We start from the raw sequence: 71,920 nt of genomic DNA, 5'->3' as shown, positions 1-71,920 counted from the left end.
ATTGTTAACAAGCTTAGTGTGTTGATGTCAATTCAAACCAGATTTACTTTTTTAGAGCTTATGATTTAAATTTAGTTTCATATTTATTGTCATTATTATCTACCCAAGATCTTCCTCGGTGCCACTGTTTTTGGTACACTTTTGCAAAAAGAAAAAGTTGAATGAAACCCTAAGTAAAGAGGTACAAATGAAACACCAACATATGGTTTACATTTTGTACTACCTTGTCTTTTGCAAGTGCCTTCATCATTTAAAATGTTACTCTATACTGTATGCTGCAGTAGCCATACACACACATACTGTATATATACATGATTATTTTTACTATCTCCTCTGTGGTCTCATTCAATTACATATGTGCAATTATTTATATATATATATATATATATATATATATATATATATATATATATAGAAAAAGGTGGATAATACCCATTAATTACCCCATAATAAATGGATATTCTCTAGCTTTGCACAGTAGTCCTACTCAAATCTCACACACGCACACACACACATTCGGTTAGTTGTGTTAATCATTTAGTACAGACATTCCAAACACTCGGTGGGTCTTAGGAGATTTTATTTGGGTCGCCAAATACATTTTCACAATTTCTTCAGTGTAGATTTTGTGCAGTTCACATTCGAGGCACAAGAGGGAGCCTGAATGTTCGTTGTGATAACTGTAGCCTACTTCTAACATTGAATCTAACATGAAAAGCTTTCCGTACATTCTGTTTGTTTAACTGATGAAAGAAAATGGAAAGAATGAGCCTGTTAATGTCTAAATGCATTTATTTGGTGTCATTCATAAGGTATTTATCTTGTGTACATGTTTTCAATAACGCATGCATAAAACAAACTTGTGATTTGTCAAACCGGCCGAGAACGTTCATTTATGCTCAAGTTTGTTGTGAATTAGGCCGCGATGGTTTTTCATTGTTTTAAAGTAGGTCACTAGAAAATAATGTTTGGGAAACACTGCTGTAGTAGGTATACATGCCCACAACATTTACTAGTTGTAGTTGCACAGTTATGATAACGTTGTTACTTTTACTCCGTCTTATATTATGTGTAGCTCACATCTAAAAGACCGTTTCAAGGCGTCCCTTTATTCTCCAATCATTTTCATTTGCGCCATTAAAAGAATAGCTCATCAGTTGCAGCCCGAGCTGAGATAATTCACACTGTTGCGTAACCCTTGCTGTGTGCCTGCTTTGGTCCTCAGTGAGGAGGGACATCCCTGCGTCTGCAGAGACCCGGCCCATATGCGGACTCATGGGGACGATCCGCCTGGTGGCAGGTGAGTCAAGAGCACATGAAGACCGTCGGGACATTCCAGCAGCAGGCGGTGTGTTTTAAAAAAAATCTCCAACCACTTCTTTTGTGTTAGGCATGTACCTGGTTGTCATCACGAAGAAGAAGAAGGTGGGGGACCTGCTGGGCCATGCTGTGTGGAAGGCCGTGGACTATGACATCATCTCCTACAAGAAGACGATACTGCACCTGACGGACAACCAGGTGAGGAATCTCATGGCTCCGGGTTGCACCTGTGGCTGGGAGAGCTGGCAGACATCCAACCGAGCTTGGTGTGGCGGTCAGAGAATTTAGTTTAAATGTCCATCACGATGGTGGACATGATTGATTTTCATGTAGAACGTGTTCCCAAAGTGGCCCTTTGGTGTCCGGTCCGCTAGCAGCGGCTTCCACTTGTATCGACTTCATTACCGCCCTCTCTGACCTCTGGATCTTTGTTTCAGATGCAAGACAACAAGGCTTTCCTGTCCATGATCAACAACGTGCTTCACACAGACGGCTTCTACTTTGCAACGGACTACGACCTGACCCACACCCTGCAGCGCCTGGCCAACACCAGCCCCGAGTTTCAGGAGATGAGCCTTCTGGAGAGGGTGAGATGTACCTCGAGCCTTCCCCCCCAGGACAAAAAAAACACTAACATCTGGCTTTTGTCTTCGGTGGGAAAGGTCACAATCAGTTCCGGGACAAATGACTCTGCAGAAGTCACGGGTATTTATCGACTCCAGCTCCGATCGGTGCGATTTGGACAATTATTATAATTTATTAACATATAAAACATACAATGAATCCTCTCTCCTTACAGCCACCAGACTCCAGTCAGACAACAGTCATTATTTCCTCCCTGATCCTCGAAACACACTCCGTTGTTAACAAAATAAAACTCCGTCTTTGTTAGTCTTTCCACCGTTCCGACAATCGCCAGCTCTGGTTTAGTCAAAATAAACCCCTAAATTCACCGAGTTAGATGTGAAAGGAAACAGCCGTTACATGCGCTCCTCAGTGCTACCAGACTCCATTGACAGAAGGTCATTTTACCTCGCCGACCATTTCAACAAATTGACGTTGAACGTAACACCAGAGAAAAAGCAGAAAGGTCTACTGGCAGTAGGAGAGGACTCCATCGCCTATTTTTAGCTGGTTTTCCTGTGTTTAAAAAAAAAGCTGCATATATGCGCTAATGTTGGTGGAAAAAGGGGTTTTGTATACCAAATACATCCCTGTCTCTCTGTGAGTTGGTGAGCTCACAGTGGCCAGAATGAAATACCCATTACCCATTGTTAGCCATAAAATGACGAATGAATTACATTCACATAAACAATCATTTAAAAACAAGACATCAATCTCAATGTCAATCTCAAAAATCTCAATCTCAATGAATAATTCCAAATGTACAATTGTTGAAGTATTTTTTCCCTACAGTAAGCCTCATCTCCGGGTGTAGGCCACGCCCCCCTGGTCTGTCTTTGTATTAACTCGCGCTAACTGTCGTGTTGCAGGCAGATCAGCGTTTTGTCTGGAACGGCCACCTGTTGAGGGAATTCATCGCACAGCCAGAGGTGAGGCCAAACCAACATTCTCTCTTTCACAGCATTTATTTAGACTTCTCCCTCTGGGATACGCCCCTCCCCCCTCCACCGCTGAGGATTCTGGTCCGTAACGGTCCTCACCATTGGAAGTAGTGCTTGTCTACTGTAGCCTGTGTTCAAACAGCGGACTACAGCAACAGTAGCAGCAGTCTGGCTTCTCGACGCCCATCGGTTGGAAGCACCAGAAGTCTGCGGCCAATATTCTTCTCCATTGAAACATTTAGTTTCCATTTTGATTCAACAACTCAATTCAGCCTCTGTTCAGGCCAACTCACCAACACCCTAGACCCAAGCAGGAGAGCAAAGCATTTCAGTAAAGCTAAGCATCTCATTATCTAACTCTGTTTTTTATCTTACAGTTACACAAGTTTGTGTTTCCTGTTGTCCATGGCTGTATCCTTTCCTGCTGTTTGCTGGTTGTTGGTGCTGTTTTAGTGAATGAGTGTGAGATCTATCATGTCAGGTCCGTCTCACTGAGTGAGGCATTAAATAAGGCATGGCTGCTTTACTGTATTGTTGTATTCACGACTTCTAAAAGTGTTCCATGTGTTTCTATTAGTATAAAGGTAGTAGTATGACGTTTATACTGTTCAGTGTGTTTATAGTGTTTTTGTTTGTCCTTGATCAGGATGAATATTAAATGACTATTACGCGTAGAAATACTGTCTAAAAAGGTACTGCAGCCATAAAAAGGTTTTTGATAAAGAGCCAACAAAAAAAAAAATGTTGCTCATTTTAAAGGGATAGTTCAGATGTTTGGAGTACGAGACATGAGTACCAGCACAGAAGCAAAGCGATGTACTGCTGTGGACGTGGACCTGAAGTCGTTATCTGTGCATCTCTTCTCAGCAACAAGACTCCAGTGACACAAGTGTAGTTTTTCACCTTGCAGAACACAGAAGTTGCTGGTATACCACTGCCGTAATCGGTTTATTTCTTTGTGTTATTGTGTGACTTTGGTGTTTAAACTAACCCTTTCTTTAGAACGCCAAAGTCCCACAATGCCACAAACAGATTAACGGATGGAGGCAGCAGAAGACCAGCAACGTCTGTGTTCTTAGGGGTAAAATGACTGTTTAAAAAAAAAAATGACTCAGTTTCTCCAGACCGCGGGCGCAACGAACGCCATCTACATCGATATGTTATATTTTTTTATAAAAGTGCTTAGCACTGACTTCTCACTATTCCGTGTCAGTTTTCTTAACGCATCTGTTGACCAGTCATCACCATGAAGTCGGGCTGCATCAACGGAAAGGTCTTTGACTGGATTATTATCTCCAGGAGGAGCTGCTTCAGAGCCGGAGTCCGCTACTATGTCCGAGGTAACGCTACCGACCACACACGTCTTCAGTCTGTTCTTCGGCGCTCTTTCGCCAACACTTTGACGAATGTTTTACAGACATATTAAAAACACACTCGCAGCTCATTTATGGCACATCCAGAGGATATTATTTCGGCGATGACCGAACCTGTCAAACAGCTGTTTGTGTTGTTGTCCGCAGGCATTGACTCAGAAGGCCATTCTGCTAACTATGTGGAAACGGAGCAGATCGTGCAGTACAACAGCGCCAAGGCTTCGTTTGTTCAGGTGAGCCAAAGCTTCGATGCTCCAGGAGAGACGTAGTGACGTCTGCCATAAGGAAGAATTGAACCGGCGGTCAAGTCAGAGTCCAGTGGTTTGAAGTTATATCTTGACAGCACACAAATGTAAATAGGATACAACATTAAAGGGTCACTGAAGGGCTCCGATACTTTTAGAAGTGTCTAAATCACAGCCTGTTTAGCATCTGCGGCGTTCTCCCTCAATACTCCAAATTTCATTAACTTTTGTCCCCATTAGTCACTTATAAGAGGTGTAAATAGGGTCCAGGTTGAAAAATACCTAAGTTCCCATTGAAGCATCAAAATATAGTTAAAACAATTTGAGCATGTCTTCAGCTCTTTCTTTTGTTTTGTGTATTTGTATTCCTTTCTAATTAGTTTTTACATACAGTTGTAGTCCACTTGGCTCCACATTCCCGTTGCGGCGCAGTGCTCGTCTCCCCGTTGAACGCATAATGCCCCTTTCCTTTTTTTCCTCCTCCCAGACCAGAGGCTCCATCCCCCTCTACTGGTCCCAAAGGCCCAATCTCAAGTACAAGCCCAAACCACAGATCAGCAAAACAGTGAACCACGTAAGCTGCCCTTTTTTAATTTACACGAGACAAAACATGTTTTACTTTTTCCTTTCGTTCCTCACAAAGTTTCTCTCTGTTGCTCTCTTGCAGTTGGACGGATTCCAGAGACACTTTGACTCTCAGATTATTCTCTACGGAAGACAAGTCATTTTGAACTTGGTAAGATGTCATTTTGTCATGAATGCGATGTGCCAGCTAGGTTTTCATTTCACACAGTTTTAATCCACGATACGACGATGACTAGAAATCATTCCTATTTAGATAAGAGGCCTTGTTATCCTTCTTTTTTTCACAGATCAACCAAAAGGGCTCAGAACAGCCACTGGAGCTGGCGTTCGACAAGATGGTGACCGGCTTGGGTAACGGCATGATCAAGTAAGATAACCGCCAGCTCCGTCCTTCACCCCTCACGCGTTGCTGCGTTCTTTTAGGGCCTTGTGTTGACACCGCCTGATATTAGATCGAGGTCACCACTACGTTTCAGGAAACGCTTTCTTTCTTCCTGCAGGTACATAGCTTTTGACTTTCACAAGGAGTGCAGCCGGATGAGGTGGCACCGCCTGCAGATCTTAGTGGATATGGTCGCCGAAATGCAGGACGAATTTGGGTAAGTGGCTTTTTTGCTTTGTGCACCAGGTAAATATCTACGTCTGTCTCTGCAGCAGAAGTAATGGTGTGTGTGTGTGTGTGTGTGTGTGTGTGTGTGTGTGTGTGTGTGTGTGTGTGTGTGTGTGTGTGTGTGTGTGTGTGTGTGTGTGTGTGTGTGTGTGTGTGGATCCAGATATTTCCTGGTGGATGCAGATGGGAAAGAGATGTTGACCCAGGAGGGGACGTTTCGTAGCAACTGCATGGACTGTCTGGACCGCACCAACGTCATCCAGAGCATGCTGGCCCAATGCTCGCTGCAGTCACAGCTACGGGTACGGCCCTAGCATCCCACAGGAAGTGGACGTAATAATCACAACAGCTGATCACAGAGAACCGAGGCTGTGCCCAGCTTGGATTTGTGTCGGTTAGCTCAATGTAATCCAGCATAATGTCTTCCACAGCACTAATATCATCAGCACAACGGTCATGTCATTTGATCCGTGTTCAAGGGATTCAGACAGAACTACCAGACACGGGGGCAAAACAATACTCTCGCAAAAGCCACGAGACTCCATTGACAAAAACAGCGATTTCACCTGGCAAGACCCGAGAGTTGCTGCTGCTTAGTTTGCGTTATTGTGTGGACCAGCAACTCCTGTGTCCTACGAGGTGAAAGTACTGTTTTTTTTTGGTGTCCGGCGTCATCGGTGAGAACATAGACTGCTATAACTCCTGTCAATTAAACTTCCCACTTCCTTCAGATGTTTCACATTAAAAGCCTACCAGGAAGGTGAGGGACTGTGCCCTGCTTGTTAGGAAGTGTTTCATTCAAAGTAGCATAATGGCAATAAAAAAAGAAAATGCAAAAAAGTAGAAAAGATTAAGTAAAAATTGTGACGTAAAAATTGTGACGTAAAACGGTATTTGTGTTTCAAAAAAGCAAGTCGTGGCGAGTATGACGTGACTGTTGTTGTTGTAGTGATGGCATAGATGGACATTGTATTGAATTTATCAAGACGACAGGTGCACATGGAGGAAGTGTTGAGTTTGCCTTCACAGCAACTTAAAATAAGAGCAGGTCAGAAAACATCATGTAATATACTACAAGCTTTATCGCGTAGCCTTTGACATTTTGGACTCTCAAATCAATATGCGTGTGTGTGTGTGTTCCTGCAGAGAATGGGAATCCTCCACGTGGGCCAGCAGATCGAGGAGCAGGCAGACTTTGGCAAGATGTTCAAGAACGGTGGGCTCACACTCGCACCACCAGTTTCCTGTTTCACCGGGCCAAGCCCGCGTTTAAGGGTCCGAGATGTTAATACGATCTTGTTCTCTTCTGTTTCTCTCCTCCCCACCCGTCTGTTCACGTCCAGCCTGGGCAGACAATGCCGACGCCTGTGCCAAGCAGTATGCCGGTACTGGTGCCTTGAAGACCGACTTCACCAGGTTAGTTTTCACACAGTAAAACGGATACCTTCCAGCTGAACACATGCTAACTACCTGCTAATGACAAAAGAAAAAGTCGAAGGATGGAGGTGTCTGTTAGTTTGTCTATTCAACTATCTGTCCTTCCCCCGTGTTAATTCTGTGGTTGCGCTCTCAGATATATGAGCATTAACCCTCTGAACCCAAAGCTGTTTCGGGGCGTTCTTTTGGTCCGGTCACATTTTTCTCTCTGTGGCCTTGATTGTCTCTACAATATATCAGTCCTGCACCTCTGTGGAAACAGCACAATGAGGGCAAGAACTCAAAAATGTATTTTGAGCAGTATAACAGTTACAATGCCATAAATCATGAGAAAGAATTTCTGTGATTTATTTTATAAAAATTGAAAAACACTGGAATCTATATGTACGACATGTTATCAAATGTCTACAAGTTTAACCAATTTTGGGGCAAACGGAGGCTCCACATGCTATATACATTGAACTTCTCTCCTCAGTGCTCAGCAGTTCTGTCCAAGTTTCACGGAGTTGTTGCCGTGTGACTGTTGGTCTCAGCTGAGTCAATCATGGCTTCCTAGTTACGCTGAGGAGCTCAGAATGTCATGCTCTTCACAGGATCTAGTCAGTTCAAACGGCTTGTTTGGGAAAAGATTTTAAATGAGGCATGTAGAATAAAAGGTTTTTAATGAGCTAGCACAATTTTAGGCTTCGATTTGGTTTGTTTGTTCAAAGACTGTCGGAAAGATTTTTTACAGCTTCTGGCTGTGATAAACCGTGTAGTTTGGGCGATTGTTTCAGGAAAACATGCTTTTACATCCCGCCGGCGGGTTTTGGGGTTCAGAGGGTCAAGTTCGAGCGCAGTAAGAAAGCTGTCCAAAATGGAGAGGGTTTATCCTCTGGGGAGCATGAAATGGCCTCAGTAAATGAGGTTAGATGTTAGTTGGTGTTTAATTGGGAGGCTAGAGGACGGGGGATAACAAAATGGTTTGTATCCAACCTACAAGGACATAAGTGATTTTCTACATGTTGTTGACCCACATGATGATCTCTCAGGACGGGGAAGAGGACTCAGTTGGGGCTACTGATGGACGGCTGGAACTCCATGATCCGATATTACAAAAACAACTTCTCCGATGGGTTCAGACAGGTGGGTCCAAACCTTTGTGGATTTGATGTGTGGATTAGTGCCTTGTGTTTTACTATTACTTGGGTGGCCAAACTTTTTTCATTGTGGGTTATATACAGAAAAATATCAGGAGTCACGGGACAAACTATAGTAAATGTGTAGTTTTCGAGCAGTTCCACTGCAAGAACATCAGTGTTTCTACACCAGAAACCCAATGCGCGAGTGAAGTTTCGCTACAACGGATTCCTTGCAACTTCACTTTCACTTCTGTGACAAAGTACCCGTTAACACAACGTTTCTGAAATTTTCAGCACTCACTCGCTATCTTCCGTCTTTTCGGTTCCGCCATGTTTACCAAATCGAGTGAGGTAAATGTTTCAGTAACCTGACCCACCAGATGGTTTGTTACACAGAACCATCTGAGAAGCCATCATTGGAAACTGTTTGGAAAAGGCCAGGCACTTTCAAAATGCATGTGGCAGGTGATTGGACAAATCATCTGTCAATCAAACTAACTAACCGAAGCCAGTCGGGAAAAGAGCGAAAACATCTTTTCCATCTCGAAAAGCCTTCAGTGTTGTTCTTTGTTTCAGTGAAGAAATACTCTCCATGTCTGATATTACTGATGCTATTCCAGCTACACTAACATCTGGCACAAACAAAATTAAGCCACGCCCAAAGCCACCAGTAGCTCCTCACAGGAAACTGATTGGTCCTTGCGCGGCTTACCGGAGACAAACGCACTATTTGATACTTGAAGCCTGACGAGATGGGTTTTAATGTGATATGTGATCCCGCGATTCTCGCGATATCCTCGAAAATCAAGGTAAAGTGCAAGGTAAAGTAATCAACGTAGGTCAAGTAGTTGTTGTTAATGGCAGCGAGATCTAGTGTTTAAACTAAGACGTACAACATACAGGCCACTATTGGTGCTATTTATTAGAAATTGGTTATGTAGTTTGGCCACCCAAGGCAGAAGGTGAAATGTAGACCTGTCAGTTATCTCCAGCTACAGTAGAGAATTGGTCATGACCGAAATCTGGAGATCTCTCTCATATGTTGACACAATGTAGAGACGACAGAGTGATAAATGAGATGCCTTTGAAGCTGGTCGTTTAGAGAAGCACTCGCACTGCAAACAGTAAGACACAGTTGGTCTGTTGTAACGCAGGACTCCATCGATCTGTTCCTGGGGAACTATGCTGTGGACGAAGCTGATTGTGCCACCCCGCTGCGTGACACCAAAGACTGGAAGTTCCTGACGGTAAGACTGGCTCTGGAAGATAGACGGATACGTTTCTCCTCTTTTCCCAATGTTTTTTTAATGTGACTCTCTTCCTTTTCTAGCTGCCTATCGTCATGGTGGTGGCATTCTCCATGTGTATCATCTGCCTGCTAATGGCTGGTAAGACCAACTGCAATTCACTCAAATGAACAGTCTTTGTCATACTGCAAACGTAACGACATGCATCAGGGTTCAGTTATCCTAAATTAAATTCGGATCATGCTTAAAATATTTAAGCAGTAATTGTTATTTTTGGAAAGTTCCCCCAACAGTTCATTTTAAATGTATTCCACTGACCCGGTATGACCTGCTGTGCCCCCCCGTCAGGTGACACGTGGACTGAGACGCTGGCCTACATTCTGTTCTGGGGAACAGCCAGCGTGGTGACGGGCGGCCTCATCCTCTTTAATGGACTGGACTTCGTAGACGCTCCTAAGCTGGTCCAGAAGGAGAAGCTGGACTGAATGTGTGCGTGTGGAAAGCAGCTTGGCCCTGGCGATCTCACCGCCTCATCCTCTGGCTCTTCGTCACTTTACCCCCAGCATCAGCACCCGCAGGCCTGGAGCCTTTACTAACAGACGGGGTGGAGTGGAGGATGGCGGTGGGAAGCGGGGGCCGGGCCTCGTGCGCGACAACGGCGGAAGAGACAGGGACTGGGAGTGCACGTTGCCGGCTGCTGTCCACACTGCAGATACTGTCATGTGGACAGGACTGTCTGTCCGCAGTTTTACTGGACACTGAACCTCTGGAGTTTGTTCTTACTGGATGTGATTGTTTCGATGATTTCAGAGGAATCCTGTGGGGCCTAAATGTAAATGTCCGCCCCATTGAATTACCTTAATGGGTGTTTTGGGATCAGTTCTTTTGCCTTTTGTCTTTTGTATTATTGCCAATATATGTTCATCCATGCACAGATGCTCTGTCCCAGGTTAGACGCTGCCTGCTTCGGTGGTTCAAGACCCAGCAACAGGTTGATAAGCCGATCCGGTTCCAAAGGCTCCAGGAAATCTGGCCTTCTGTGGCGACGACTTCAATTACACAGCCAGTGTATAATCAGAAGTCCTCAGTATCCCAAATGTCTATTGGCGATTTGTTGGATGGTGCACTTTTATCACTTCACATGGTTGTGAAATACGTCAGGTATGCTGTATATTTAACACGCGTTTGTGATTATCATCTGCGTCATTGGTTGTTATCAATACACAGTGAAAAATCATCATATGAGGTTGATCAGTTAAAAAGCCACTGCAGGATGTAAATGATGCTGTTTAAGGCAGACACGAACTCTACAGTTGGGAGTGAGCTTCTCACTCCCAACTCCTCAATTACTGACGTTTGGTCGGACTCACGACGCTTCAAACCCTCTAGCGTCAGTTTTGGACTCGGGGCCAACGTGTCGGTTCCCGGTCGTTACATGCGTACAGTATCTTTTCAGAATGAAATTCCAGCGTAGGTTTACTTGTTTTGAAGGTTTACTTGTGCAACAAACTGCTTTGGTTAGGTTCAGGCAGCAAAAGCGCTCAAAACAACTACGGAAGTTAAGTAACTACAGATGTTGCATAACTACGGAAATGACAAACAGAACTATATAATAGGTCAACATTGCTTCAGAGGGGATGCAAAGATAGGTCTCCTGGGTGAAAGTCCCAGGTTTGTTTGATCCAGCCATACTTTTGTAAAAGATGCGTCGGTATCGGAGGCTGAGGGGCGCTGACAAAGCAGCGGTATAAGACGAGTTGGGAGCGAGAGCGGGTTCTGCACGACATGTTATCTGCCATGTGTTGAGGTGTATCATTACAACCCACTGTAATCGTAGGTGTCATGGAACTTGGCGCTTTAATTACCATGAAGTTATTTGTGCACAGAAACGAGTATTAAGTGCTCTCTTATCTACTTAATTCTTGCTCTCAAATGACTCATTTGAGAGCAAGAATAAACGGAACCTATTGTTAAAAAGTATTGTTAACATTTTAACTCTTTTAAAAGGGTGAAGTTGGTGTATTGGAGCGTTAGCGGCAGGCTAGCAGCTGTGTTTAGGTATCGAGGTACCAACATGTGTTGAGTTCATTCCTGCATCATAACATTGTCGGTTAGCGCATTCATGTCATTTGTGGTTGTAGCCTCCCGCCCTTTCTTTAAAGCTAGGGTTGGTAATGCTGAGAAACTAGCAAGAGTACGCTAGAAAACAGCCCAAAGGTGATTGATTTATTGATTGCTCTCGGGATGCAATGAGAATTTCAACAAATATAACAAAAAGGTTTTCAAGAAGATTACCAACCCTAGCTTCAGTGATAGTTGGATGTTGAATATTGTTTCAACCTTGTGTCAGCTTCAGCTGCACAATCTGATTCTAAATAACTGCTTGGTTTGATTTGGGACGGAGATGCATGGATATACTTCAGATTTTGCCTGTTATGTTATCTGTGACATTCCTAAATATATGTTAAACGTTAACAATATTTAATATTCTGTTCTGTTGGGTCGTGTAACTGGAGAGCATTCATTTGCCCCTCTGTGACGCTAGCCGGGCTCTGGGCAGTCACCCTGTGCTAAGAGAATGTTGGACTTGATGAGATCACACAAATGCATTATTAACTTTGACTCTGTAAATGTAGATCTATGCTTCTTGATCAATGGGTCTCATGCAAGTGATTTATGAGAATCTGTGGCATTCACCAAGTTACTCGTTTTTGGAATTCTTTCTTAGATACGAACAAAAGCCAAGTGAGTGGTCCAGACCTGTAGCACGAGTCATGAACCTTTTTTGATTTAAAAAATTGTTATGCCTTAATCTGAATGAATTTGCAGTTTAAATATGAAACTGAATACTAGATCAAATAAAAATATTTAAGACAAACTTACAGCAAAACTAATATTCTGTTCCCCGTATCTTCATCATGGCTGCCAGTGAAAAAAGAATAAAAATAAAAGTTATTGGCATATTTTGTGACAGAACTTCTACATGACAGTAATTCTCTCACTATGACCGCTGCCTCTGCAGGTCTCTGTCTCGTATCATCCTCTCTTGCACCTTAAAGTGGTACCATCACTTTAAGGCTATTACGTTCTTGTTTAATATCTCTGAGTTTCACATCCTCTCATCCGCTTTGCTTTAGAACATAAACTGTATAGAAGATGTGGACGTAGCCACATGATGTCCTTCATTGATTTGTGGAATGTCATTTTGAAGCCTTGAGTTTGGCATTTTTGCCGTCGCCATCTTTTTTCTTTTTTTTTTGGCCAGCTGAAAACACAGCTGTCATATTGTCGCCTTGTTCGAGTAAATATGTTCACACACACACATCCAGCCGATTGCTTCTTTACACCGAAAGACCCAGCTCCAGTAGATCTCATCAGTGACCTGTTCACTCAGTGCCTTTACAATGTTAGGAAAGCCCAAACAAATGCTGCTTTCATGAAGGTTTTAGGAAGCCAAAGAGGATTACCGTGCGTGGAATGTGAGGTATGAGTATGATTTGTATTAAAAGAGCTCAAACATAAATACACCTGTATGGTGCTCTGGTTTAATATTAAAGTGAAAGCTCAGGGACAGAACACGGTAAAACTAAGCGACTAAAACGTTTCACGCTGAATTGAGCTGATAGTTCGGCGATGCGCTGTCAAAAGCTGTAGTGAGATGCTCAAAGGTGGTGTTTTATGGCAGGACATACGTTTTCTACACCTCCTTGTGTGCTGAAATGTTTCTGCTCCTTCCCCTTTAAACCGCGAGCCATGTTTACTGTTGGAGCGTATTTCAGGGTCCCTTTATCAGCTTCTGTTAGCTTTAACATGTTAACAATTGTGTTCTTTTTCAGATGTCTATAATGACAGCAGTACTTTGAACAGCCTTGATCTTATGATACAGCAGTGTTTTCCCCATTTATTGTTTTATTGTACGTTTAGTGCTTCTGGGCCTCTATATTTGGTGCTTTATCAGTTATATTGGTTTATGAGTCTTTTGTGATTTCATTGTCTTATGCACTTTGTAACATTGTAAAGAAAAAAGTGTTTATCATTGTCATGTGATGCTCATTTGAAGCCACCCAGCTGAGTTATGAGGACTGCTCATTGTATAGAGAAGCATACCCTGGAAGTTAGCATTGCACCGGATCCCTCGGCAAAAATATTTTTTTCATGGTGTTTTGGATTATTGCAAAAAAAACAAACAAGCTCTATGTCAACATTAATGATACTCACAACACTTAGCCAGTAAGAGCCAGCCATGAAAAGCTACTGTTAGACATGGAGTCTGGTGGAGCTTGAACAGTTACCAGATTCACATTTTAAGATGAGATAAGATGAACCTTTATTGATCCAGAGTGTCAGAATTCTGATGTTGCGGCAGTTGGGTTGGCTAAATGAGCTGCCCCTCTCGTCAAAGAGAGGGTGAGAGGTGTTATTTTGGGTGGTTTTGCCCTCCAGACTGTCAAGTTCCACCCCAAATACAGAGCTGACCTTCCTCACCAGCTTGTTCAGTCTGCTATGAACTGGCTACTACAGACTGGTAGAAGATCTGCAGGAGTCTGTTGCACGTACATTGAAGGACCTGAGTCTCCGCAGAAAGAACAGTCTCCTCTGTCACTTCCTGAGTAGGGCGTCGGTGTGATGGGACCAGTCTAGCTATTGTTGAATTAGACCCCAAGATACCAGTACGAGTCCACTATCTTCACTTCCTTCTCCTGGACGATAACCGGGACAGGGGGACTACTGTTCCTCTGGTAGTCCACCACCACTTGCTCTTTGGCCTCGCTGATATAGAGCTTCAGGTGACAGGAGAGTACAACAACGAACTCGAACATCAACAACTGCTGTTGAGTGGTTATTCTCTTCACAACTCTGTGTTGGTTGCCTCGGTGATGCTTTATTCTGCTGTTAAAGTGGCAGGTTATTGCATTTCTGTAGCCCAACGGTGCTTGTTGCACCCTCCGCGTTGTCCATAGCTCTTTTTATTTATCGTTGGTCACTATTGCGTAATTGTCTGTTGGCTGTTTATAGTATATTTACAATCAATAATCAGTTGTGTGCACAAGCTACAACGGAACATAGAGTACCGAAAAAGGAATTTGTTATTTTGGACATAAGGGCTCTGTAGTGCAGTTCACGCCCGGGGCTGGCATGACTTTATTTTGACATGATTATGCCGAAAGGTCTCTAATTTTATAGTTCTGTCATAAAACATTATAATATCTGTCCCTTTTTAAAAATGTAACACAGTAAAATTACTCGGTGTACAATTTAACTAACCTACTTTTGCTTTTATCTGAGTAGACGCAAGTATCGTCCATAAACTTTTGAATGCATGTGTTTTAGTGTACTATTAGTCCACTGTGGTGTTCATTTGGGTACTCGTGTAAATTATTTTACTACCGTTTCTACCATTGACAATATCATGCATATCCAATCAGATGTGGACAAAAACAACAAGCTTAAAATGCCAGTTCAGATTAGCCTCAGTGAGCAGAAAGTAAGAGGCCTAGGAGACAACAAGGTATTTCACTCCATTCAATGAAATACTGCATACAAATGGCTGATACTTTGGAGTTTAAGTGTATTAAAGTACAAAACAAATATTGAATTGTCTCAGTTGGCATCACCTGACCTAAGTATGTAACTGCAGTAGGATTCTCTGGTCTATAGTCAACTGTGAATGTCCTCCCTGATCTTTCTTTTGCATTCTAATGGCTCCTGGTCGATGAACCTTCACTTGCTGTTTGGGGTTTTAATCTGGAGTTCACTGGCAATTCTACACCAATTACACCTGACATTAAAATGCAGTCTGTAACTGGACACGTATTGTGGATGAGGAAAAACCCATGTTGATGCCAGGTGTAAATACATGCAGAACACATCGGGATCGGAATTGCATCGGATCAGATGTGTAGAGTTTCTGTTGTCCTGATGTCAGTGGGAACCTCGTTCCACCTTTTGTGGAGCCAGGGCAGCAAACAGTCGTGGATTTGTAGAGTGGTAGCCAGGCCCTCTTTATAGTAAGGGAGTAGCAAGACGATTGGCAGTAGCAGAGCGTAGTGGACAGGCTGGCTTGTAAGATTTGATCAGGACCTGGATGTAGGATGGACCTGAGCCATTCACAGCATGATAGGCGAGTAGCAGTGTCTTGAATCCAATTCGAGCAGCCACCGAGAGACAGTGCTGAGGAGCGGGGTAGTGTGGGTGAACTTTGGAAAATGTAAGTCCTACCCAAGACAATCTGCAGCAGTGAAGGAAAGCTGGTCATCCAGTGTCACACCCAGGTTCCTTGCACCACCGACTCCCCAATGGTGATGTGGTCACGGGTTGGAGATGCCTTCCCTGGAAGGAAGAGCAGCTCAGTCTCGTCAAGGTTGAGCTTCAGGTGGCGTGCTGATGTCCACTGAGAGATGTCAGCCAAGTCGAGCAGAGATGCATTTCCGTCACCTTGGTTTTCGCTAAAAAAACAGGATCAGTTGAGTGCCTGCTAAAGCTACATGTAGTAGCAGTAGCTTTAAGTCTTTCCCAGCAAAAAGCGGTTTAAGAAATGAAGTACGTCCATCCATGGCATGTCTATTTAGATGTCCGCTAGCCAATCCTAACTCATTCAAGCGTAAATGCTCAAGAATGATGTATCCAGATATAAATCACATATTAATACCAGGTATAAATAGGGCCATACCATTTTCAAGTTCACTTCTTCCTCTCCTATCTTTAGGGTGACCCAGCAGAGATGTTTTTTTTATTGAGTGATGATTGAAGGCTCTGGTTAGATGTTCCAGCTGCCAGCTGACAATCTACTTGTGTAAGGGCGTCCCACTGGGACACTGGTTTTCTCCATTGGCTTAGCAGTGTCTTGCTGGTCTGAAGTCAAGGCAGGATTCTCCTCATCCACCACTTGTACCCGTTGACCTGAAGTGATTCCCAGACCTGCTGCACCTCCTTCTCTACCCTCCTCCTCACTGATAAGATGTTGTGCTCTGTTTATGAGGGTCCTCAGACCGCTGTCATTGATTATGTACTGCTCAGAGTTCAAATTAGATACGTGTGTGAGAGAGAGAGAGAGAGAGACACACACTGTGGTCTCTATGGTCCAGTCAGTCTTCACATGAACAGCAGCTTACCATTCTCTTCCCGTTCACCGGCCAACCTGATGTATGGGTTGATGTTCCCGATGTGTTGGAGGCAGTGGTGGGCCGTCAGGGCCTGCAAAGCCTTCTCTGCTGGCCTAAACAGAATCACAAAGTTAGAGCTATTAATTTAATATTTTTTCTTAAATACACTACATGTATCATAATTTATAAAAATATTTTTCCCATTATCTTATTTTCTCATTGCACAGCTACTGTCTTCCTCAGTTGCTCTGCTTCCAGTGCAGCTTGTTTTAAGTAGAGCTTTTGTCCAATCAGATTTCACCTCTGTGTCTCTAGGTAAGAAGAGAGGCCCCAGGCCTGCAGACTCACCAGTGCCTCCATGTTGAGTTTAAGTGAATGGGGACGATATTGTTGATTGGCATAGTCTTCAACCAATCAGATCTTTAGTTTAACATTCTTTGACGGGCCAGAGCGGCCTGCAGGCCTACAACTACGTCAGCATTAGCAGCAGCGCTGAAGTGAGATTCTGTGCTGTGATTGGTCAGTGGGTGAGCACGTGACTATTTTGAAACGAAATCTACAGCAGAGGCTTAGTCGAGTAGTGAGAGTTCATATTGAAAGATATGAATGAAATTATGATATTTTTTGCATTTTACTTGGTGTAGATTTTTAAAATTTTTTACCTAGCTTTGTTTTTTAACACACAATGGCTGAAACTGGAAGATAAACGGATTTGTGAGTTGGGATTTAACTGTAGGATTAAACTCTTTGTCAACAAAGAAAAGAAGCTGTGATCAGCATTTGGTAAGTCAACTGGTTCGTTTTTTTTACATCTAATATCTGAATGGCCCTCGAGTGTGTAGCAGAATGCGTGTTACTGCTGTTGTTTTTCCGTTAAGCTAGTTAGCCTAGCCTCCCAGAACACTTGCGGGGCACACCTGTTTTTGTTGCGGTTCAGAGGTCACACAGACCGCTGTCTCCTAGTGAGCGCAGAAAACATTATATTTCCTACAATTTAAGCTTCTGCATTTTCCAAATGCACTAGTATTATTCAAACGTTTTGTTCGGTTTGTAAGCCTCATACCGAACGGTTTAATACAAATACGTAACGTTATATAGTTACAGCCCAAGAAACTAATAATAACCGTAGCTGTGGCGCCATCATGTGGTTATAAGGTGGTATTTCAGCAGTGAAGGCCCAGGTATGAAATGCACAGCCCGCCACTGGTTGGAGGAAGCTGTTGATACTGGGCGATAACATTGCAGTTTGGTGAAAGGGTCCTCCGGGCCAGATGTCAGATGAGTGGAAGCCGCTATCCCGGTTTAAAATCTTCCACGTGCAAATTAACTGCAACGGGGGAGATTTTGAGAGAAAAGATCAAGGAAGCCAATTTCTGTTGTTTCGATTGCTAGGTGATGAGAATTTGTCTTTGACCTGACTCACACAGGTACATAAAGGACAAAAGCACGCATTAAGGGAGTCTTTTTACATCCAACACCGGAGACCATCTTTGAAATGAGGCAGGGGTTCCCACCTCCACACATATACAACCAATTACTAAACCACCTCCACGACGAACCACTCCATCTGCTGAAGAAAGTCAAGAGGTGCGCTTGAAAGCTTCAGAAGCAAGAAGTAGGTTGGACTTGGTGTTGACAATTACTTTGTGAAGCCACTGTTTCAGAGGTCAAGGGTGAACGTTCAAGCTCAATATTATTTCTGTCATTTCGTGGTAATATTTTTGATGCTGTATTCATGTATGAACAGCAATGTAGCAAGCAATACATAATTCACTGTGGTTTTAGTTGCTCAAAGTAGCTAGAGTATTGGCAAATGGCAATTTTCGTTGTCCTGTCAAACAACAAAAAGGTATTCGTATTATCAGAATATCATATTCAGTGATACTTGTTTGCATTAGAGACACACTCACACACACACATTCTCTCACAAACAGAGAGACTACATGTCCATCATTAACATCAACATTTGTCTTTAATAAAAAATGTATCTTCTGCCATTCAACATGAAAATTACGAGCAGAAAGATCAATAAATGATTAGAATACTACTCATGACATGATATATGTTAATAGAACTTTTGATTACATTTTAATTGACATCAAACTAGTTAGTTCGTCTGTGACAGTCATTACTAACATCTCATTTAGCCAATGGCACAAAAAGAAGAAAGAAAATCACATATTTCTGAAGCATTCCAATCATTGGACCGTTAGAAGACACACGTATCTACACTATGTACACATTTTACATATTTGAGGCTGTGCAAGGCAAATACTTAATTATTAAAACTATATTTACCACAGTAGATCTATTACTGGTTAATACACGTGACTTTATCTGCGCTCCGTTTCACACACATTACAGATAAGGTCTCATCGCATATCCAGCCCTTTCAGGACAGATAGAAAACTAGTTCTCAAAAAATACTGAATATATAGTAAAAACAGACAATTTCTACAACCTTCTTACATTGGAGCACATGTGTAAATCCGTTCACCAGAAATCTCAATACAAGCTATTATTAGTTGACTACTCAGTCTATTATTGAGTCCAACAGGTTATAATCTTAAAAGAAGTTCAACTTTTCAGCCAAAGTGGAGTGATGCTTTTTAAGCACCACATTACAATAAAAAAGTCATATTTTGGTACTAGTGATGTAAATGGCCCCTTCTTTCATATTTCAACAATAATGACTCAAAAATTCCTGAAAACAAGGGAAACAGCATTAACTACGAGTGGCAGTAATGCTGAACTTTCTATAATCCTATCGCTGGACTTTAATCCCATTTGGGAATGTGCATCTCTACTAATAAACTTCATTTGACCCTGAATTAGTTCACTCTGTTGAGACATTAATATCTATGGCTGAATATGAATAACATGACTTAAGACATTTTTGCAGTGTATAAGACATGAAAAAAAAAGAATACCATACTCCAACATATAACCCACTGAGTACACTACATATCGTCCTACATTCAACTACATTTGCTCTAAACGTTTGGCAATCAAACAAACTGTAATAATGTAGCAAATACAACTTGAACTTCACTTTAAGTGCACAGAGTATTGATTGGAATCTGGCTCAGAAGTCTGACTTTAATACTGATGGAAACTGTACAGTAATACATTCACCTGAATATACCCAACACCAACAGGTGACGCTGCGTGTCGTCGCTGCGTTCAGCTGAAGGGACAGATGTATGGAAGTGTAGGAAGGAAGGTGATAAACCCCCCTCGGTGTATCATCTGGGCACTAAGTAGATATCGTGTTGACAGTGCGCTGCCTCATGTGATGGTTTCCATGTTTCCTCTTCCTGCAGTAGACATACAGAGCTGTGAGGGGGACACAGCTGATTGACGACACCAGCAGCAGCCCGATGAAGACTTGGCCGAAGACGGGATACTCCGTCACCACCGACTTGCCCTGAGGAAACCACAGGTACATTTAGCACTTTGATTTGACACGTTAGTTAATTACACAGACATTTCTATAAACTACAAAAAGTATTAAAAAAGCTATTCAATTAAATACTAGTTTCTAATTTTCTTTGGTATTTTTCCTCATATGCGATCATGATTGCTGAGTAATATGAATATTGATGTACAAGGTCAAGTCTCTATTTAAACATGTGACGAGACGCTAAGATATACTGTAGCTAGTTTAGAGCGCAAAATCTGTCAAGCCGAGCGAGCAGTTGTGCCTTTCAAACACAAGAGGCTGTAGTGTGTGTGTGTGTGTGTGTGTGTGTGTGTGTGTGTGTGTGTGTGTGTGTGTGTGTGTGTGTGTGTGTGTGTGTGTGTGTGTGTGTGTGTGTGTGTGTGTGTGTGCGTGCTTGCGTGCGTGCGTGCGTGCGTGCGTGTAAGTGTGCTGTGCACAAGGGCCCATCATAATAGCGTGCTCTTGGGCCCGTCGTGACTACATTACACCACTGCAGACAGATTTATCTGAAACACTAAACACCTTTTATTTATGTTGCATTTTTTCAGTTTGCTACACTTTTTTTTATCCCTGACCCATTGATATGTGCATCAGAATACTTTTTAGTAATTGAGGAAGATTCTAAACCAATAATATCATAAGCATGAAAACACACTGCAAAGGGTTCAAGTTCCGTAATGTAACTCAACAACACAAACGCCCGTTTCCTGGTTGAAAGTCCTGTGTTTGTTTGACCCCCCCACCATAAGTAGCTATCCTCACTTTTCAGACTACATCACTAGCTCTGAGCGTAGCATATTCACCGCATCGCCGCAGTCAGTACAGACAACGTGGCGTAAAAAAAAGTAGCATCGTTATTGCATGCTAAATGATTTATATTTAGTTTTTCTCTTTTTTGTCACGTCGTGTTCTTTTTCTCATTTATTTGGAAAGGTGGTCCCCGGAATCTTTTTAACAATCAGAATTGGGCCTTTTACAAGTTCCAAAAGGTTGAGAAGCCCTGGCCCATATAATATTTATAAGTAGTAGTCGTAGTAGTTTTTCATCAAGAAGTGGCTTTGTGGCGTGGTCTTATTTGTAATGACATTTGTTTAGGTGGGGTAATAACATGAGATATGATATCATTTTGGACATCAGAAGGAGGCGGATCTGTGCTCCGGCTTTCTCCGGCCCAGTTTAACCCCTCCACATGCACACATTTGAACCAGCTTGGAGATAGAAATAGATAAGATAGAAAGATAAAAAATAATACATAAAAGACCTCAGTAAAGGAGGAGAAAAAAGCCACAGCTCACCAGCTCTTTGTTCCATGCTTGGTAGGTGGGTGTCCCTCCTTGGATGTAGTTGACGATGTAGACGATGAAGAGGGTGATGAGGATAAGGGGACTGACTCCTGCCCACATGATCTTCCAGTACCAGTTGGGACGATGACCCAGCATGTCTTCTATGTCTTTCTCAAACCTAAAATTAGAAGATAACGTATTCAAATCACATGCTAGCCACTAGTCGAGCCAATAGCTAAACTGAAGGCACACAAATGTGGGAAATGTTAAACTGTCTAACCAGAGGCTTAAGATTATCGTACACAAGTCGTAACCTTGAGAAAAACTAGGTGTAATTTTGCAAATCTACCCACATTGCCTTGACGTAGCAATGATGCAAGGAAGGGGGTATTTATCCATAACTCCTGACAATTTTTATATTAGCCTGCCTACTGTTATACAACTAAATTACAAGACAGCACAACTGGAGGCCTGTTCATATTCTGGGCTAATTGACCTTTTTTTTTTGCTGTCCTGAAATGAATTAAAATGAGATAGCTCCGACTAAAACCAACTACTAAATTGTAAGCGTCACAAAATGGTCAAATTGAGGCACTTTTGGCATTATTGATCGTATGTCGTGCAGTGCACAAAATGAATGAGCGTACAAATACGATGATGATCGTATATCTGGCAACGCCGGTGCTGCCGCACACAAACACACAAACCTTTTGATCCCATAGATGTAACTGACGGCTATGACCTCGATGAGGACGACGAAGAGCAGGGAGAAATTGGCTCCGTAGTCGTTGAACATGACAAACCAGTAATTCCCTGACGTGGTGGTGAAGCCTAGGCCGAGCAGCAGACAAAAGACACACACTACACCTGCAAGCGAAACACAGGGCACAGGACGTTTTAACATTCGCTGCATAGCAACACACACTATGTGGCAGCAGACATGTGTCTGAAGGGATGTAAACAAGAGTGTGTATATAATGTAGAGTACTTTGTTTGTAACCACAACCAGAATGATCAGAACCAGTGGCTGAAAGTAACGTTTACTGAAGTCTATTTAAGTACGATTGTGATGTACTTCTACTTTTCATTTTCTGCTACTTTGTACAGACTTAAATGTATTTGATTTTATACTATGTGATTTTTTTTTAAATACAAAATATGATCAACTCCTAAATTATGATGTATTATTATAGGGAAAACTTTATTGACCCCTAGGGAGAAATTTAAAAAGTAATTACATTTCGCTCCACCTTTACCAGCTGCATCATTAAAATGATGAATACAGTTATGCATTAATTATTATAATCCTATAATAAATAGTATTCGGAAAGAAGCCATTCTGCAAAATGAATACTTTCCCTTTTGGTACTTTAAATCAATTTTGATGACATTACTTATGTACTTTTACTTAAGCACGATTTTGAATGCCGGACGTTTACCTGTATCAGAGTATTTCTAGTATTGCTACTTTTACTCGAGTAAATGATCGGAGTACTTGTTTTTGGGACTGACGGACACAAAGGCTGACCATGGCAACATTTTCCATCAGCGTCAGCCCGGATCTTACCGTTGAGCAACTCGTCGCTGATGTGGGACGTGAACTTGAAGTCCCGCAGCGGGGTGATGATGGCGGTGACGTTGCCCAGCATGCTGCCCATTCCCAACAGCAGGAGCATGAAGAAGTACAGCACCGACCACAGCTGAGACACTGGCATGTTCTTAATGGCCTCGCTGTACACAATGAAGGCCAGACCCGTCCCCTCCACTGCCTGAAACAGAAGAGAGAGACGAACAGTTTATGACTGGAATGGATTCTGAATTGGGCTCAGAGAACGTTGCTACACTCAGATGACTTTTGCTCTACAAAGTAGAAGCAATAAGGTCTTTAGTTAGCACACATCGCTCACAACCCATCAGGTCTTGTGGCAGCGTTTCATGTTGTCCACTGGCACTAATCAGTCTCTCTGCCTCTTGCTTTACATGGTTTCGTCTTCAACTGTTCTTGCAATGCAAAAAAAAAAAAAAAAAATCCATATCTTGTTTTGCGCACCCAATTTGAAAAACGTCCTTTCTCTCCTTCACTCTTTTAAAAGGATTTCCAAGAATTCCAAGATATCTAACAATTCTTGTTCTGTCTTTATTCAATTGATGCACTAATCATACAGGACCCTCAATCATCACAGAGGAAGTGTTTATCATTATCAATCATCATTTGTCCCTATCAAAGCCTTAACACATATTAAACTGTCTTCACCCACTCACCTTAACGTAGGCAATATTAAATTGGGTATAATCAGTATTTCTACTGTAACAATGTGAAAACCACGTGAGAATGTGCAAGGGGTCGCTCTTAGTCATTATAAACCTACAGAGAATTATCTGCTGCTCCCCTCGGCTCTACAGAGCTTTATAAATTGTTTCAGTGACTCCTTCAGCTGTCCGGCTCACAAATTTACCGTTCAGATTCACTTTCGCCGCTCTCATGGTGCTGTTTTTAGCTGCATATGGCTGCTGTTTTCAGAGAAAAAGCTCCCGCTGTACACTACCTGCTCAGCAGCAAACAGCAATCAGACCCAAGCAGAGACAAGCCGGGGAACATAGTGGAGCAGATAGCAGCTAAAGAGACTCAGCAGTTGTAGAGACCAAAAACAGAGCTAAAATAGGTTCATTACAGTCCAATCGTCAGGTGGATCGAAACACAACTACAAATGAATGATAATGTTGCTCTGTAACTACAGGATATAGAAATAAGCAACTGTTTGCTAACAAATTTGCAATATCGACTTAAAAGGTGAGGATATGTCGATTGCTGTGTTCACAACTTGTTTCTGCTGCCTTCAAGTGGCCAAACAAATATATTGTTTCTTCAGGTTTTACCTTGGTGTAAACATATCCTCCAAGTTGTAAAAATCTATGCACGGAACCATAGAAGATGACCTAAATTGCTTGATGAATTACCTCTTTCTATAACTGGCTGAATAGCAGTAAAAAAAAAAAGTCTACAAAATGTTTAATGTACAGAAAATAAACTAACAACCTGTTCTCAGTGATTTCCATTAAGTCTCGCTCAGCTTGGTTCAAATTCCTACAACTCAGCCCATAGAAAATGTTATACTAAAATCAAAACATCTTGAACTAATGTGTTTAAATCCGCAGTTCAGTAGGCCCGCCATCAAAGAACGCCACTGTTCCTAGTTTGACGCATTCATTCAGACAAGAAAACTAAATGTTTTTGTCCTTGAAACACTTTGTATTTTGCGGTTAGTTTGCGTTGCCTTCTGAAAGATGTCCTTTACATCGCTTCACACTTTTCAGGTGCAGACGCATTCCTTCAAACCTCAGGCAAGGAATTTAAACGTGACAAAGAGAAACAATATTTGGGATTTGGGTCTGTCCATCAGTGCTGTTGGTGTTTTCAAACACATAACTTCAGACTGTAAAATATTGTATGTATTCTTTTAAATAACAGAGCTCTTTTCAAGCCATAAGCGCAAAGTGTTTTCCAAGTTGAGGATATTTCAAAAACCTATAGCAATATAAGGGCCAATTGTAAGATATAAATTACTTATCAAAAGAAGATGGCATGATTTGAAGTGGAGGAAAGTGACACTCCTTATAAATGTGCTTCAGTCAACACCAATTCTCTAAATTGGACTGTTTTTGCAATGAAGATCATTTACATAGAAAGGGGCCAATTTTGTGCAAAATTTAGGAATATTACATAATTTAAATAATTGCAAATGAACAGGAGCACGAGGAGCTGCTTGCTTGGCAACACAGTTAGGGGTACATTTAACCGTTTGCAGGAGCTTTGAGTATTGTAGGGTTTTCTGTTTCGTTTGTCAAAGTTTAGCGGCAGCAAAAGCAGCGCAATCATTTAATGAGTCTTTTAAATCACAAATGAAAGATCAACTTATACTGCAGGTACTATATTTTTCCAATAATTAGGTGGAAACTTATTGCCTTTGATTGCACTGTTCTTTTGTTTTTCTTTTGAAATGTTTTTGTGTCTCACAATATGTGTGAATCAATTGTATTCTCAATATATTAATAATTACACATATTAAGACAAATTGAAATGATGGGGAACATACAGTGTCTAGCTCGTTCTCCAGGTTACAGTCTTCCAGTTTGTTGGCGATTTCAGCAAACCGCTCTGGGTATGTTGTGTTCAGCTTCTCGATCCACTCAAAGACAGTGTCCATGTTGATGCTGTCCTCTGCTAGATCAAATGTATTCAGCAGTAGTAAGCGTGTCCTGGAAGAGGGGATAAAAAGGGCCGTTACATGAAGAGTACACTGTCTTCATCCTGACCATCACCCAGAATGTTAAGCGCCAGCAGTGTCCTTCACTACTTGTTGAGTATATTTCAGTATCACATCAACCCTGTATCCTACAAATTATGTTTGTATATAAGCCTTTGCTAATACTGTACACTTTGAAGTAAACAATATGCCAAAAATGTCTTAACTCAATGTCTACTTGCTATCTTTTGCCCAACCTGCATCTTCTGTGACGAAGAACCAAAGGAAGGTACACAGAGACATGCACCCAGGGAAGTCCAAAGGGGGGGGGGGGGTGAAATGATTGGAGCCAGAGAAAGCAACGCAGCACCCGGTGAGATGTAGGAGGATCCAGGACCAGAGTCATCCCACAGTGCCCAAAACCTCCAAACGGCGGAAACTTCTGCTCCAAACAAAGTAGTTCAACAGTGCCGGCTCAAATGACCTCCAGCGGGCCGTCAGAGAGCGTGGCTCCAGTTTGATGAGAACGCAGCCAAAAATGACTAAAACATCAGGCAAGGGAGACGCTGACAGATAGTTTTAGACAATCATTCATCAGTGACTACAATCATTGTCAGTTACTCCGCAGAGAGGTTTGGTGTTGCAGAAGAGAAGACTGACAGATCTTAGTACATCATTAACAATAGGACAGCACAGATCCACCACCTGTGTCGTGAGCTTTGGACCCTCACATGGCAGTTCAAGGCAGCGACCGAGGAGGAAAGACAAAATGGAAAAGAAGAAAGAAGCAGGCACAGGAAACGGAGGAGAGAGAGACCCAAGGAGCGGACTGCCATTATAGCTTACTCGTTTGGGTTCATAAAATGACTATGTGGACATAAACACAGCAGCTGCCTTGCCTGCTCAAAAGAAGAGATTGACCACTTCCCTCAAGTGACCCAGCAGGAGAACAAGAGTTGGGTCCCTACATAGCCCTTAGGAACCCACCCCCACCTGTAAGGAAATCCAGGGGGTAGTCACAACAGCCAAAGCCAGACCCTGTGGAGTATCCTATAAGGTGTTCAAGCGCTGCTCGAAGCTCTTTTGAATACTCTTTTGATGATCTTGCAGGTCATATGGCACAGGGGAACAGTTGCGAACCAGTGGAGGCAGGCTGAAGGATTCTGGATTCCCATAAACCTGGAGATGTTCAGATCTATCCTACTGCTCAGCATGGAGAGTAAAAACCTTCTTCAGTGTCCTGAACAACAACACATCTACACAACAGCACAGAAAAGCAGAATCCCTGGAGTGCCTGAGACACACCGGAGTGGTCACTCAGCTGATCAGGGAAGCCTATGCTGGGAAGGGAGACCTGGTAGTGCTTTGGCTAGATCTCGCCAATGGATACAGGTCAATATTCCACAAGCTGATTGAGGAGGCCCTGGACCAGTACCATGTTCCCAGCAAGATCAAAGGACCTCATCCTCAACCACTATGGTAACTTCCAGCTTAGCTCCACATCTGGATCAGTGACATCAGTCTAGCATTGGCTGGACAAGGGCATCATAACAGAGTGTACAATCTTTGTTATTCTTTTTTCCCCTTCGGTCAAGGCAACCAAGGCAAAATGCAGGGGTCCCCTGACCGAGTCCGGTTTGTGGCAGCCCCCCTTCATGGATGACCTCACTGTCACCACAAAATCAGTACAGCCCAGCAGGTGGATCCTCCAGGGGCTGGAAAAGCACACCGCCTGGGCAAGGAGGAGCTAGAAAGTTCCATCTCTCTGTCAAAGAGAAACCAGTTTAGAGCTTGGGCAAAGTCTTCAACTGTAGCCTCAGGAATACAGCTACTATTCAAGCAACCAACAGGGAGCTTGAGACCTCACTCACCACTGTGGACAAGTCAGGTGTACCGCGCTAATTGAAAGCCTGGGACAGACGTCGACTAGTCCTGGAGGAGCTGTGGGCTGCTGGAACAGAACAGCAGGATGGTGGACATTTGGCAGCAGGGAGCATGGGCAAGGTGGGAGAATGACTGAGAGGAGCTAGACTGGAAGATCCAATAATCAAAGAAATGCTCAGCAGACTACTGTCCCACTGAGAACGGACTGAGAAGAGTCCAAGTGTGGGTGATCAAGAGGAAGGGATGTAATTCAGTATATTTTCTAGGTTGATCAGTTGAGTTCATGAACTACACTGCAGATTGAAGTATCCTTAAACAGTGATACAGAGTGATAGTGGACTTGTATGAATGGGTCTGACATGGATATACCAATTAAGTAACTTACTCCCACTCTCAATTATGAGAAGAACAAGAAGATCTTGAAGCCCCCAACTTTCTCCATTACTTTCTCTCTAATCAGCTACAATGTATTAGAGCTTGCAGACCTTATATCTTATATTCATATATCTAAAACAACCGTTGTTTGGCCAGATCAACAAAAGTTTTGACTCTGACAGCTTGGTGGAGATTTCACAGAATCAACGATGCATCCCACATCTTAAACACCTCTTCCAGAACAACACAATTGTTCCTCATCTGTCATCTGGTCCAGCAGTATGGCATTGAATATTTTTCTAAGTAAATCTTATTAATCAGTAAATCCTGTATGGCCTGTAAAACACTTCCAAATGTGATCAATCAGTTTCCATATCACGCTAAGCCCCGTGCAGCCATAGGATGCTTAGAATGGTATTCACTAAATATGAAATCACTTTTCACTCAGAACACCCGTGATGACAGCCACGCCACTTGGCACCGCACACAGGTGGATCAATTCTGCCAAGAAGTAACTAACTAAACAGTTTATCCCCTCTTGTGGGCTCATGTATCCTACTGTCCCCAACAAAGTTATCCTCTGGCTTAAGTAACCTCATGCAAAGGATCCACATAAGAAGAAAGAAATCACATTTTAATTGGATTAATACAAAAAATAAATCAAAAAATAATCCAATGAACCCAACAAACATCCGGCTATAGGGTGCACATACGCACAGCCTCTGCATATTGTTTTAAGGCACACACATGTACACAGTTATCAGGGTGAACTCACATATACACGTTCGGAAAAAAACACACACACCTCTCCAAGCAGTTCTCGTAGTTGAAGGTGGCCTTGAACCCATAGATGGAAAAGGTGACAATGCTGGCAAAGATGGAGGTTCCACAGTTGATGAAGGAAACAATGATGGCCTGGCGCTCAAAGTTGTTGTGGTACTCGTTGTAGCTGGCAAATGCTATGAGCGTCCCAAAACCCAGACCCAGTGAGAAAAAGATCTGAGTGGCCGCGTTGATCCATGTAGTAGGGTTGGTAAGCTGTTCCAACTGAAAGCAGACAGACGCATAATGCACATATGGGCACAGTTGCAACCACACACATACAAAGCACACATTAAAACAAAACACATCTCAATAATGAGATACAGTAGTACTTGAGCTGTGTGGGTTCATTGGATGCCATACTGTATTTTATGTAATATTTTATATGGCTCAGCGATTGATTGTCCGGCCTGTACCATGGGCAATATCAAGTATCGAGTATACTTGTCCTTGGTATGACAATACATAAGGAACACATATCTCACAATTTGTACTACTATTGATACACAATAGTGACTCTATTTTGTTAGATAACATCTCTCGGCTTCAATGTCGGTATGCCTGTTGCCCAATTTCCAACATAGCCTTACCTTCGGTGTGAACATGTACACAACACCGTTGAGGGCGCCGTGCAGAGTGAAGCCCCGGATCAGGTAGATAAAGAGGACCACGTATGGAAATATGGCTGTGAAGTACACCACCTACAGGTGGAAACAAACAGCAAAGTTAGGGTCAGAGTTCAAACGTGGGAGTGAATGCGTGGGAAAAGGGGGATGGCTTGTTGGACAACTTATCATCATATCCCCCACTATCATCCCACTACTCTGGTCAAACACTTGCATGCTACACAATTCTTTAAATGTACCTTTTTCAGTTTTGGTCTACAGGTCTAACAAATATGTAAATTACTATTTCCTCTAATTGTATGTGATTGCATGGGCAAAGATCTTTCATATGACTAACAAATATGTATGAATAGATTTGGTTCCTTTGTGATGCCAACATATTACAGTTACATTACAGTTGTTACAGCTGCAGTTATTGTGTTCATTTTGATAATGTGGAGATTTCAAGTCCTCATAGGTGCTTTATACTAAACTAACTGTTGACTGTGGTTAGCTAACATTAATGTGCAGTTATTTTTCGACAGTGAGTAATGTTGATACTGACAAGATTTAAGTAAATGTTTCCCTATGATTGTACAGGACACAAAATGTGTTTTTCTTTATGCCAAAAATAATGCCAAATATCCACTCACTGTGTCTGTGGTTAGTTCACATGTGTGTAATAACAGTAGGACAGTCGAGTGTCTGCTATCAAAACTGCTAGTGTTAGTTGAACAAGTGAAGCGAAGATAACATTGTCAGTAGTTTACGGTAACAAACAGGCTCTGCAGTGAATGCCGCGCTAACGTGCTGTCGGCTTCTGTGTTTTCATCCAACCAGTGAAAAGTTGATTTTTCCAATTGTATCTTAAAAGTTGTCAGTTACAATTGTCTGACTAGACCCAAACAATGTACAACAAGGAATACCTCCCAGCGTGTATGCTTTCAATATTTGCAGGCTGAGGGACTTGGAGCACTCTTACCTTTCCTGTTGACTTTATTCCTTTGACAATGAACAGGTAGGTAATTATCCAGGCCAGCACAAGGCACATTGCCTGGCCTGTATGAATGCTTCCATTCTCTTCAATAGAAGGAGAGATGTTCAGCGTTTCCCTGTAGAAAAAGTACTGGGTGGATGTCCCCTTTTCACACTCCTCTATCGGTCCCGTCCGGTTGGCATTGAGGGGGCACTCAGCCCATGGCAGGACTGACTGAGAATGGAGTGAACACAGAACAGTATTGGCGTGTTAGCTCACTGTCCAAGCAATAGCCGACAGTTTGAATATATGTATGTATAGTATCGGCTGATGACAAAAAATTACAGTAGTTTGTTAATTAGCAGCTCACTTGAAATGAATGAAAGAGGTACCAGAAACTCCATGCATTGATGACGTTGTAATAGAGACACAGATACAGGGACGTCACAACACTAGTAAGACCTAAAATGAGAAAGTTATAGAAGAAATATCCAAAATCATTACATAGGATCACTTTTTTTTCACATTGTACTTATTCTACAACTAGCTATTAACCCATAAGTCTTCCATGTCAGTTTATCCGCGTGAGTCATCAAGCTCTATGTCGTAGAAACCAAGTCCCGTGAATGAGGCCTAACAAAGTCAAGAGTTGCCAGAATTGTGTCATCGTCTAATAGTGTTGAAAAGTATTGCTTCAAATATTGTGTGAAGCATTATATCATATATCGTATATTGTATACTATAAAAGTGGGGTCCGGCATGTTGGCTTATCACTGATGCCGATCCAACGTGCTGTTCTCTTATCTGAAAGGCGAGGGCGCTCCCTCATCACTACTGTGTCTGCATGCAGTGATTTTGTCCTGAAACCTGCATGGATGCACAGCGCCGCAAGTACGGTCAGTCAGTTCAGTCAGCACTTACCTACTCCTCCCAAATAAGGGCTGATGGCAGTCCACGCCCCGATGCTGCCCAGGCTCATCTTCTGACCAATGGCAAGCTCCAAGTAAAATAAGGGGATACCCTCCAGAAGCAGCATGATCAAATATGGAATCATGAACCCCCCTGAAGGAGGAAATATAGTATAGTAGTAAAAACAACAACAGTAAAAGCCTAAACGTCATGACTTTTGCTGCTAGTCTAGGCCTTCATTATTTAAACAGGGAATGTGGAGCAAAGAATTCCTTCCCTCTGGTTTCTTGAAGGGGTTAGGGTAGCACACATTTACTGAAAGATAACGCTAGTGGCATTAAGAGGTTTGGCATAATGAAAACAAAAAAATGATAAAACTGAATCTGATAAAACATTCAATCTATATCAGTCATTTTAAGCCTGTGAGGCGGCAATAGACGTGGCAGGAGGCAATGTGTCTGTCGGGTTGTCCGTCTGTCCGTCCATACTCGTTGAACGTGATATGTCAGGAATGCCTGGAGGGAATTTCTTAACATTTTGGTATAAACACCCACTCAAGGATAACCCAATTAGTTTTTTTTGGAGGTCAAAGGTCACTGTGACCTTACGTCCATCCCATTCTTGTGATATCTCGGGAACGCCTTGGGCAGATTTCTTCATACTTAAAATGTGGTTGTCAAAGGTAACTGTAACCTCACAAGACATGTTTTGGCCATAACTCAAGAATTACAATTACATCGTTTTTACAGGAAACTTCATACAGAAACAGCAAGAAATGATGAACCTGTAAAACAGCATTGATCCACTGCTGAAGGTTGAATTTCTTCTTTTTATTTGGACATCTACCCAACTCCAATTTTGGACGTTTTCCCCCCAACTTCCAGTTCAAGTTGATGTGCACTATATAATAAAAAGCTTGAAATGAAAGCCCTACAGCACTATAGATATCATTTTTGTTATTGTTAGTATAAAAAAAAAAGTCATTTAAAAATTAGAATTATTTTGTTGGCTTTTAACAGTGTCTCCCATAAATCTGAAACAATGGCACACTATCAAAGCATCGTTGGAATAGGAATATCATATTTAGTATAAATGATTTTGACTACATTTTGTGGAGTTGGTGAACCATGCGTCTCTCTGGTTTCCTGCTCCAAAGTTCCACATTAAGGAGAGTAATTACAGTAGATGTGTATTCATTGTTTAGTGATCCGTGACTAGGACCCAATAAAGATAGAACAATTCTCCCGTCATGACACTGCAGATCTACTCTGGACACTTTACGACCTGGCAACGCCCCTGTTTATTCTTACCTAATGCTACTGTTTTATCCCCAGCGCTCCACACAGGAGGGAGAAACATTACAGATCAACTCTTCATTCTCGTTCAAACACAAATCTTTATATATAGAAACAACCGTTTTTGTTACCGACAAGTGCTGGAGTATATCTGTGTTTACATACAGTATACATGTGTTTTCCCTCTCAGTATGATGCAACTGAGCAAAGATTTACTTGTACACCTTTTGTACTTTTGTAGGGTAAAAACAATCAAACATGGCAATACAAGTGTGATGTGATTTGGACCAAATAGTGCTTTAACGAAACAAAGTCACGTTTTAAAAGAACTGGGCCGATAATATCCGCACATCTGTATAGTGTAAACAAGCGCATCCGTTGCTATTCACAGCAAGCAATTGTGCGATCGGTTTTATTTAGCCCTTTTAACTGAAGGAGGGGACCAGCTTGATTAGATTGAAATACATTACATTATGTTATAATATTGCATTATAAGCTATTGCATTACAGTTATTGCAAGAAGACAGCAGACTCTTTCTTCTTATAGAACAGCCACGTTTGAAAGATGAATTAGATCGATATTTCTTCCCTTTGCTCCGAGTACTACTACACTGCGCTGTCATTTCTAAACGCATTGACAAATGTCATATTCATACAGTAGAAATAAAGATAGCAGAAAAACAAATTGCTTTTCTGTGCTGTCCTCACTGACAGTTAGAGAAGAAGAAACCCATGAAATTGTAATCATGTGTATCTTTTTGCTGTGTACTTATGTTTGCCTTGAATCACATTTCCCCGTTGTTTCTTATCCCTTCACTCTGCTGCTACAGCAGCAGTTGAAGTGTAAAGTCTGTTGATAAGCGACATACAGTATAAATGTCTACTAATTCCGGTTCGACTATAGTTTATGACCTGCAACAAGTCATTCAAAATAACTCATTGAGTGGAACCCTTTGATTATACAGAAACAGCGCACCTTGCATGACTCAGATCAAGGGCATCAAGTCAATAAACCGGTGAATAAAATGTTCCCCTGTGCCAGAAATTTTATTTTATTTTATTTTATTTTATTTTATTTTATTAATTTATTTTTAAATTGCAAAATGAAAAAGACAGAAATACCCTTGTGTGGGAAGTTTAAACAACATGATACTATACATTATGTACACTGACAAAACACACTGTAGATACATTTATTTTATTTTAAAAAACATTTTAATTTTGTGTGTATGAACAGCCTATTTTTTAGCTCTACTGTAAGACCGCTTGCATAATATAGGCCCAACACTGAACAATGACTAGGAGCCGTCTCCAGTCTGGAACCAGTGACTTACCTCCACCGTGCATTTGACAGAGGTACGGGAAACGCCACACGTTTCCCAGTCCAACCGCATACGACACACATGCCAGAACGAACTGGACGGGGTTGTCCCAGTTGGGTCTCGCTTCTCGTCCCATATTCTGCGTCCGGTGAACGTGTCCAGAAGAGAGGGGGGGGGGGACCGCGGCTGGACCTTTAGAGCGAGTCAGTGGGACAATAACAAGTGGTCAGTGCGGTGCGCGCGGTGTGTGTCGGAGTCTGCATGTCACCGTTTTTATAAGCAGCTCGCTGTGATTGTTAACGTCTCAGGAGGAGGAGGGTCCTCTAACGGGACAATTCTGATGTTTGTGTTATTGCATAACTCCTCCTCCCACGAGCCGTTGACTTCAGAGCGCTGTAAAAGCTTCTTGTAGTTCATTTGTAGTCCTTGAGGGGCAAAACAATTGTAGATGCACCTGTTCTGAGGTTATGAGCAGGCTTTTTCTTCTTCTTTTCTTCTTTTTTTTAAAAGTCTAACGCATGTCCCAGTAATTATTGAAAGTTTACAAAACGCATTTAGCTTCGATATGTCTCAGACATCACATATACAATGTAACTTTTCCTCTTTGCAGAGGGGAAATGACCCACATTATGAGTGTGTTGTCAGTCAAACTATGAGGTGGCCAGACGAGGAAGATAACCAGGTGAATGTTTAGTTGTACAGATGAACCCACACCAGTAAACTGTCTCCAACCCCAGCCGAACCTCGTCTACACCTGAACAGACCATTTCCATTTCCTCATAACACTTAGGAGGTTATGTAACTACCATGCTGGCCTGGACTGTGCCACTGGAGCATTTAATACTCTTAAATTATAGTTGAGTAATGGATTGATTGATCAAAGTTATATTTAATTTTAAAAATATATTTTAGAATATTATGGGCTATTTTGCTTCAATAAAAAAAAAAATCTGACTCGTGGACATCAATACAGACTTTTACTATATATAAAATATAATACTTTTACTACTTTGTCTATTTTCTGTAGATTTCTCCTGAATTCACCAGAAGTTACCATTAGATAATGCTCAATTAGCATATTTCAACTTCACATTTCAGAAAACTTGTAATACAAAAAAAGAATTGTCTTAATGTAAGTAATCAATAAGTATCTGTATTTACACTATTTGTTTGTAGTGTCTTCCCTCAAATGTTTTATGAAGCTCTAAGTCAATAGAATTACAGTTGCAATTAACTGACTTTGGGTTAATTTGTTCCTCTATCAGTCAAAATTATAATTGGGCAACTAATGGAGAACAGACAAAAGCGTACAGTGCCCTCCAGAATGATTGGCATCCTTTAGTAAAAATGAGCAAAACAGGCTGTTTATCCTCATGATCTTTCATTCAAAATATTCACAAAAATCTAACCTTTAACTGAAGTAACATAATTTGAAAGAAACATTAAATTGTTATCCTGAAACAAATATCTTTCTCAAAAATATATGTGCCAAAATTATTGGCACCCTTTCATTTAATATTTTGTGCAGCCCCCCTTTGCCAAGATAACAGCTCTGAGTCTTCTCCTATAATGCGTGATGAGGTTGGTGAACACATGGCACTGGATCTGAAACCATTCCTCCATGCAGAATCTCTCCAGATCCTTCAGATTCTGGGTTCGACAGTTGTGGACTCTCCTCTTCAGCTCATCCCACAGATGTTCTACGGGGTTTAGGTCGGGGCACTGTGATGGCCATGGCAAAACCTTTATTCTGTGGTCGGTGAACCATTTTTGTGTAGATTTGGAGGTGTGCTTCGGATCATTGTCCTGCTGGAAGGTCCAACCACGGCCCATTTTAAGCTTCCTGGCAGAGACTGTTAGGTTTTCGTTTAATATCTGCTGGTATTTGATAGAGTCCATGATACCATGTATCCTTACAAGATGTCCAGGACCTTTGGAAGAAAAACAGCCCCACAACATCAAAGATCCGCCACCATACTTCACAGTGGGTATGAGGTGCTTCTATGTATGGCTATCTTTCTGTCTACGCCAAACCCACCTTTGATGTTTGTTGCCAAAAAGCTCTATTTTGGTCTCATCTGACCATATAATCCGGTCCCAATGAAAGTCCCAGTAACGTTTGGCAAACTGTAGGCGCTTTAGTTTGTTGTTGATTGACAGCAGAGGCTTTTTTCTGGCAACCCTCCCAAACAACTTGTGGTGGTGGAGGTGGCGTCTGATGGTAGTTTTGGAGACTTTCTGACCCCAAGACTCAACTAACCTCTGCAATTCTCCAGCTGTGATCCTTGGAGATTCTTTCACCAGTCGAACCATCCTCCTCACGGTGCGTGGGGTCAATGTACACACACGTCCTCTTCCAGGCTGATTCTTAACATCTCCCCTCGCTTTAAACTTCTTAATTATTGCCCTGATAGTGGAAATGGGTATTTTCAACTGTTCAGAGATTTTCTTATATCCTTTTTCTGATTTGTGCAGCTCAACAACTTTTCATCGCAATTCGTCACTGTGTTCTCGGGTCTTTCCCATAGTGATGAATGACTAAGGGAATTTGGCCTGTGTTTACCTCATATTTATACCCCAGTGAAACAGGAAGTCATGCATTATCCGACTTCCCTCTCTGCTTTTTCTCCCTCCCCCTCCTTCCTGCTTGTATATTTTACGAGTGAAAAAAGGTGGCAAGGTTATAGGTCCGTAGGACTTTGTAACTGCTCTACAAAGACAATAATACTGTATGTTCGCAACTCACTCCTGAACATTGGGTAGATGTCTTCTCACTGGTTTTCCAGCTTTTCAGTGAAGGCGAATGGAAAAAGAACAAACATTGGATGAGACAAGCTGATGTTGATGAGAGCCTAAGTCCACCATCCACCTTGTCCCGGTATCTTACTGACAAACATTCAGTCCCAGACCCGGACCTGACCAATGTAGAGCCCCAGGGCAAGGTTTTAGCTGGTGCCTCTTGCATCACAGCAAATTCCACCACCAATCATTGTGTGACTAAGTACCCAGATGCTGCCCTCTTTGTGACTGGGACATTTTGACAAGACAAACCTTAAAAAGTTCTGCTAAACTTCTATTAACGTTTCTTTCATCAGCTTTCGTGTCCCACCAGAGAAGGTACGATTCTGGACCGTTCTCCTCCATTAAGATTACAAGACTAATGGTCCATCTTAATACCCCCATTTGCGATTATCGCGAGCAGCCAAGTGCCTACTTGTGTGATGTATTTCCGGTGACTGCCACAGTGCCCAAGGGCCTGTTAAGCTCACTTGGACACAGTAAATGAATAAGTGTACAAATACTGTACATGGCTCAATCAAGCTCAGCCCCAATAAGTAGGCTCAACCACACAGTATTACAGTTACAATCAGTAAGTAAAACACACATTCGGTAGCTGTGAGGAGTAACATAATACATAAAACAAGTAATTTGAGTTTAAAGACATACTTCATTGTCCCCGGGGGTTATTTTTCTTCGGCAACAGTGCTACAGCAAAAAGACAGTAATTTATCAGACAAGGAAGATAACACAATAAGGAAGAAAGATATAAAACATATTGCACATGCCTTGTGAGATAAAAACTATAAAAGATAGGCATTGTGAAAATAAGTAAAGAAGTCGTAAAACCATAAAATCCATAAAACTATAATACGTAATCAGCCTGTTTTCTTGTTGAGTAGTATTAACTAGAAGCACGTGGATCTATTGAACATAAAAGAGACACAACATGATTTCATTTTGATCGGTTTCGGTGTGATTTTCTCTGTCGAATTGAATGGTTTCTGTCTAGTAAAAGTCCCATCAAGAAGAACAGATGATATCAAATAAATGATAACCATGAGTGGAGGTTCTGTCATAACATTCGTGTGCATACATCCAACGTGTTACAAACTTCTCCATGCCTGTTGATTAATGTGGGTCCTAAAACCAGCACACAGATGCACGGCCATCAACAACTGGACCAGTGTGGCGCAGCAGACCATGCTGAATTGTGGGACACACTTAGCTCTGATTACAAGTATTTGGAAAAGTGTGCATAAAGTATGGGAATTTACTAACCTGGGAGACACTTGTCTATTACTTGGCGTTGCATGAATGGGTGCTTAAGTGCTCAAGACCTCAAGTGTGGGTATTAGGATGGACCCTAACCCTAAAGGCATATGTCTCAATTACAAGACTGTATACAGTTATCAGGCAAACTCCTCTGTAATCCATTTACAGGAAGATTCAGAAAAAGCTTCTTTCCTCAGACCATCAGGATGGTGGACTTTGTCCAGATTGTTTTTATTCTGCAATGTCAAAGTGACATATGCAAAATGCAATTCAACAAAGCATGACAAAAAGGATGTGAATAGTGGTTAAAGTATCAGAAAATTCAACTTGAGATGCTCCCAATGTCCACAGACCTCACTGTGAACTGTTTTCATGAAATATTCTCTCCACTAAAGAAACTGCCCCAAAGAAAACAGTGATTCACTTCCATGCAGGTCACCATTACTCTGATGCAGCTGGTTGTGTAATGGCCCATGTGTGGTTTCTTGCTGTGTCCCACTTAACTGTTTTTGAGTCCATCCCACACAAGAGACCATGTTCCTGTGGGGGGCCGGTAGGCTCAGCATTTAGTACTGTGGGCTGTATGACACGACAGGATACCTCCTTCTCGTTTCATGCAGTGATGGAACGAACTGAATGAAAAAGCACTTCTGTGTTATTGCTATGCTGTGTGAAAAACACTGCTCGCTTTAACACAACTTTAAATATAAGGGGGGAATCGGGATTCAAGAGGTCAAAGCCTGTACTGACTGTCCTCGGAATATGGAGCAATCTCTGAAAGAATTCAATTAGTCTGGGTTTCAGAAATCTCTCTTGACAGACTCTTCATGCAGAATGAATACTCTGCTCCTGCTGTTTGATTCCAGTTGGAACAAACATATCTTGACAGTCAAACAATGTCATATTATTACTGGGTGGAGGAGGTGCTCAGAACCCTCAACAGAGATTTGACAGGAACAGGGCTTCATATCGTAGAATAGGGGTTAAAGTCCCAACTACATGGCATTAGGGGCCAACTGTACAGAATCAGACTATCCTCCCCAGGAGAATGTACCCCCAAACAGAATCTGAAGTGACAAAGACTTCTAGTAAGTTAGTAAGTATGATGGGATATAAGGTGACAGTGTTATAGAGCGATAAGTCCACATAGGGAGGAGGTCATTGTGGATGGATGGCTGAACTAACCACTGGACCGTATGACAGTTGACTGCCATTGTCCTCGAATCATAACCAAGTATTACTGTGACCATGACGATGAAGGTCCTATTACTTAGCAAAGTAATCATTTTAACCCAAACATAAATGTTTCTCTAAGTACTTATTTTAACCGACATCAAGTAGACAAAGGAGCATTGAAAAACAAATTGAATGCCAACGTTATTGACAAGAACCTTCCAGGAGAAGGATACAAGACAATTTCCAAAAGCACTGAATATATTGGGATGTCCAAGCAGAGTCCCAGTGAAACGGAAGTTAGAGGGTCTTTTTTTACGGTTTCAAACCGTGTTTCATGACTCATCGGGCCCTCATAGGCGTTTACAAAAAATAATACAATCAAATGAGACTTTGGGCGACTAGTTAGCCAAACCGGTCATATAAAAGCCCACTTCACCATTTGTGCATCATAGGAGCCACCAGAGCAATTTTGGACAGAGACAGGAAGATGTGTGTTCAGATATCAATGGGCAAAAACTTTGTTTTTATTTCAATGGTTTGTGATAGGTGCTTACTCCTTATGACTTCAAGACTCCAGCCCTCTTTGAGTTATACCCAGGTCATCTGAGCCTGTTGTGTCACACAACATTGGTAGTTATATCAGTATGTTTACTGGGTGGCAGATCAGGGCCAACGGTATAAACATGACTAATCATGGCAACACTCAAGGGGGTTAATATATTTTTGATGTTAAGATCACATCGGAAAAAGCCGCTGCGGGGACAAGCTCTTTTAGTTTCTCTGCCACATCTGTTGCTGACCTCTTTTCTTGTCCTGACAAACTTCCCCCACTTGATTGCAACTTGTTGTCATACAGTATAGTGTTCATCTCATAGGGTGCACACAACTAAAGCTCTAAAGGAATCCAGGATACATGGGGTAGCCCATTGTGTACGCATGAATGCGCAGTTAAAGTTGGTCTGGCTCTCATGGCAGCTTTTACAAATAATTAGAATCAAATTGCAAATAGGCCACTTCCAACTGACTACACTGTAAGGTCCTGTTCTGTGTGACAGGAACCTGATTGGAGTGTCCAGTGTTTAGCCTTCTGCTCTGCACTGCTGGAGGCCATGTGATGCTATGAACGCGAGCTGCAGCTGCACGGCAGAGAAGAATCTGTTTTGCCTTGTTCCCCACAGACAGGACAACCCTCTGTCCTAGATACGTCCCTCTGTCTCAGATGCTATGTTTATTTGGGATTTCGTCACAGCTCTGCTTGGGTGGTGAAGAGGCCAGGAAAACACATTGTGAGAAGGGAAGAGAGCTTTTCTTGAGAGGGATGCTGTAGAGCAGACTGGCTGGCAGAGGGGGATTGAGGGGAGACATGTTTTGTCAACAGACATGGAATTTTTAAAGGCCTCCTTGACCTCACTCCCAAAATCCACAAACAATGTTTAGCTTCCAGAACCAGAGAAGTTCTTCTGGCCGCTTGATGCCTGTCTGCTGCTTCAGGAGAATATGGGGATACAACTAACCAATATTAAACTAAATATATTAGCTTCCATATGCTATCCAGCTAGTCTGTGATGACATTACATCATTGGTCGGATTAAGTGATGACGTTACACCATTGGTTGGATTGATTGATGACATTACACCATTGGTCGGATTGAGTGTTGATGTTACACCATTGGTTGGATTGATTGATGACATTACACCATTGGTCGGATTGAGTAATAGCGTTACACCATTGGTTGGATTGTGTGATGACGGTAAACCGTTGGTTGGCGTGAGTGATGACAATACACCATTAGTTGGAGCGTGGTGTTGACGTTACACCATTGGTCGGAGCATGGGATGACGTGCGACTTAGAGCAGGAGTGTAGGCTGAACTGCAATCATGGATCCGGGAGAGTAAGAAGGTCGCCACACCCACATCACAGACAGACAGAGAAAGAAAGACAGGGGAGCACAGGAGACACAAGGGAAAGGGAAAACACAAGAACCACAGGGAAAAACTAGAGACACAGCCGTGGCCATGACAGTTCTTCAATACATACGCGGTTGTTGTTGCTGCGCAACGCATTTGTTACTCAACCCACAAAGCTTGACCCAGAAAGCCTCATTTGAGAATTTTAGGGGGAGCTCTATAAAACTAACGTAGCTCAGTGCATAACGTGTGATAGCGAGTATGTAACTGAGCAACAAAGACAGATTGATGGTAGACCAGAACAGACTGGTGTTTGTGTGCCATCCCAAATCAATTAGCTAGGGGTGGAAGTGGTTTAGAAAACCCCCAACAGCCAGCCTATATCGATGCTGGCCTTATGTACAACAGTATATCTTCTTACCTTACATGTTACACCTCTCACCCTTAATACCCATTATGCTTGGTTGCAAAAAACAACAGTTACAGGTGTTTTCTTGGTTTCTTTCACCAGAGAGAGCAAACAATGTTATTACAAAGGAAGTTTGCAGGTAATGTAGTCATTTTAACTGAGAAATGTCAAAGACAAATGTGTGGCAAGCTACTATGTACGAAGACAAGACTATCTGGAACAGGTGGTGGAGAGGAGGACACTGAAGAAACTATTATCCATATTGGATAACCCGGACCACCCTCTCCACCACCTACTGCAGGGACAGCGGAGCACTTTCTCCAACAGACTCATCCAGCTCTGCTGTCACAGGAACAGATACAGGAAAACATTCCTGCCCACTGCCATTAGACTCTATAATAAATCACCTCAGGCCAAATCATACACATACACTGCTACACTGTTGTTGCTGCTGTTGGCGATCTTGTGCACTACTGTTTTTAGTTTATTTTTTCCTACTTAGTTAATTTAATACCATTCTATTTAGTGTATATACTGTGCATTTCTCTGCATTTATTTTTTATTTTTGTATTACTTTATTTTCTTAAATGTAATAGGTCCTGCTCTGTTATTTTATTGTATTGTATATATTGTGCATTTTCCATACTTAATATTTTTATTTTATTGTGTAACTTCGTTTGCTGCTGCCACAGACAAATTTCCCCTTGGGGATGAATAAAGTATATATCTAATCTAATCTAATCTAATCTAATCTAATCTAATCAAAGTGAATACAGAGAGTGTGTTCATTGCAGTCCTGAGCAGATTCCCTTATTCTATCATATTGTTTAGTTAAGTGAAATGACAAAGTAGAAGTTGGGTCATTGTTGTTGACATAAACCACTTTATGTATGTTTTAAATAATGGTACAGTTGCCTTATGTGGGAAATGACAAGTAGCATCACAAATATTACACTTCATGGGGCATTAAAGGAACATATTTGTCTCTTGTAGGTTTCCGTCATGACAAATTACAGCCACCGAGGGAAAATAATCCAGCAGTGACTAACTTTATTAACTAGCTTTATTTAGGTAAAAACACTATACCTGCTATCATTTAGTTATTTTATTGTAGATTGGTACTGTGGGGCAGAAGTGACAAATCACTCTGCAATACTCTACTTGCAGTACCATGCCACAACGGTACAAAAACGCTGGTATGGCCGTTTAAGGAATATTTTAGTTGTCCATTCCTCAAAGTCTTGTTACAAGCAAGAAATAAGCATTGTAATATGGTAGTCTTATATTTCAACCACAAAAGATGAAGGCACGATGGTGAAGCCAAGAAGAAAATAACCTGTGTTATTGTTCCTTATGGTGATATGTAATCATGCAACATTTTCTGGTGGATCTCACACCTCTATACTGTCACAATGTGAGTATTATTATTATTATTATTATTATTATTATTATTATTATTATCTGTTTAGGCAACTCAAGTTAGATCACAGACCCATCAATGCTGTATTCTATCACTGGATGACAGTGGCCATGCATAGACCAGGCCGCTGGAATTAAGGTTAGCCAAATTAGGCATTAATCAGCTAGCTAAGGTGAACTTGTTAAGCCACAGTAGTAGGTTGAATACAGTGTTATGAGGACTTTCCGAGTACAAAGTGGACCTGGATTCTGCTGGATTATCAGGCATCGGAACGGTGGTTGGTCCTCTCTTTGGCTCTCTTTCTGGCTCGCTCCAGTTCAGCCATCATGGGTAGAGGATCCTCATACATGTTGGTCTTGATTGTTCTCAGCTTCTCCTGGTAGTCCTTTGGCAAGTCGTTCTGCTCTGCTCCCATCATAATCACCTGCAGTGGTTGATGGAGTTGAATACATTGACTGTCCATGAAGAAAGTCCCTGATTTTCTCTCTTTATAACCAATAACAGCCACAAATCACCAAATTTCCTCCCAGCTCACTGTGGATGTTTTGAAACTCAGCTGTGTTGAGTTGGATCAGATATCGGAGGATATTACAAAGTCACAATTTGGTTAAATGTAAGAGAACAAAGTATTATTTGAAAAAGTAAAGGCCTTCTGAATGAATGAATTATACAACAGCCAGGTATGTGGACATCAACGTCAACACGTAATGGCATAGACTGTATATAAGAAGTTGTTCAACACATGCCTAATCGTAAAGGGCCGGTTGCTTGGCCTCCGGTCCCCTCACTCTTATTGTAGGAGTACTTTTATTCATTATCAAAAATGTCTCTCTGCAGCTTTGGGAAGAGCTCTCAAAGGGAAATGGTTCGCAAGGAAATTTTAGTGCCATTTAGGAGGAGTCTTAGTGGTAAAGTAAGATCCCCTGAGATTATGACCCCTGGTCTTCAGAATAAAACATCGAAGAAAAGTGCTCATTGTCCAAATTGTGCTATACACTATACTGAACTTATTGTTCTGTATATGTTCTGTATATGTATAACAGCTACACTATGTCGGTATCTAAAGACCACCGTAAATTTGAGAACCACTAGCAGCTCCAACAGGGACGAGGCCCAGCATAACAGAGGGAACAGTAGAGTTGAGTCTTGCATGCACACTATAGAAGACAAAGCCGTGACCACACGCTGCCTTTCCCTCAAGCATGTTTGGAGCTCTCACATGTGCAAAAGAACAGTCTGGTGCTCTAGCTCACTAGCTGTCAGAGCTGTAAAACGTAGCATGGCAGAGGGGGCGTGTCCTGACTGTTGTGACCCGTTGATCACATGGTCAGGTGATGAGGGCTGTGAGTAGACCGATTCCTGATCCAGATGCTTCACAGAGAGAAATGTGATGGGAGTGAATAGGTGATGATGCCCCTGAGCTGATTCATGATCATCTTCTCTCAGCTTCCTGATTCAAAACAACGGCATTCAAACAACCACGTTCACAGAGAATCACATAGAGTGAGACAGAAATGTAAAAGGATTATAATGCCGTTAACGGGTGACTGGTTATAATTATATTATTATAAAGTTGTGCAGCAAATTACTTCAAATGCAAAGATAGTATCATAGTTTTCATTGTTGCAGATTGCAAATGTAGCACTGCACAGGGGCGTAGCTAAAGTCAGTGCAGACAGTGAGGATGCATTGGGGGCCCATGGAATGGGAGGGCCCATAGAGAGAGAAGGCCCTCCACCCATGTGTTGAGCAGAGAATACGCCTGTGTTCAAACAAGAAACCAGTTGATTTATGAATGGTGTAATTTACTGTATCCACCGTGAAAAAGGAAAACTCATCACCTTCATGACTTCTTTCTTTTTTTGGTAAAGTCAGTAGCAATCTATAACAAAATGATATGCTTATTCTACATATTAAAACTATTCAAATAAATGATACATTTCTTAGTTTCTTTGGTATTTTTGATACACAGATATGCAATGATGATCGCTGGGTAATATGTATGCTGATGTTGTCCAATGTCAAGGTGCTAATGTTATTCAGCCTCCCCTCATTGATATAGATAGCGTGGACAAAATAGTAGAAACACCTGTCAATTTAAGAGTACCACAAACGGCATCCTCCGAAATGACCATACAGTCAAATCATCAGCTTCAACAAAAGCTGAACATTTTAACCTTCATGAAGGATTTATTGCAGGGCTGTTGTATTAGACTGCATTTGTTTTATTGAGGTGTATACATAATATACATAACCGAGTGTATGTATGTATTTTTTATCGAGAAATTCCACGACTAGACCGAAGCCAGCAGTGACTGTGTCTACTCACAAGTATTGTGTGTATATCAGAGCCTGATATATCTTCTTCCTCTGTGCCGTAGAGCGCCATGTTGTTAAAAACACATCAATAAGCCCTTCTGTTGGCATGTTCCTTCATAACCATGAACACACACACACACACACTGTAGTTTATTTTGACTCAATCCCATACACACTGACCTGCTGACCCAAGTACTCACTTAAGCAACAAATGTGGATTAATCTGGAGCTGAAAATAGTTCTTGAGAAAAGTAGATTTACTCATGAACTTTATGCCTACTTAGGTACAATTCTGAAGTACTTGTGCTTTACTTGAGTATATCCATTTTATATTACTTCATACTTCTACTCCACTACATTTCACAGGGAAATAATGAATAAAAACATACATTGCTGTATTGTTACTTTTACATTAATAAATTATCTCTTTTCTTCTTCCACCACTGAAAATAGTCCCCAATAAATACATTATTTCCTCCTATTTCGGTAATGTTTGCCAATAGTTACAGTGACCTGTTGTTTTAGGAAATGCCTGAACCTTTTTAAAACATAAAACTATATATTCGTGAGCCATTTTTAAAGTTTTGCATCTTCAGTAGGAACCAATGGGCTTTAAGCTAAGTGCCACTGACAGAGTAGGGAAGTCAGAACGTATTTGAAGACGGACTAACACATTGTTGGTTTGGGTTTTTATGTGAGAATTGTTAGCAATAAAAATATGTAGAATAACATCAGCCTTATCATCTAAAATGTTAGGAAGAATTTGTTTGGCATTCACAACACATGCACAGTTTTTAAACTGCACTTTTGCACTTATCACCTTATGATTTGTGTTGTATTTTGTCTGTGTGTGAAATGCCAGAAAGAATCCCTCCTCCATTAGATGTAAGGGCTCCGAGCCCACGAGCATGCATGCAGAGAAAGCGGTCTTACCTTCAGGTACTGTGGCGATGGTGGGGCGTACACACAGCTGTTCATTATGTAGGTACGACAGTTGACCTCCCGCTCTTTCGTCTTCACCGATAGCTCCACGGGAGTGTACGCACCTAATGTCACATTCTCTTGACTGAGAACACATGCACGCAAATGAAAACACATAAGTGGTAGAGGTCAGTTTCATAGGAACAGCAATCCAGGGGGAGGCCATTAAAGGAATTGATAAGTGAGCACTTTACCTGTCTAGAGACTCCAGATCAGACATGCTCATCCTCCACACCACACCCCACACCTCGTCCCCCGGGCTGTGCTCTATGGTGGCCACACCTCCGTGCCACCGGTCACTGGCAAGGCCTTTGTAGTTCCCAAACAACAATCTATAGTCCTGAAAAGGAGAAAAAGGTCATAAGTATGCACAGCTCACGTGGAACAGAACATTGATGCTCCTGATATCAGACCGTACCTTCAGCCTGGCCACGCAGTGGACCTTAGCAGACGGGTTCTTGAGCTGGAGCCGCTCCTTCAGCAGGTTGCTGCCATAGGCGAAGTACAGGAAGGTGAGGTGATTCTCCATGTTGTCACCAGCTTCTGCCAGCGGGGAGACAAGAACGAGGAGGGTCGAGGTGAGGAAGAGTATGAGCAGTCGGAGGGAGGCGCCACTGACGGAGCTCACAGAGCGGAGTGTGTGGAGGAGAGGAGAGAGCATGAGCTGCAGTGACAGAAACCAAGTACTGGCCTTCCAGCACTCGCACACCATTCTAATGCTAATCCCCTGCACTGCCATTGAGCCCTATTCACACTCACAATGGTTTGTCTCATGTGTTGAGCCAACAGCTCTGAGCCACATGGGGAGTAATACAAATACACACAAACACACACTCACACACACGGACGCACACACACGGACGCATAGCTGTCTAAATAAAATATCAGGTAGAACTTTTTACCAGAGATCACATGATAATAAAGTGATAATATCTTGGGAACAACAGGGTAATATTGGGGCTATACCATGGTAATTACAGAGGCGATAACCTGGTTAATATCTTGCTGATAATAAAGAGAATATCATAGTAACATGAGAATAACAGGAAGACCATCCCAGCAGGGAAAAAAATATCTCAGCATTAACTTATAATAGGGAAACAACAGGACAGCTTCCTTTACCAGCATATCTAGAAGATTCAGATGTTTTGTATTTTATCAGCCGTGATTCTTGGTTATTATGACAAAACCACCATCTGTGTTTCCAAGTACGAAATCACAACATTTGAAGGAGTTATTTTCTTGTAATTATGACGGTATTTCACTGATATTACCCCAATATGTTTTGAGAAAATATTTCCCTAATACAACTAGATTATGCTTAGTTTTACAATGTTATTACTGAGATGTCTTTCCCCATTATAACCCTCCTGTTTGTGCCTCATCTTTGTCTGGTAACCGAACTGAATCCCCAATATTGTAACAAGGCTTATTACCAGGGTATTAACAGGCTATTACCTCTGTAAATTTAGTTGCCAATATATTAGCACTTAATTAAACTGTTAATGATTACATGTCATGTGACGTGATACCAAATCTCATTAGGGATTTATGAAAACCATATTGCTACATGACAGAGATGGCTGTTGTTTGAACCATGGGTCACTTTTGAAGGCACTTCCTATGCTTTGTCATATTAGCCTGCAGAGGACAACCAGCATGTAGCTGTGTCATGACTTTATTCTTGTTTCTCCATCACAATCAACAAGTATTGTTGGTGCAACACAGCATCAACAAGCACGTAGTACAAACACGGCACATGAAGGTATTTAATAGAGAGCGGGACATGTTTTCTGTGATGGCTGATGCTTTGTTGTGCAGTAACCGGTGTGTTTCCGCTGCACAATGGGCAACTGTTATGTGGGTTCAAAACACCGACACTCATTGTTTTCTATGTAAACCAGCTGTTGGGGACACGCCACTGATTTTTTTCCCCATGCTGCTGTTGCATGCCAACTTTCCAGAAAAGCTCCAATTTTACCACATTCGCTCCACAGATCAAAACAGTTCAACTACTGTACTTTGACTACTTGTGTCTGGTGAATGCTACAGGTGTCAACATACTCGACTGTATATGTTGTACTTTACGCTGCATAAAGTCAAATCTACTGTGTATAAAAACAGAACTTCTTTCTGTCTTCTTGAGGCCATTCATAGTCACTATTGTCAGCAAAACTCTTTTTAAACATGATATAATTTCTAGTGTTGTCTTCTTCTTTGCCATGAAGATTGCAATGACAATCTTTTGGTGCATACACCAAACTACTGCATCATGTAGAACGGGATCTGGTTTTCAATAGTCTGTAATACACTTTTTAGTGTTAATGCTAACCATACATATAACTATAAATGCTATGGTATGATTTTTACTTTAACTGTCAGTTGTGTTCGGACAGGTGCTTTTATTTGTCACACACGTTTAGATATGCGGCACCAATGGATGACATCTGGGAAGAAGGGGAACGGCATACAGACTGACTAAGACAACATCTTCTCTGTGCTGAAGAAGAAGGAAGGATATTTTCTCTCATTACCAGCTGCGTTGTGTTAAATTATGTTAAATACTGAAAACAAACTAGATATTTTAAATTCAGTGAGCTCTTCAGCTTTGTTATGAACCTCTTGAAAATTCATGAAATTATAGCATATGGTCTGTCTGACCTTAGACCGTCTGACATGGACATTCATACATCCTTCAGTGTGATTTACACTTCCCAAGAATATCATTGTGTCTGATGTCCAGAACTTCAGAATACCTGAGAGTGACATTTAAGGAGCTCATTTGTCTTCTTTGTTGGTTCTCAGCGTCTGTACACAGCTGAAAACTGCAACAGTCAAAAGGCTTGATTTTGATCATCAGAAGCTCCTCAGCCACCTCCGAGACAACACCGACGCTGGATGAACTTAGAGTAAGGAAACAAAGCATAATATTGTCGAGATAATTTAATCATTGTTTCAGATTCTTATATTTGTTAAGATATTAATCCAGCCTTTTAGCCTTTTGTATTGATGGTAGATGGTGCAGAATGGGACCAGGGGGTTTAAATAGTACGTGTCAAAAACCACTTGACCACTTAAAGGTTAAAAGTTGCAAACTTATAACAAAGAGCAAATAAAATATTGAATCATTTTCCAACATTTCAACGTTTCAACATGACAGTCCTCTACAGGTAATACCTGGAAGAAAAAGTGTTGTCTCTGATTGAAAACAGGTGTTTATTCCTCCTTCCTCTCATCCTGAAACCAGTTGACTCCAATGGTCTGACAGACAGTGAAGATCTTCATTTAATCATTGTGTGTTTTTTACTATTTTATCCATCTATTCAACATACTATATTATGACTTTTTCCAACATACTATACTGTTACTTTTTATGACTTTTTTAGACATACTATACTATGATTTTTTCACGACTGTTTTTAAACATACTTTACTGTTTTCGACAGACAATATTATGAATATTTTCAAAATACTTTACGATGAACATTTTTATTTATTTTTTAAACATACTATAATATTGCTGTTTTATGACTTCTTTGGACATACTATACTAATACTTCATTGGACATGACTTTTTCATCACTTTATTTGATATAGTATATCATTTATTAAAGACACTTTCGACATACTATACTATAATTTAATAATTATCATTACAATAATAATGATAATTATTATTATAGTAATACTATGACTTTTTCAACATACTATAATATTCATTTTCTATGACTTTTTCACATACTATACTAAGACATTTTTCATTTCTTTTTTCGACATGCTATATGTGGTGGAAATGAATCCTCTTAATTTCCCTGTGAGAAATAAACGTGATGAGGAAACTCTCAAATGTCTTTAAGTATTTTATTGAGCAGACACTTAATTCAGCTGAATGGTCAGAGCTCTTTCCCCACGGATGGTTCGGAGGTCTAACACAGTTTTTGCAGAGTATATGTGCTTCACACAAACTGAACATGCATAGGAACCCTTTCAGTGTTTTCTTATTCCTGCCGATGGTGCTGTTCCAGTTTGCTCACCAGATGGCAGCGTGCACATACTAATGCAGCTTTCACACGATGGCAGTAGTGTCCATTTCTCTGTTCACAAAGTGAAGGTGTTCCACTATTTCAGGTGTTCAGCTGCACTGACACACACGTGCAGTGTCAGTGCCTTGCTGTGGATCTCTTTAGATCATGCCTTATATTGTATTTATCTATGCTCAGTGGTGAAAAGTAAGTAAATACATCTACTCAAGTAGTTGTCTGATGTACAACCCAGGAGGTTCTATACATGTACTGCACCATATTTCTTCTCTACGTGTATTTGATCACCTTAGAGTTTCTTTAGAGCTTTAGATTTGACAGACTTATAATGTATTGTCATGGATTAAACTACTGAACAGTGTACTAAAATAGTTAACATTACATTACAGCTCCACCTCAGCCAGCTTGGTTTCCATGTGTCAATAATAATGATGATCCAATTATATAATACATATACAACATATAACAATATGAACTGGTTCATTCTGCACTATGTCAACTTTAACCTTTAGGTATAACTTACTTTAAGTACATTTTGTTTACTTGTAAGAGAGTATGTTTACACTGTTGAATTACTGGTATTATGTACTGTACTGGTACTTCACCTCTCTGTGTTTAACAGCCTGCCCCGACTGTACAATCGCACAAGTTGATTTTACTTAAAAATGTAAGTAAATATTTTCACCTTATGTTACGTTTACTTGTTTCGTTTACTTCAATTGGGAAGTTGTTCCAACTTAAACACGGTAGGTTAATTCAACTTGTTCTTTGTAAGTGTACCATGTGGTGAACCAAGACAATGAAGAAGCACCCAACAATCCAGGAGACAACAGATGTGATAAGAGATCTTTATTTGAAAAACAAATACAGAGCTTGTTCAGTCCCCCGCCCACCCTGAGACTACAGTCTACAGTCATGTGTTGCATAGGTTTGTTTACTACAAAGGTCAGATGGAGGACAAGGTGTCTATTTGTCTGGTCAAAGCTTCAGGAGGAGCCTGGCTCCAGTTAACACTGCTTCTCCCCAAAGATTGAGAATAGAGAGAAATAGTTTAGAGCTACGATGCTGCAGATCAAAATACTACAGATTATCATACTTCAGGACTGCTTGTTTTAGCATTGAGTCATCTACTTCACATACTTGGATCCACAAGACTGGACTTCAAAGTACTACAATAATCCATTTTGGTCAGGTACTCCCATAAGTACTGGGCTATTTCACACCACACTGGTGCAGTGGTCCTGACCCTCACTACAAATGTATCTACAAAGTGCAGTACGGCACTTATCAGTTACAAATAGCAGACACTTAGGCATTCCTATACATATCAACCATTACTTGTGACTTTATTTGGTCAGATGCAGCTGTTTGAGGAACAGTGTGTGGGAAAAGTTGGAGGGTTAAGAAAGCAGATATATTATTGGATTCTTTGAGGTGATGGAGTTTTGGTTTGACACACCTTGTCAGAGGTAGAGCAGCTCATTAGTAGGAGGAGCCAGAGAACTGCAGGAGGCCAACTCAAGTTAGTTACTACAAGGAACTTTCATTTTGTCTCGATTTTGGCGGCCAGAGTGGACAAAGGCAGTAGTGTTTCCGTGAGCACCACAGCTTCATGTTAAGATCAGCAGCTGCCAGAGTCCCTTTGGAAAACCACTCATTTTACTGGCAGCAGGTTCTGACAGTGGTTCTGGTTCTCCCGTGCCTCCCTTCCCTCCAGTGGGCCCATTAATAGGGCCTGGGCCTCCAGCAGCATGGTGAGCCCCAGGCTTTAAAACAGCAGATGGTTCCAGCTGCCCAGATGCAGCTACTGTCCGTCCACCAGCACAGGCACATCCCGCCGAAGTCGATAAATAGGTCGTCCTGGACAACTAGAAAGATCCTCCTGACCACCACCTGGTCTTTGCTGGTCCCATCTAGATCAGCTTGGACCGGCAGGAAAAAAAATGTGGCGCAGCTCTGCTCCTGACCAGAGGCGAAGCCGCTGCTGCCCGGTGCCGAGCTCCACACCTCCCGCCGGAGGTTTGAAGGCGTTTGCTGGAGTCTGAGCTGAAAGAGTTTCTGGTGTTGTTTGCTCATGTAGGTCATACACAGGCACCAGCATTACACTGAGTCTGTTTCATAACCAGGGAAAAGTTCCTTGTAGTAACTTTACCAAACCATCAAACTTATAAAAAGCAAAGACGGAATTCTGGTCAAAATGTACATTTAAACATGAATGGTAATCAGGACCTTTAATCGCTCATCTATGGACACAGAATTCAAAGTCAACAGGCTAAATAGTGAAACCTCACAGCTTAAGTAACAGCTAATGCGGCAAGATGACTTTGTACGACTACACTTTGTTTCATTTAGCTGTAAAACCGCACGGCTCATATCTTGATTTTAACCATGTTTGAGCCAGCTCTCCCACATCCAATACATAAATGAAATAAAATAAGTGAGAGTGTCATGTAAAATGCCATCTGACCTGCATGGAGTGATACCACTGGAGGGAAGTGAGCGAGTATTTCTGCCGGCTAACACAGTAACATGGGTGAAGTGACCCATTAAAGCTCGAACCTTTTCCCAGCTTCAGGATCAATCTGCAGCATAGTAAATGTCCCAGTGAGATATTTAGCTGGTGTATAATGGGGCACAGATGCACTTCTTTTCCCAGCCCATGTCTAGTGTAACATAATGTTTTTTATTAGATGTTATGACAGTGAAAGTGAACCTCCATATGATCAAGGATGGAGCCTTTCCTTCATGAAGAAAAACAGCTCTCTGTCATACAAAGTTGAAATGAGTTCCAACACAGAGAAGATCAGTGCGACTACATTCCACCCTGGGTTGTTTTTCATAGTGGCTAAATAGTTCATCCATCCATTCTCACAAACATACACCTAAACATAAAAACACACACATTGCTCACAAGTATGCAGTTTACACTATACTGTACAGTGAATTGTGCAAAACAGTTGTGACCGACAAGGTTGTTTAGTACTTTGTGCAAACGACTAAAAAGTGAGGGGGGGGGGGGGTTGTTTGGATCTAGTATCAGAAAAGTTATTGTCCCGTTTTGTCCGTTCCGTCTGTAATACTGTAATCTCAAAAGTGGCTGTACCCGTGTAAGATCGGTCTCACCTCACTGCTGAGCCAACATGTCTCTGAATGGACAGGACTAGAAGTGCGTCCTTTTTTTCCCTCCTGTCTTTGGTACCACTTGTTCTGTTCTCTCCGTCTCCTCTTCTCAGCCTCCCTCTCTCCTCGCATCTTTTGCCGGCCAGCCCTCGGCCTCGATCGCTCCCCTCTAGTCGTCTGGGATTGGACAGCTGCTTCCGAGGCTCCTGGTCAGTGAGCTTTCCACAGAGGGTTGTGGTACACCCAGCCTTCACCCTATACACACACACACACACACACACACACACACACACACACACACACACACACACACACACACACACACACACACACACACACACACACACACACACACACACACTCACACACACACACACACACACACACACATGCAGAATGAAAGAGTCAACAGCAACTCAACTTAAAGGGTATTTTCCCACCTATTTTCCCGTGTTTTTGTGTCTAAGTGACTAATGGGCACATCAATTCTCTGAAATTGGTCCAGTATTGAGGGAGAACACTGCAGACGGGTTGTAATGTAATCGCTCGGGGCAACTCCACGTAGGCTCAGGTTGTTATTATCAGTGTCTGACAACACTTTGGAAAGGGCCCAATAGAGGAATAAAACCTTTTTCTTTACCTTTTGCTTGACCTCGTCTGTTTGTTATTGTGTCAGTTCAATTCAATTTATTTAGCCCAAAATCACAAATCACATCTTTGCCTGAGAAGGCTTTATAATCTGTACAGCATACAATATCGTCTGTCCCAGGACACTCGTATCGGAAAAGGAACCCACCCCCCCAAGAAAACCTTTAACGGGGAGAAAAAGGAAACCTTGGACAGAAGTGCAATAGATGTCATGTGTACAGAATGAACAACATAACAACACATTAAATGCATGTGACATAAATGATTAATATAATGAGAGTAGTAAGCATAATAATGATGGAAAAATTACGACAATAATAACAGCAGCAGTGGATATAACAGAATAATAATGATAATAAAAGCATTCATGGTAGCAGTAATAAAGGAGACTAATAATAATAATAATAATAACAACAGGAGGCGTGACCACGTTCCCGCTATAACCGCGATCCGTGGAAACCTGAGAATGTGACTTGTCATGTGACTTGTCGCCAGAATTGCAGCTTAAAAGATTTTCAATGTCGTGGCTACGTTTTTATTTGATTGGATTTCGATGTGGATGGGACGCAGGATGTCAGAACAAGACGTGGTTAGGTCAGCCGGCAAGTTCCCCCATACTTTCTACTTTCTATGTGTACTTTTTCAGATTTCTCAGGTCGATTTGGAAAGCTGTAGAGAGCTCAGGCATGTCGACCCCTCGATATGTTGATTTGCACGACTCCGCATTTCCCCCAAATCTCTACAACGGAGCTGATGTGTCATGATTAGGCTTTGCCTCTGTGTTTTTCTACCCTCCTCACTCTACCTGTCAGTCACTCCCTCAGCCTATTCCCTTCACCTGCCTCTGATCACCAATCAAGCACTTCCCCCTCATCAGCACAACTCCTCTCACCTGTTCTTCCCCCTACATAAACTCCTGCCCCTCAATCACTCCTTGCCAGATCCTTGTATTGTCTACCCGCCCGTTCGGCTTGTCCTGTTCCCGGTTTTCCCGTCTGTCTTCCCTGTCCTGCTGGAATTTCCTCCCTCGTCTCTGTTCTGCTCTGTGGATCCCCTGCCGATTCCTGTATGGTCTACATTTGGTTTGTTTTGTTCATTAAAATTACTCTCTTCATACTACTCTGCCTGGTCTGCGCTTGAGTCCTCCACCATGCCTCGTGACATGATGAGCGCAAAGTTAGTATGGCCCATATAGTCATAATAACCACATTTATGGAAAACATGCCAGGTGAATAAACCGGCCTTTTCTTTTAAGTCAGAGGGCGGGGTTGACCTCGGTACTTTAAAAAAAAACACCAGCCGTACTCAATGAGTTCCTAAGTTGTGATGGCAATATAACCTGTTACTGGCCACTTCTAAGACGGTGGATGTCACTGGCGTGCACTTTTCCTCACCTCTTTAATAAAATATTTGGGTTTCCAGGGGGTTTTGGTCGCAGCTCTCTGCTTGCCCTCCCTGCGCTGCCTCTCTTCCAGGCGGTGTTTGTGTTCTGTGGCTGCGTCCATATTTCCTGCCTTCAGCGACGCTGTGACGTGCTGCCAAAGACGCCTACAGAACCGGGACACACAGAACAAGAGCACTCGTCATTGTTATGCCTGGGAAACAGAGGACCTACAGCTCGCTACACAATCACATCATTAAAAGACATGTGCAACAGTTTGACTTCATCAGGGGTGGCTTGGCCATCGGCAACTTGATGATTGAGCACTAGGCATTAAGAAATCTGCTAAAAGCGCTGCATTGTCCATTTACGCCACACAGTCCTTTATGGGCTTAATGAATGAACAAATGAATGAATCATCTTTATTTACACTAACCATAATTGGGCCTGATAAACCTTACAGTGAAGGGGTCAATAAATAGATTAAAAATAATCATAAAATAAGGTCTCATGATTCTTAATTACAAATCAGTCAGTTGTTGAGACGAGTCCCTGGTCCCATTCACATATAAGGCCAAGTCGAGCATGACGATAAAAACACCTGAGCAATAGCTTTAGTTTGCTATAAGCTGCACTCGCCACACTGATAATGCACCAAGGCAGAGCTATACGTATCTGCGTGGGGACTTACAATAGTGGAAGCACTTAAAACAGTGTTTAACTTTAAATGAAGGAAATAGACTTGAGGTGTCAGTTGAAGTGAAACGCAAAGACTCACCGTGACTCATACTGGCCCTGCTTCTCTGGAGGCTGGATCTTCTTCTTGATGATTGGCTGCTTGGAGGTATCAATCACCTTGCTTTCCCCGTTGCTGTAGGTGAACTCCAGCATCCCGTTCCACTCCCCCTGGGCCTTGCACACGATGTTTCCTGTCTGGTTGTGCTTCACCTCTGCTGTTACTCTGTGACAAATCAACATAGAGTTCTTTAGCATTCGTGACTGACGAGCACAGCCATGTTATTATTATCAGCAACATTATGTACAGGTTGCCACCTGTATATTTTGTTAGAATGTGCTGCCTTTCAACAAGTAATTATCACATAATACAGCATGTTCCGAACATCTGCAAAATACACTAGCAGGTGTTTTGCTTCCCTGTTGGCTCAAAGACAATCTAGATATAAGATTCCCCCTTGAGGACAAATACAAGTCAATGGGATACTCATTCTTTGCATCTGTAAATGGTTTATTGTACCAATCCACTATTATCACACCATGGTTGATACTAATCAATACTTGATTAAGCACTTCATTCCTATAACATTATCAGACTCACAATACTGCCATTGCTTTTAAAAGCCGGGTGCCCCTTCAAACGGGGCATTGCAATTTAAATGGCAGATTGGGCAAATTGGAGCAGCTGAGGAAATGGATCTGTTGGTGCGCAGGCCATCTTCAGGAGCAACGGATCCTCTGCCTTCGCCGCCTACCAATCCTCTGTCCCATCCATAACTCAATTTGCCTGCATATGCTCTAATGCACAGGTAACCTATTTAACTGAGGAGGAAAGCGCGTCCCTGTGCCTGTGTAACACATATAGGGCTCATTGCCTTTGGTCTAGAAGGTAACCCACGAGTTGAGAAACTCTCACGAGATGGCTGAGGTTAGACCGTCAAATTCTAACCGGTTCAACCTTGAGTTCAGTCCTTGAGTTAGTGCCAAATTTGAAGAAATTCCCTCAAGGTGTTCAGGAATAATGGACCGGGTGGACAACCCCGAAACCCCGAAATGTTATGCCACGGCTGGAGGCATGCGGAGGCATAAAAAATGCTGTAAATAAATAAAATCACTCAAGACACTTCAAATACAGAAAGAAATATTATTGGAGTACTAATAATATCTGGCTTTATGCACATATGCTTAGACTCATACAGTATTCGCAGAGACACAGGCTCTACTTTATTGTGGTCACAATGCCAGTGGTTGGGATAGATTTTAGTTTTTATAAAATTACACGATGCTAATCTATTTTGCACCTGTAATTTCTTGGCTCCAAACGAATGTGTTTGTGCTGAGGTGGGAGGAGAGAGTGAGATTTTGGTGGCTTTTTTGGCACAAAATAGGGTTTTTCTAAACCATTGGCTCTCTGCCTACCTGTGTACTTTTCCTCCGTAGAAGGGTTTGGTGTGGAAAGTGACGGTGGCAGAGTACCCACTCTTGGCACAGTTGATAGTGACCTTTCCCCCGAGTTCCACCCACGGCACGGTCAGGATGGAGCGGGCGTAGGCACAGGGCAGTGTGAACACATACTCCTCGTCATGCTCCAACAAATACAGCACACCTGGGAGAAACAGGACAGGTTGAAAAGAGAGACAGCAGGAAGAACCACCTGCGGATGTTTATTGTCAACACGTTTTCACTCTCAACTAGTCAAATACCGACGCTTGGTCAGTGGCCTTACACTTCAAACTGTGAGGCTCTAGGTACCCCTGTAGCATCAGTTTTGGATGTGTCAGTTATCACTCGTTACATTCATTGTATATTTTCAAAATAAAAGTACTTTGTTAAGCTTAAGAAAAGATTGTGGTTTGGGTTAGAATAAATAGATGTTTTTTATGTAACTGGCCTTAGTTTGAAATTGACATAACAAAACTACGATAAAATAAACATTGACTTGGTTTCACACGGGACACAAACATTTGTCTCCTGGGTGAAAGTCCTGTGTTTGTAAGACCCAAACATCCTCTCATCCCGTCCACTCTGAGTGAACTTCCTCACTATTTATACTACAATGGTTGCTCTGTCTAATAATGACTTGAGTGGGTTTATATTGGAGTGAGTTGAAAGCGTGGTGTTTCTCGTAACGACGCTAAAGAGAGCCTTGGTGTGTCGGTATCAGACCCCAAGAAACGCGGACCAAGCGTTGGTATTTGACGGGTTGTTAATGTAGAATTACTGCTGTGATTAACACAGTAGACATTCAGACACCATGTGAATCTACAAAGACAAAGCATAGCAGTTACATATTTGAAATGGAGTAAAAAGAACGATATTCCATTAAAACATGGTGACGTTGAAGTATAAATTTGACATTCAGAAGTTGAGTACAAGTGACTTAAAACTGTTTAGGTACAGTGAGAAGTGTAAGCCAGTACAAACGTCTTGAGTAAATGTATTTAGTTACATTCCATCAGTACATACAGAACATTTTGTGAGCTTGAAATTGCCCTTCTCCGTGTCATTTTGTTCCCCACGGAACGCAGCTAAACCCAGTGCAGCGCAGCTCAACTCAGTGTACATGTGCAATGTAACCCCACACACTTCCACCACACATCAGACTGGCCAGTCATCACCCACAAATTTAGCCAGTTTAGAAGGAAGACAAGATGACCAGGGCTCATTAATCCTGTGCGCCGCCATGACCTCTATTTCCAGCAAAAGTGGGGTTTCGTGTTACATTCTTGGAATCCCTTGTGATGAATATAGCACTTGTTATGCAGATTTACTATTTTGATCGCCGTGTTGCGAATCAAAAGTGGCGGTGTTAGCGGATACAGTGTGAATGAACTTTCATTATCTCCACAAACATACACGGAGCGGTGAAAACCACCATCTGCCTCTGGCTGCAGATTTGTGCGGAGTTACTTTAGCCCTGCTGCCCTGCATTGCTCTGGGGATGGCACCACTTTGGTCCAGAATAAAATAACTCAACACACACTGGATAGATGGCCGTGACGTTTCATACAGACATTCCTGGTCCCCAGAGGATGAATCCTACTGACTATGGTGAGCCTTGTTGTATGTTGGACTCACCCTCCTGAGATCCTGTCTCTAGCTTCCATGGATTTTGAGAAAGTCAGGGGAGCTAAAACAATACCATTGCATTGCGATTCAGAATCCCGCTTTGGCTCGATTTAGGCTGCCTCCTGTCCCTCGTGAGCTCCCGTCCAGCCCTCCTTCTCTGCTGCTTATATAACAGACAGCTGTCCTGTGCCCAGTCTGCTGCCATGGGCCCAAGTCTAACACATACACATCTGTTTGCCCAAGACACACACGCACACACTTCCTCATCTAAAAGACCCACAAGCAGAAAACACACACAATGTCCTTATTTCCTATAGTGTGTGATTTCCCCCCCCTAGATGTTTTCACTTGATTGTGTGCATCCATGCATGTGTGTATTTGTGCATCTGTGAAACAAAGACCCACATGCTGCAGTCAGTCAGTCATGCTCTAGCTGCTGCTACACAGGAAGCTGACAGATTAATCCAGGTTGATATGTCATAAATAAAGGAAAGGAAACTGGTTAGTTTAGATTTCATATCACAAAACAGTACAGTTCATAGCATAACATTGTCCTTGTGTGCCACTCAGGCTTGTATTAACACGTGGCTTTTTCCAAGGGTGAGCGGTGAACAAGGATGTGCGGCAGCCTGGAAATGGTAGTCTTGTTCAGCTTCAGAGGGAAAGTGGGCACGGTGACATGCATTCCAAATGTTGTCATCGCGGACTAAGAAAGAGTTTGGGCCTGTTCTGTATCTCACAGTTGCTCGAGGATTGAACCTAAAGCAGAGGTCGGCAACCTTTTTTAGGTGTTCTTGTTAATCAGTGTGCCATGTCAACATTAAGGTTAACATTAAGTTTAATTGTGACATCAGAAATAACAGATCTGTAGTTTCACTTCATGCATACAGGCAGCGTGAACTGCAACACTTTAAAAGAAGAATGCTCTCCCATAACCAGGACATCATAATTATACATGAGAGCACTTCTTATGAAAACATCCACATCTGAGTTGATATCATGAACCCTACCAACCTTCCACCAATCAGCAATACATTTAGAGGTGCAAAATATAGAATTACAAGCATATTCATTGCCTCCACACGGCTCCCAACATGGCGGCGGCTGGACCATAACAGTGCAAACAGTGGCAACAGTGCTGACAGAGCCAACTGTGTTTACCTGAAGGGGAACCGAACGGTGGGTGCTGCGCTTCTGTGACGACGCTGCGGGTCAGGACAACATTATCGGCTGTAACCGCTGTATGAGTTGGCCAGTGGGGCCCGCTCACATGACTAACAAAGCACAGACAAGCTCGGACTACAATACAGAGGGAGAGTGACTTCATTCTCTGCTCAGTTAGACATTAGTTCACTATATCTTTACATAGCGAATAGTTGTTAACTGCTGTATTAGTGCTCTGCATCTTGTATAGAGAGCCTTTTGCAGGCTGTCTTGGCTGCAGGGCGCTGAGGAAAATTAGCTCGATGTTTTTCAGAACGACACCTACAAACAGGTGCAGGAGGATGTAGCAGTGGCGTGAGAGGACTTGGTTGAGGGTACGTTTTTATTATTTAAAAAAAAATCTTTTAAGGGGCATGTGAACAGCGCTGCACAGCTTATCCTGGGACACTACTATCGGCTGCCATTGTTTTGGCTTGTTGAACAGGCAATTGTAACCGCTTTATCCGGCGTTGAATCTGGTTCAGCATGCAGCCTTGACGCTGGGATTGGTCGCATGTTAAATTAGCTGGTCACGGATCACTTAATCAGTGTTTATCAAAATCACATTTTGTAACACGGTCACACGCAGCCACACAATCATCTCATGCAGTTCCTGTGCACGTTAGTTTTCTGGAGGAATGAACAACTTTCCCTTTGGGCGTGTTTCTAAAGCAGCAACGGCAGAGCGAACAGCATCGACCTGCAATGAGTGGAGGATCCCCTCGGTTCCTGGGACATGGAGTGGCTCTTTCCCAGAGTTTTAGGCCAAGCATTCCCCGTGGCATTTTTCACCAGCACGTATTTGTATTCGTACATCTGCATCCGCATGTCGAAAGGCATCATGTGCTGTTGCGGCAAAGCTGGCTGTGCGGCGAAGGGAAGTGAGTTTTTTCTCACGACGTTTCACGGATATTTAGGACCGTGACATCGTCACCACTAAACGTGTGTTGATGTTTATCTCCTGTGTACCAAGTTATCAAACTTTTGCAAATTTCTAAAAGTAAAATGTGATAAAGAGGAGTGATCAAGGACCCGCTAATGAATGCTTACTGCTGGCCTAATTACAGCTAGCTTTCACTGGCCCGAGGCTACGCACGCACACTGGCCTGCTTTCCTCTCTCTCTCTCTCTCTCTCTCTCTTTAATAAACACGCACACACACACACACTTATTAATAAAATAAGTAACACTGTTTTGCTGGTTGCCTTTAGTTACTTTGTCCTAAAGTTATCTTGAGGTTACATTCAGTTAAATTTGGTTACGCTCATATGTTGCCAAACTGCTGCCAAAAGGTAGAGAAGCTATTTGTTTAATCCATTTACATGATTTCATATAAGCTGACAGTTGTTATTCTAAAAAATGACTGATGCAGAGAGAGGACTGGCGGAGTCCACTGATTCTAAGTGAACTTCAGTGATGCAAGGAGGATTTGTCACTCTGAACTCAATACATCCTCAGGATGTCACCTTATCCTCGCCCGACGCTGTCCTACACATAAACTTGAGGAATAGGTTTGAAGTCAGCTCATCCGACTCATGGGTGTCTAGTGTCAGTCTAGTTTCGCAGCAGCCTGGCGTTAGCTTTGTAAGATGTAATCAATGTGAACACAAAATGCAAACGTGGATGACAGCACTCTGTTTTGCTGAAATGGTTTTCCAATTAGAGGCTGCAGATGGAGCACACATACGAGTGCTGCTGTTTCGGAGGGCTGTGGGGATTTAATCAGCTGAAGGAGGCTCTCGTACAGTCTGCAAACAGCTGTGGATGTCAGATTGCGGTAATGATTAACCATTTAATCCATCTGACAACAGACTGCTCTGACATTTTTAGTTTTCTCGTTATTGTTATTCAAAACCCCACAAACTTCTTTTAATAATGATGCAAATATGTCTACTGGTGTTTGGTACTGGCAATTTATTTATTTCATCCAACCTTGTAAACACATTTCTGCCAGATCCAACAATTTCTTTTGTTGGGTTTTGATTGTGTTTTCCTACAAATGTCCAGAAACACAAGCAATCAGTGTGTTTGGAGAAGATCCTGTGGTGTTTAGGCCAAACAACTATTTAGTTTGGTATCAGAAAAGATCATGGTTTGGGTTAAAATAACTACTAAAGTATTCATTTCAGAAGTTACCAAACAAATAGGTCAACGTTTGGGTTAGAATAACTAAGAAAGTTACGTTACTTAAGAATGGTAGTTATGTGACAAATAAGTCGACGTTGACTTTGGTGTCACACGGGACACAAACAGCGGTCTCCTGGGTCAACTTATCCTCATACAACAGTTTGTACGATATCTTAAGAAAAGTTACTACTCATTTTTTGTGCGTTTTCCTACGAAAGCCAGAAATACATATCAATTTCCAATCATTACATGCATATGGTCTTTTCAAAATAAACTTCTGTCTTCACAGTAAACAACTAAGTTAGGTTCAGGCAACAAAACTACTTAGTTAGGTTTAGGAAAAGATCGCTGTTTGGGTAAAAATAACTACGGAAATGCCGTTACAGAAGTACGCACCTCACCTGATAAATAAATCTGTGTGACTTCTTGTTCCAAATGGGGATCTAACAGCAGTCTACCGGGTCAAAGGTCGCTGATTGTTGGACCCAAACACTGCCCCTCCCACCCGCCCCTGGCTTTTGCGGTCTCTATACTTCCTCGTTTATGATTAAGTTGATAACATAAGCAATGATTTTGTGGGGTATCTACCACACTAATCTTTTTAGGTATAGCTACGAACGCTGGATGAGACCAGCCTGCCTGAGTGAAGGTCTGGTGTTTTTAGACCCACCCATCCACTCCAACTTTTCCTCCCCTCTTTGTACTACATCACCTGTCCTGGGTCACGATTACGTGGTGTACATACGCAATTATAACGTGGGTTGTATACTAATTACAGTGCATTACTGTTCGTAGGTATACAGAGTACAGTGTGCACTCTTGTACCATCTGCACCGCAGCAGGGCATTACAATACCAAACAAATGGAAGAAACAGCTGTTCAGGGTCAGGAGAATATCAACCTGTAACCATGTTCCTTGTGCAATTATTTGTAATGCTCTGGAAATCAGGCACACACTTGTTTTTTTAGAACAGGCTACACGTCTTACCTTCCCCGACCATGGACACTCCAACAGACATGCCCAGGAACTTGCTCTTGGTCCAGACATGAGTGTTGACACACATCTTCTTCTCCTTGCACTCGCAATAGAAGCCCGACACAGGTGGGTGGTGGGACACCTGCTCCGCCACGAAACGAACACGATAGCAGTCTGAGTTTCTTCTGCTGCTGCCGTCCGTCCCCCTCTGTGGGGACCCGGGAATGGTAGAAGTGGCCGTGGGTGCCGAGTTGGGCGCGGTACAGTTGGTAGTCCTGAGAGGTCGAACCCGGTCCCGAGGCACATACCAGGAACAGTGGAAGTTCTCACCCAGGATTGGGTTGTAGGGCTTCTTGGCCACGGCGCCCTTCCGGCCCTCGTGGAAGGCAGTCAGGTAGTACTCCACAAAGCGGACAATGCGCTCCTCTGGCGTGCAGCCGGAGGTGATGGAGAGGAACATGTCGGGGTGAGCCATGAAGTTGGCGTACATCTCCAGCAGGGAGCGCTTCTCCAGGATGAAGGTAGGGAGCACCACCTGACAGAGGGATGGACAGAGACGACAACAAAAACATGTAAAATCTACTGTGTGATCATTGTGCAGACGTCCTACAGTTGTGGTTATATGAAAAAGATACACAAGTGAACAGAAGTGTTTTTTTTCAACATGAAAGACAGGCTGATGTCTGAGGGGATCCAAAGAAACCTGATCCATAATGTGACTCATGTGTCTTTAAAGCACCCTTGAATACTTCCAGTACCGATACCTTCTTATCCTTAAACACCAGCCTGACATCTTAGAAATTAGGTTCCCATACAAGGAAACTGCATTGTCAATTACATTTTAATTAAGGGAAATGCATTTTCACTGTCTATATTGCCGGTTGATTCATCCAAGGCAAGTGAGTTTGTATCTCGTCGTCTTGCTGCAGTGGAATGTGACAGCGGTATCAAATGTATTTTCTCTTTCCTTTCATCCTTTTGCTTTCCTTATAGCTTGGCCTCCATCACATCACTCATACACTCTTTTAGTCATTTTAGTAAAAGTAAAAGTAAAGTATGATTGCCTAGGAAAATGCAACAACTTAGATCAAATTTGGGCTTTTATGGACAATTATATTCACCTATAGCTTAGAATCCTAAAGAACACTTGTATTAACACTAGTCATTGGTGACACACCGGCATTTCACATACACAACACACACACACACACACACCCACAGCCCAGCTAAAGCTTGATAAATCAATAAAGTTATATCATGGTAACTAAGACAGAGGGCTGTTTGACAGCTCTATGTGTATTTTAGGCCGGAGTAGAATCAATAATGCGATAGCAAGCACTGTCCTTTCCCATCTCTTTCATGACAAACATCATCAGGGGACTGATACATGAACTGGCCCATATGTATTATAGGTCCACTAACAGCTTCAATGGTACGGTGTGGTTTCATGTCATGTGATGGGGTAAGTTTTACTTCGTAATTTGCCGAAACTCTCTATCGTCCTTTAGATTACATAAAGTCAAGCCCGTTACACAACCTGACTGTCCATATGATGACACCTCGCGGTCAAATGTGACGTTTTGATTGAGCCACACCGGAGGGCCGGAGTCAAAACGTCGATCCCTGTCACACTGCAACACCACGAGTCAATATGGACATGGCAAGGGCAAATGGTTCTTTCATAATCTGCCCACAGACCCCCCCCCCCCCCCCCCCGTCTCTCAGGTATTCGAGGTCAGAATCCCCTTCTGTTGCACATCGTTGGCACATTATCCCTGTGATCCAGAGCACTGGTCCAGCAGTAATCAGATTGAGCTCACTGGTCTGAGAGAGTCATCAGAATCACATGACCAAAGGACATCTGACTAACTACGACCAAAAACCAGGGCGGGGGGGGACAAAGAGGAAGGCAAGTGTTAAAATGAAGACGAGATGGTGTATTATTTATCGCACTGGCCCAAATATAGACACTAGTTTCACCACGGTACACTCGTGGTAACAACTGGTAACGCTGCAGCGTTTTGTGCGCTACCATTTGCGCTGGTCTAAACTGCCGGGCTGGGTTCATTAATCCAACCTGTTCACACTCCCAACTCAATAGCCTTTGCCCGCTCTATGTCGGCTTGGAAAGGCCCCGAGTGAAGGCGGCTCGCGGCTCTGACCGTAGTAAGCTTTACAGCACACTCTCGCTTGGACCTTGTCGCTCAGCACTGGGCACTGGCTGACAGCATTGTTTCTTGGACATGGTCGATCTGGTTGAAGGTTTGGTCTTTTCACACGCTACCTAAAACCTCATTGATGAAGGTAGAATCTTACACTTACCCGTGTGAGGTCCATGCCGAGTTTCAGCTGGGACAGGAGGTGAAGCATGATGCTTCTCTGGTCATCCAGAACTCCCAGGTCTTCCTCCTCATTGTCCTCTGTGTCTGTGGTCTCGTCACAGGGATCCAGGGTTTCTTGGCTGCTGGTTTGGCTCTGCTGCTGTCCCTGGTGGCGGAGACACAAATGACTATTGGTAAAACGAGCAAGAAGAGGCCCTTATGAAATAGATAGCGCAGATAGCGGAGAGGGGAGTAGAACGCCAATGGCAGGCTTATACCCAGTCTACATCCGGTGAGTCAGACTACAGGGACATAGACAGGTGTAGGCAGACTTAATGCACATATCGGCAAGTTCCGTTTCTATTTAGACGTTTGTTTGGGACTTTTGGAAGAGCAAAACAAAGTCCGGCTCAACAAACACTCTCATCGTGTAATTCTAAAGGTGTACACTCTGTGGTCCAAAGGATGGGGACAACCCTTCCACATACCCTCTTTTGCCTTTGACTGTTTGTAGTTGTGTTAGTTCTCCTTAGTTCCAAGCAGGGAAAACTTAGACGCTACAGCAAAAAATGACACTTAGACACATAGATAATCATGCACTTTTGGTTTTGAGGCAGAAGTTTGGGTTTGATCATTTTCTGTTCCTTCTGTCCATTGTGCGTTTCTGCAAGCGTGATGCGAGGCTGATATGAAACATATTCATGAAACATTATTTTGGTTCAGAAACGTAGACATTTAACGTATCCCGTTGGTTTGCAGAAATGTACAATGCCAACATTTTTCCTGGCAACTGGGTTGGGCTGGAATGTGGTCTTCTGTGCCCTGGTCCTCTTGACCTGGCCCTCTCTGACAAAAGGTACATGGGAGACTAAAGGTCAAGAGTGTCATCAGCTGGTCTGGTGAAAAGACAACTACCATCCTTTCTCGACCCTCTCTCCCGTCTATCTAATTTCCCTTCTTCTGTCTGTTCCTTTGTCTATTGACTTTGCTGTACATCCTCAGCTGGAGCATGAAATGAATCGATCGATCAGAAGAACAGGACAGATTGGCCTCTCAGTCGCTGCCCTCCTATTTCCAGATTAGGTTAATATCATCGAACCATTCTAACTGAACGAAAAAGGGAAAGATTCTTAAGGACCCCATTTGAAGAGTCTGACATTAAAAGAGGAAACTGTGGCTTCAAAATGGAACCATTTCAATTTAAATGTTTATTACTATAAGTATGGTTTTGGAGAGATTCCTGAGTCCATCACGGCTTTCCCTGTCCAGCCTCCCAGCACTCTGCAGCCACTTGGATCCTCAATCTGCAGCAGCTGAGGCGAAAGAGAGCCGTACTCTTATTGTTGCTAATGCATAATGTAAGAAGGAGCCGCCAGGCCCCACAGCATAGAGGGGACTCAAAAGAGATCCCTCCTCTGGCCCATTACTCATTCATCTTTGTGATTTAACACTGTATCGTGTGGAAGCAGAAAAATAGTGCAGGGACTGTCACACAGGTTTAGTTTGCGAGTTACAATCCAGCTCCATGAAGTTCGCCTCATGTAAAATAATAAATCATGATGTTTGATCATACCAGGCTCAAGTTCATGGATATGCCATGAAATTAAGCTCAGCTCATTAAGCTTTTTTTGTTAATATCTAGCATGAAAAACAATTATTCTGTGAATGTTTCATCTAAATCATGAATGTGAACCCAAAATCGTAGGCAGGAAAAATATTTCCCCAAATGAAAAACAAAATTCATAAACAAGACAAGTGAAACTTGTGACCAAAGCAACATTTAAATTGCCCATTGACCTAAATGAATGTAAACGCTGCTCCCTGTCCACAGGAGGGAACAGCATCAGGTGCAGGATCGTATACATCACATGTCCTTAAAGGTACCGTAACATTTGTTATACAAGTGCTACGTTTCCCTTCATTTTTGAATGAATACATTTGTTTTCTGTGACTGCAGAACTGAGTCGAAAAAAACGGGTGAGCAATTGAAAAAACGGGTAAAGATATGTAATACTTACATTTAAAGCCCTGCTTTTAGGCAACAAACTGTGCATTACTAATAGTTCCATTGTTTGTTCACAATAAAAAAGTACCCTGATATTAAATATCAGCAATAAATATCTATGATTTGTGACTCAAAATATCCCTAAGCAAGTGTGTGTCATCCCAGATCTTACAGAGACTGTTTTCATTTCTGTATTACCTTTACTCGGAGATATAGAAATGACAAATGAACTCATTGGTTGGTTTCTCATTTTTACAGCTATCAATGAAGTTGTCCTATGCGTCATTTTAATAAGGTCTGAGTTGGAAATTGATAATATTATGTCTGGTTGTATGCGTTGGTTGTACGCAACAAGTGCACATTAACTTTTGAATTGCTTTTGCACAAAACATAACTTTGCATCACCCCAAGTCATCATCATCATAAATAAGGCAAAAGGTTACATTCCATTAGTCCTATGAGGATACCTTGCGTGTGCATAGTAATGATACTGTACTGCGATTATGACTTCATGTTAATATTGAGGGTTGTAATAACATACATTTTTGTGGGCTTAACCAGCGGTTCTAATGGACCACGAGATTCCTGAGGAAAGACACTATATTCTCACAAATTATGTACAAATATATACTCAGAATAGTCTGGCAGTAAAAAAAAGCAATGAAGGTAAATGACGCCATGCTTAAGGATTCAAATTATCTTGTTTTATTGCAACCAAATGTGACACGAGAGGGTGGAGCTAAGTTCAACTGAACGCTGAGTAATTTGTATGATACCAAAAGAGTTACAATTTACTAACTATCGTCTTTCTAAGACGAAAACACGGACAACTCCCAGACCGGACAACGCCGTGGTAGCGACCTGTCAATCACAAGGTAGCCCCGTCCCAGAGCATTCCCTGCTTTATGGTCTGTTATGATGGACCATAATTTACGAAATGAACATTGTGCTGTATTGAAGAAGACTTGAAATTAGATTTTGAGACCATAAACTCATGTTTACAATGTTTACTGAGGGAATAAATCAAGTGTGAATTAGAGTCATTTTCTCATAGACTTCTATGTAATCGGATTTCTTTTTGCAACCAGAGCAGTCGCCCCCTGCTGTCCTTTAGAAGGAATGCAAATTTAAGACAATTCCACATTTGCTTCACTTTTCAGACCCAGAGGTTGCAGCTTCGGTGCACCATATTTTTTCAACCAAGTAGTTTTGTTGCCTAAACCTGAGCTGTCTCCTATGAAAACAGAAGTTTTTTTTTAAAAGACAGTGTATGCATGTATCAAGCGAATGTTGTCACGTTGAAGTGTTGGGCCACTGACCAAGTCTTTGGGTAAGACAACAAACAAGACAACTCTCAGACTGTCCCTTTAAGCCTGAGAATCTAAAATAGGAAAATATTTCTTTTGAATAATTCATTAACAATGGGGTTTACTCTGAGGTTATGTAAGACTGTGCCACACACATTCCCCCTGTCTCTCTCACACACACACACCTACAGACCTACACACACACACACACACTCACATTTTCTTATCTGTGTGCCGAGTTCCTCTCCAATGCCCAGCTCCAGGAAGTTTATTACAAGTTGCAAACGGCTGGGCTGTTTCAACCGTCTGCCCACCGTGCCATTTACACACATCACATTTCACACAAAACACACAGATTCACACACATACAATATAATCCTGCCAACTTTTATGGACAAACAACTATCATCCATCCCCTCTCTGGATCATCGCTGTGGTAACAGAACAAAATGATGAACTAATATCACAACATGCTCGCACACACTCACACACATGCACACACAAACAAACAAACAAAACACACACAGTAGTGATTTCCCACTCACGTTGTTGGGCTGGCATGCAACCACTGCTGACTTGTTGGGAGTCCTGCTAGATTTCATGTCCACCATCCGGAGTAAGACGGACAGAGAGGTGGTGGGAGAGACCCTTGCTGATGTCCCAGCACCGACACTACCACAGCAAGTGACAGACGGAGCCGAGGACAGGGTGCCAGAGCCAGAGTGAGGAGAGGCTGACAGACATTCACGAAAGTGAGGTGAGATGAGACGAAGAGGAGGAAGGAGGAAAGAGAAGAGGAGATGAACGGAGAGAGAGCGAGAGAAAGCGGGAGAGTATAGAGCTCTGCCTGCTACACTTTTGACAGGCAGATTGAAAGTGATGCCGACAATCCTCTCTATCCCCACCGGCCTCCCTCTTCACATAAGCCCCGCCCCCTGCACATACACACTGTGTTACATCAGAACACGCCCTACTCCAATGCCTCCTCCTCTTCCTCTCACCATCTCCCTCTTGCCTCCTGCCCCCCCCCCCCCCCCCACACTCACTCCCGCTCTCTCCCTCGGTGCTCCTTCCCTGCCTGTTTCATTCGTTCACTTTTAAGTCCTCTTTCCGGCGTCCCATCCCCCTCTTCCTTCTATACCTCCATCCACCCCTGGCTACACAGTGCTGTGGTACAGTCTGTGTAATTACCACTATGGAAGCAACTGTGGGCTGAGGGCTGAGTGCAGCTGCTCCTTATGCGCTTATTGTCAACTCAGCAACGGTGCACATGACGTGTTGGTGTTAACGAGCAGCCCAGTTATGCAGTTTTGTGGAAAAAAGAAGACAGAAAACACTTATGGAAACCTCAAGGGATGGTCCCAGTTCAATATATCTGCCAGGGGACCATTCTGCTGCAAAACTGTATAACATCTTGGGTGGCCAGTTATGGCCATGTGCTCAAGGAGCTCTCGTGGTTGCACTCTTCCAGTCAGAAGATCGGCGGTTCGGTCACCCGGCTCGTCCAGTCCATGTCGATGTGTCCTTACATGCTTATCCGGTCCCTGGCTGATAGGGGCCACAAGTGATCACACAGCTGAGTACGTCTCTGACCCCCCCCCCCCCATGCGCCACCCTGCGCCCACAGAGGGGGGATCACAGTTTGCAGTGTGTTGGCTAACAGCTAACAGAACTATCAGTACACACAGCGCTGCATAGCTGCTGGACCCTGCTATGCGGTTTATATTTTATATATTGCGCTATATTCAGGTTCAACCGATAAGTCGTCCTCAATAATTATGTGGCCTTCTCAATCAACATAAACTTTAAGTTGTTTTTAAGTTTTTGAAAAAAAAATTGAAAGCCTGGGAAAAAATGTTGACATTGTACTGCAAACCACTGATATGTTGAATATCCACTTTTTTGCATTCGGTCAGAACAAGTGATGAAGTACAACGAGCGACACGTAGAGAAAGTGATGTGAACATCATGCGACAGTTATTAAAAGTTATGTTGTATAATATCAAGTTTAACAGGGGAGAAACTCTACTCAGGGCGGGTGGAGTGGGTCAAACAAACACAGGACATTCACTCAGGAAACCGCTGTCCATGTCCCCTGTGAAACCAAAAGTAAGCAATGACTTAAAGCTTGGTATGTTTTGCTTTAAGTTGTCACGTTGCGTTGTTACGTTATTATTTAACACAAACCATGATCTTCTTTCTCACCTTAACCGAGCTGTTTTGTTGCCTAAAACTAACCAATTCTTTCACAACGTTAACCACGTGGCATTGTGCGTTCCTGCTAGCGAGGCTGAGATAAGACCTTTATATGACATAGTTTTGATTCAGAAACGTCGATGTCTAACGTATCTAATGGTTTAAAGAACATTTTTTCTGGCAACTGGATTGAAGTTGAAGATAAATAAATTCCACAAGGAATGTAAAACTAGATTTCATGAAATGCTATTTTAAAAACTATTCATTATTTTTGTAAATTTTTAAACGAAACGTGAATTGAAATGGAATACATTTGGTGCTTGGAACTTGAGGCATTTAAGTATTTCCATTTTGGAGTCTGTGCATTTGTGCACGTGGGTATTTGTGAACGCCTATCCTCCTAATCCTTCTCATACCCCATGACTCGTCTTTATTCCCAGCGGGCTGATCAGCAGCAGACCAAACACATGACTATCTCCCACTTTTTTATTGCTGTTGTTTTTTCTAAAAACTTTTATTGCACAGTGGAAAGATGCGACAAGGAATTTGAAGATAGACAGATTATGCGACAAGGCATTCAGACACAGGGTCATAAGGTCACATGATTTCACATTTACATGATACCTAAAGAGACGGATTGAGAGCAGTGAGGTGAGTGGGACGCAAAACCAAGGAAAGATGAGAGACTTCGGTCAACTCCATTCTAATCTCTTGGTAATCCCCCCTCCTCCCCTTCCATCAGATTGATTCAGGTTAAACTATT

General features: G+C 42.2%; 4 protein-coding genes across 4 annotated transcripts in view; 1 reads left to right on the top strand and 3 right to left on the bottom strand.

Moving 5' to 3' along the window:
- The window catches only part of sacm1lb (SAC1 like phosphatidylinositide phosphatase b), a 13,742-nt gene extending 834 nt beyond the window's left edge, over positions 1 to 12,908 (top strand). Inside the window, exons 3-20 of the mRNA XM_079164559.1 lie at positions 1,226 to 1,300; positions 1,391 to 1,518; positions 1,758 to 1,907; positions 2,814 to 2,873; positions 3,263 to 3,296; positions 4,124 to 4,225; positions 4,406 to 4,491; positions 4,991 to 5,077; positions 5,171 to 5,239; positions 5,376 to 5,455; positions 5,589 to 5,687; positions 5,862 to 6,000; positions 6,845 to 6,914; positions 7,042 to 7,114; positions 8,167 to 8,260; positions 9,411 to 9,503; positions 9,587 to 9,644; positions 9,852 to 12,908. Of these exons, the coding sequence (XP_079020685.1) occupies positions 1,226 to 1,300; positions 1,391 to 1,518; positions 1,758 to 1,907; positions 2,814 to 2,873; positions 3,263 to 3,296; positions 4,124 to 4,225; positions 4,406 to 4,491; positions 4,991 to 5,077; positions 5,171 to 5,239; positions 5,376 to 5,455; positions 5,589 to 5,687; positions 5,862 to 6,000; positions 6,845 to 6,914; positions 7,042 to 7,114; positions 8,167 to 8,260; positions 9,411 to 9,503; positions 9,587 to 9,644; positions 9,852 to 9,988 (1,634 nt within the window). The 3' untranslated portion in view covers positions 9,989 to 12,908. The remainder of the gene's footprint in view (positions 1 to 1,225; positions 1,301 to 1,390; positions 1,519 to 1,757; positions 1,908 to 2,813; positions 2,874 to 3,262; positions 3,297 to 4,123; positions 4,226 to 4,405; positions 4,492 to 4,990; positions 5,078 to 5,170; positions 5,240 to 5,375; positions 5,456 to 5,588; positions 5,688 to 5,861; positions 6,001 to 6,844; positions 6,915 to 7,041; positions 7,115 to 8,166; positions 8,261 to 9,410; positions 9,504 to 9,586; positions 9,645 to 9,851) is intronic.
- A 5,651-nt stretch (positions 12,909 to 18,559) lies between these two features.
- slc6a20 (solute carrier family 6 member 20) lies at positions 18,560 to 33,911 on the bottom strand. Its single transcript, XM_079164558.1, has 11 exons — positions 33,776 to 33,911; positions 31,159 to 31,299; positions 30,608 to 30,699; positions 30,244 to 30,471; positions 29,247 to 29,357; positions 28,640 to 28,881; positions 25,426 to 25,588; positions 22,899 to 23,100; positions 22,039 to 22,198; positions 21,344 to 21,509; positions 18,560 to 20,033 (listed from the first exon to the last, which is right to left on the bottom strand). Exons 1-11 carry the CDS (start codon positions 33,897 to 33,899, stop codon positions 19,863 to 19,865), a joined length of 1,800 nt encoding a protein of 599 aa, XP_079020684.1. The 5' UTR covers positions 33,900 to 33,911; the 3' UTR covers positions 18,560 to 19,862.
- A 9,078-nt stretch (positions 33,912 to 42,989) lies between these two features.
- ggctb (gamma-glutamylcyclotransferase b) lies at positions 42,990 to 46,559 on the bottom strand (the record flags this gene model as incomplete). Its single annotated transcript, XM_079164568.1, has 4 exons — positions 42,990 to 43,154; positions 45,983 to 46,115; positions 46,225 to 46,370; positions 46,449 to 46,559. 4 exons carry the CDS (start codon positions 46,557 to 46,559, stop codon positions 42,990 to 42,992), a joined length of 555 nt encoding a protein of 184 aa, XP_079020694.1.
- Positions 46,560 to 53,274: 6,715 nt separating this feature from the next.
- The window catches only part of LOC306700383 (oxysterol-binding protein-related protein 10-like), a gene marked incomplete at its 5' end in the record, with an annotated part of 53,658 nt that continues 35,012 nt past the window's right edge, over positions 53,275 to 71,920 (bottom strand). Inside the window, 6 exons of the mRNA XM_079165391.1 lie at positions 53,275 to 53,445; positions 55,233 to 55,386; positions 55,998 to 56,180; positions 57,374 to 57,560; positions 63,341 to 63,863; positions 65,651 to 65,815. Of these exons, the coding sequence (XP_079021517.1) occupies positions 53,401 to 53,445; positions 55,233 to 55,386; positions 55,998 to 56,180; positions 57,374 to 57,560; positions 63,341 to 63,863; positions 65,651 to 65,815 (1,257 nt within the window). The 3' untranslated portion in view covers positions 53,275 to 53,400. The remainder of the gene's footprint in view (positions 53,446 to 55,232; positions 55,387 to 55,997; positions 56,181 to 57,373; positions 57,561 to 63,340; positions 63,864 to 65,650; positions 65,816 to 71,920) is intronic.

This window comes from Pholis gunnellus (assembly GCF_910591455.1).
Source record: "Pholis gunnellus genome assembly, chromosome: 8".
NCBI classification, from domain to species: Eukaryota; Metazoa; Chordata; class Actinopteri; order Perciformes; family Pholidae; genus Pholis; species Pholis gunnellus.
Note: the sequence above shows the minus strand (reverse complement) of the source record. Positions and strands in the feature narration are given on the sequence as shown.

Coding starts and splice junctions, on each gene's coding strand:
- slc6a20 (XM_079164558.1), bottom strand. CDS start 33,899: ATGGGACGAGAAGCGAGACCCAACTGGGACAACCCCGTCCAGTTCGTT. Junction 30,472..30,607: donor ACCTCTTTCATTCATTTCAA/GTGAGCTGCTAA, acceptor CTCCATTCTCAG/TCAGTCCTGCCATGGGCTGA. Junction 22,199..22,898: donor CAGCGACGAGTTGCTCAACG/GTAAGATCCGGG, acceptor TTTCGCTTGCAG/GTGTAGTGTGTGTCTTTTGT.